Here is a 72089-nt window from a genome sequence, read left to right as displayed (position 1 = left end):
CGTTTATACCTTGTGTCTTCTCATTAAACTTGTATCTCTCGAATAAAGTATTCAGTGTTTTTCTTCAGCACTCTTTGGGAGCTGTTCCTTCTTTTCTACGTACTGTGGTCACAGTCAGTTCACATGATTACGTGTGAGGCATGATGATGTCACACGCAGCTCCGCCTCCCACGGCCATAGTATATGGAGAAAAATAGGTTCCAGTTATGACCATTACGCATAGAATTTCGAAATGAAACCTGCCCAACTTTTGTAAGTAAGCAGTAAGGAATGAGCCTGCCAAATTTCAGCCTTCTACCTACACAGGAAGTTGGGGAATTAGTGATGAGTGAGTCAGTGAGGGCTTTGCCTTTTATTAGTATAGATTATTCTTATCTAAATTGAATTTGATTTTCATTGTATGTAACTACTTATTTGAATTCTTGTAAAGCACTTTCAGCTACATCCTTGTTTAAAAAAAAATATATATATATATATAGCATATATATATATATATATATATATATATAGCATATATATTTGGAGTGAGTTGGAAGAAGTGATGAACAGTGTACCCAAGGGACAGAGCGGTAATTGGAGTCGATTTCAATGGACGTGTTGGTAAAGGGAACAGAGGAGACAAGGAGGTGATGGGTAGGTATGGTGTCAAGGAGAGGAGTGAAGAAGGTCAGAGGATAGTGGATTTTGCCAAAAGGATGGACATGGCTGTGGTGAATACATATTTTAAGAAGAGGGAGGAACATAGAATTACGTACAAGAGTGGAGGAAAATGCACACAGGTAGATTACATCCTATGCAGAAGAGTCAATCTGAAGGAGATTGAAGACTGCAAAGTGGTGGCAGGGGAAAGTGTAGTTAAGCAGCATAGGATAGTGGTCTGTAGGATGACGTTGGAGATCAAGAAGAGGAAGAGAGTGAGGGCAGAGCCAAGGATCAAATGGTGGAATTTGAAAAAGGAAGACTGCAATGTTGAGTTTATGGAGAAGGTGAGGCAGGCACTGGGTGGTAGTGAAAAATTACCAGACAGTTGGCAAACTACAGCAGATGTAGTAAGGGTGACAACAAGAAGGGTGCTTGGCATGACATCTGGACAGAGGAAGGAGGAAAAGGAATCCTGGTAGTGGAATGGGGAAGTACAGGAGAGTATACAGAGGAAGAGGATGGCAAAGAAGAAGTGGGATAGTCAGAGAGATGCAGAAAGTAGACAAGAGTACAAGGAGATAAGGCGCAAGGTGAAGAGAGAGGTGGCGAAGGCTAAAGAAAAGGTGTATGATGAGTTGTATGAGAGGTTGGACACTAAGGAGGGAGAAAAGGACCTGTACCGATAGACTAGACAGAGGGACCGAGCTGGGAAAGATGTGCAACAGGTTAGGGTAATAAAGGATAAAGATGGAAACATACTCACAAGCAAGAAGAGTGTGTTGAGGAGATGGAAAGAGTACTTTGAGAGGCTGATGAATGAAGAGAACGAGAGAAAGAAGAGGTTGGATGATGTGGAGATAATGAATCAGGAAGTGCAATGGATTAGCAAGGAGGAAGTAAAGACAGCTATGAAGAGAATGAAGAATGGAAAAGCCAATGGTCCAGATGACATACCTGTGGAAGCATGGAGGTGATTAGGAGAGATGGCAGTGGAGTTTTTAACCAGATTGTTTAATGGAATCTTGGAAAGTGAGAGGATGCCGGAGGAGTGGAGAAGAAGTGTACTGGTATTTAAGAGGAAGGGGGATGTGCAGGACTGTAGTAACTACAGGGGGATAAAATTGATGAGCCACAGCATGAAGTTATGGGAAAGAGTAGTGGAAGCTAGGTTAGGAAGTGAGGTGATGATTAGTGAGGAGCAGTATGGCTTCATGCCAAGAAAGAGCACCACAGATTTGATGTTTGCTCTGAGGGTGTTGATGGAGAAGTATAGAGAAAGCCAGAAGGAGTCGCATTGCGTCTTTGTGGACCTGGACCTAGGGCTGGGCGATTTTTTCGATTAATTCGAATTTACGTTTTAAGTCGATTTATTTTTTTATTAAATCGAGGTATCGCGATTTTTTAATAAAAAATTAGATACATTGTAATTGCACCTATGGCAGAATAATTAAGAGGCTTGTCCGACTCCAAACACATGATGGCGCGCCTAATTAACCTCTCACCTGTGAGTACAGTGCTCTATGAAGGAACGTAATAGGCTACAGAAATAATATCATAGAGATGGACGGCTCTTCACGTCAGGATGACCTTGTGCCAAAGAAAGGTAGTAACGTTTCCTCTGTGGTTTGGAAATGGTTCGGATTTGAGAGTTCAGACGTCGAACAAACTTTTGTCAAATGCAAAATATGCAGAAAGTCAGTTTCAACCGGCAGTGGCAGCACCACTAATTTATTCCAACATTTGCGACAAAGGCACCAAGCTGAATGGGAAGAATGCTCAAAGTTAAGAGATGAAAACAAGCCAAGTCCAAGTGCAAAAGGTCCACCTAAAATTGCAAAACACCAGATGTCATTAGCGGTATCATTTTCCAATTCCGTTCCATACGACAAAAAGGCGCCCGATGGAAAGAAATGACAGATGCTGTGGCGTTTCATATTGCTAAGGACATGGTTCCCATATACACCATCGAAAAGCCAGGGTTCATAAAAATGCTACACACTGTTGATCCAAGATACAAGTTGCTGAAATATTTCAAATATTATATTTCAAAGACGTAGCTATTCCCTGAATGTACACTGAAACACGTGAAAAAGTAGCGGAGCAGCTTGAAAGGGCATCTTTTTTTTCTACGACGACTGACCTGTGGAGTAGTCGTACTCTTCAGCCTTACATGAGCCTTACAGCTCATTATGTTGACGCAGAATGGAAACTGCGAAGTTTTTGCCTTCAGACATGTTATTTTCCTGACGATCATACTGGGGAAATAATTGGTCATGGGCTGAAAGATGCGCTGGCGTCTTGGAAGCTTGTGGAGGATCGACAGGTGTGCGTGACCACTGACAGTGGAACGAACATGATCAAAGCAATGAAGATGAACGACTGGACCCATCTTCAGTGCTTTGGACATCGTCTTCACAATGCCATTGGTAAGTATGATTAATAATTCAAGCATTAAAATCGCAGTTATTCAGATGTTATTTCATTAATAGGTGAAATAATGATGATGATTATTATTGTTTTGCTTTTGTAATAACAGTGCCAATCACTTAACATGAGTTTGTTGGTTATAGATTCATATTCTGCAGTTATGAAGGAGAAAGCTCTTTACAATATTTCTGTCAAAGTACAATGAACTGCTATTTCAAATCTTTTTTTTGCTTTGTTTTAACAGAACATGGTGTGAAAGACCACAGAGTTGACCGTGCAGTTGCAGTGTGCAAGAAGGTTGTAAGTGTGTTTTCCTTCAGCTGGAAAAAGAGAAGAGATCTTGCATCTGCACAGGCTGAGCACAGGCTGAGCTCAGCCTACCTTCTCATCAACTCATTACGGAGACCCCCACCAGGTGGGGTTCAAGACAAAAGATGATCAAGAGGGTTTTAGAACAAGAGAAAGCCATAGCTTGGGTTCTTGGCTCTGATAAAAAAACTTGGCAGCTTGTTCCAACGTGGCAAGATATCGATGTCATGGAATCCATAAATAAAGCTGTAAGCCCTCTGCAAGAGTTCACTCATGCATTGTCAGGTGAAGCATATGTGAGTGTCTCGTACCTCAAACCAGTGCTCCATCTCTTTAACAGTAGCATTCTACGAGCACAAGACGATGACACAGATTTAACAAAACGCATCAAAAGCACCATACTACAGTACCTCAACTGCAAATACAGCGACCCTGTCACAGATGAACTCCTCAACATAGCTTCTCTGATGGATCCCAGGTTCCGTACAACTTACATCGAACATGACAAGTTGGAGGGAATCAAGCAAAAAGTTGTTAAACAGCTGATATCTTTGTTGCCAGACAAAAATCTTGAGACAACAGTTCAGATGACTCAAGACGTGGAGCAGGAAGAACAGAGAACAGAGGCTGGGGCTAAGAAGAAGAAAACCTTGGCAAGCTTTTTTAAGAAAACGGCACCAGCATCACAACCTGTCATTCAATCAGAAGAAGACAAAGTCAAAGCCGAGCTGACAGCCTATTTTATGTCTCCTGATGTAGATTCAGACACATACCCACTTCACTGGTGGAAGGCTAATGAGACAATCTTTCCCAGGCTCAGCAAACTTGCAAAAAAATACCTCTGTATTCCCGCAACCAGTGCCCCTTCTGAGAGGGTGTTCAGTGCAGGTGGGAACATTATAACCTGTCACAGAGCATCTCTAAAGCCTGAAACAGTAGACAGACTGGTCTTCCTCTCAAGAAACCTGTAAAGAACATCTACATGTGACTTATCAACAACATGCTTTATGTTTGCACGATGGTCTACAAAGTGTTGTTTTTTTTTTTGTTTGTTTTTTGTTTACTGTTGAAAATTTGCATAACTTTTTGAGTTGACTGATGTAATGTTTACATTGGTTAAAATGGTTATTTTCTTACTATATATTCAGAAGAATTTAATGTTTAATTCAAATTGCACAATATTTACTTTCATATTTCATTCAAATCTTCTGCAAAGATATTTAACTCGTGAATTTGTTTTACATTTATTTACACCTTGTTGACCAATTTATGTATGGCATGGCCATTAAAAATACAATGTTCCTTAACCAGATGGTTTTTCAAGTTACTTGAAGTAGAATTAACACAAAGGAATTAAACAAAAACAATAACAGTGTAGTGTCCCTGAGCCCAGACCTGAGAGAGACACGTTGCTAAGGTGGTCGAAATCTGTCCTTGGAGGACAGGATTACCTGGAGAAGCTGACATAAAAACAGCTCAGTGACCACCATTTGCAAACACAGCACTTTGAGAGCATTTTTGCAGCCATGAGACGTGTCAAAGTTCCATATGCTTGGATGAGTGTTTGCAAACAACTCTCGCAGAGCCAAGGGCCATTGGGAATATGAGTTCCTTCTAACCCCAGGTCAGTGGAGTGAGGTACAGATAGGATCGCTTGTATGAGTGGGCAAAGGGACAAAGCTGGAAAATGCATCCAAAGTGCTCACTAAGTGTTGTGTCTGTGAACGGCAATCTCCGAGTTTCTTTTTAGCAGCCCCCTGTCCTGTTCCTTCAGACAACTCATCTAAAAGATTGAGTGATTTTTTGGTTGGTAGAATTGTGGTGTGCCTTGGGATTTTTTGGGCTACAACAAGTGTGTTACCACAGAAAGCACTGTTGTAAAACACTGCTCTAAATACACCTTTGCTCCTGGTACACTAAAAAAGATCTCCATAGCTGCTATCTGAAACCTGAAATGGTTTTATTTCAGGTGACTACCTGTTGAAGCTCATCGAGAGAATGCCAAGAGTGTGCAAAGCAGTAATCAGAGCAAAGGGTGGCTATTTTGAAGAAACTAGAATATAAAACATGTTTTCAGTTATTTCACCTTTTTTTGTTAAGTACATAATTCCACATGTGTTCATTCATAGTTTTGATGCTTTCATCTACCAATGTAAATGGTCATGAAAATAAAGAAAACACATTGAATGAGGAGGTGTGTCCAAACTGTACTATATATATATATATCTGTACTATATATATATATATATATATATATATATATATATATATATATATATATATATATATATATATATATATATATATATATATATATAAGGCATTTAGAGATACTGAATTTTCTGCTATGAGAGGTCCAAACCTCACTATTGTTCTATGAATTAGATCCATATATATTTAATCATTGACTGTCTATAAAAAATAAACAATGTATAATTACCACATCATTTCAACAATATTTATTTTCAATTTTCAGTAAGGACTTTAAACATATAGACCTTTTACATTTAATTGACCTTGTATTTGTATGGAATAGAAATACTATCTTAACATATAAAACAAACAACTCTATTTAATGAGAAGTAAAACTAGGCCTGTCACATTGACATTTTAAGTAAAAGAAAACAGAACCACCTGAATAAAATTAAAAAGTGCACTCCTTTATGGCCCCCTCAGAAAATGTTTTTTTATGTTGTCCCAAAACCTAGGCTACTTTAATTGAACATTCATTTGCATGCTGCTGGGCTGTAAGTGAATGTTGTGAGGACTCTGGCGAGTCTCTCATAGTGGGCTCTCAGTAGTGATGGGCAGATCCATACTAAAGTATCGATGCTTCCAATCCTGACATTTTAATTTAAAAGTCGATGTGCATATTAAAAGTATCGACATTGCACATTTTCAATAATATGTAAGTTTATCAGAAATTATTTTCGGAAAGCATTTCATGATTAAATTAAACATGTCATATTTTGTGTATTAAAACAGGAGCTGCTTTCCTTCCGCGTTTTTCATTGTCCTGCATTCACATTGTCCACCAGCCAAAGCAGTGGGACTGTGTTTATGAAGCAAAGATACAAACAGAAGTGAAGTGTTGCTTGGAGTTATTTTACTCCACTGATCAAGAATGAAGCAAAATGTGATACCATACATTATTGCAGAAACACTACAATCCTGGTAATACACATGAAAGTCAGTCACATTTCTGAACATGATGAATTACGAAGACAATCAGAAGAGTGTAAAGACACTGAGGCTAAAAAGCCTAGCACGATTACTGAAGGACTGCAGTCTGCTCAAATACCACTGACTCACTCATCACGAAATCTGCCAAACCATGAGGACTTGGGACTTGAAATTTAGAACGTACGTATTCTTGGCCTATAAGTGCTCACTAAGAAAGAGTTTTAAAAATCTGTTGTCCAAACGTGAAATTTCTTATAGTTTTTTAGACCCATTTGTATGTCTGTCACGAGAGAACTACTTAACGGATTTAGAACGGGTTTTTTTCTATAATCTGCTTGAACACTTTGTTGATTTTGCAACTTTTTCATTGCGCTAAGTATCATAGTTCGCTTGCGGTACCAATTTATTAGTGAGAACCCAAGAGTAGTGATGGGCGGATCGATCCAAGTATCGATAATATTGATAATAATGTTGGTGTTGATATTGATCAATACCATCGATACTTTAGTTTCAATTTCTCTCCTGAATGCACTGCGGCTGCCTGGGTAAGCGGTGCTGCTCTCACGGCTGTCACAGCGCAGAGCAGGCTTTGCTCCTCCTCTCTCTTGTGTTTTGATGATGTACCATCACATGACTCAGTGGCACAGTTGAGACAAGGTGGAACTCTGTGTTCTACATGTGGGAGAGATTGTCTAAGCAAAAGGAGACAGTTACCACAGTCCTCTGTCTCCTTGGAAAGAGCTCACTTTGCTTAAGTGAGGAAGAATGGTCTGTCATTTGTCTCACCATCAATGCACTGAGACCATTTGAGGAAGCAACCAGGGAGATATCAACTGAAAAACATGTTTCACTTTCAAAGGTGATTTCACTGGTGTCACTGTTTCACAGAACCACTGCAACTTCTGAGCCCAAAGATAGCAAGCTAGCTGCTGAGCTGTCAGTACAGTGTCACCGTCACTTCAAGGATATTGAAACATTTTATGGTCTTGCTGTCAGCCTACCTGGACATTAGATTTAAAAACCTGGGATTCCGTGACTCTGCAAATGTTGAGCCTGTAAAAGCTCGACTTGTCACTGAAAAGCAGTCAGTGAGTCAGACCTCAGCACCTTCATCATCTGCACCAAGCTGAGGCTTTGCCGCCAGCTCTGCCCCAGCTCCTGCAACTACTTTAAGCTCATCTGCAGGGACTGCTGCATCCTCACCAGCAGCAAAAGATGGGATATGGACAGAATTTGATGCTGAAATCCTTGCATCTCAGCAGCATTGGACAACAGGCACTGATGTCCTAATTGAAATGCGCAAATACTCAGAAGAGAGGCCAATTCCTCGGGATCAGGATCCACTACGTTGGTGGAATAAAAAAATTAATCAACATTCCCCTCTTTGAGCAAACTTGCCAAGAAGCACCTGGGAGAGGTTGCAACATCAGTGCCAGCTGAGAGGATTTTTTCAAAGGCAAGACAGTTACTAAGTACTAGGCAAAGTGCAATAAAATCAAAAAATGTGAACTTGATACTGTTCCTGAACATAAACCTTTAATCTGTTCTGTACAGCGGGGTGGGGGGATATTTCTTTGAGCGTGTTTACACTTTATTGCATTTTTTATTGTACTTTCTTTATTGCATTCCCACTAATTATTTTGTTTTTTTTTCAAAGGCAGAATCCTGGAGGGTGCATGGGAGTTTGCCCAAAAAGTCTACATGTGTTTTGTGGACTTGGAAAAGGCGTTCAACCATGTCCCTCGGGTAGTCCTGTGGGGGGTGCTCCGGGAGTATGGGGTACCAGACCCCCTGATAAGAGCTGTTCAGTCCCTGTACAACCGGTGTCAGAGCTTGGTCCACATTGCCAGCAGTAAGTCAAGCCCATTTCCAGTGAGAGTTGGACTCTGCCAGGGCTGCCCTTTGTCATCGATTCTTTTCATAACTTTTATGGACAGAATTTATAGGCACAGCCAGGGTGTTGAAGGGGTCCGGTTTAGTGGACTAGGATTGGGTCACTGCTTTTTGCAGATGATGTTGTCCTGTTTGTTTCATCAGGCTGTGATCTTCAGCTCTCTATGGATTGGTTCGCAGCTGAGTGTGAAGCGGCTGGAATGGGAGTCAGCACCTCCAAATCCGAGACCATGGTCCTCAGCTGGAAAAGGGTGGAGTGCCCTCTCAGGGTTGGAGGAGAGATCCTGCCCCAAGTGGAGGAGTTCAAGTATCTCAGGATCTTGTTCATGACTGAGGGAAGAATGGACCGTTAGATTGACAGGCGGATCAGTGCGGCATCCGCAGAGATGCAGGCTCTGCATCGGTCTGTCATGGTGAAAACCGTAAAGCAAAGCTCTCAATTTACCAGTGGATCTACGTTCCTACCTTCACCTATGGTCATGAGCTATGGGTAGTGACCGAAAGAACGAGATCGCGAATACAAGCGGCTGAAATGAGTTTCCTCCGCAGGGTGTCTGGGCTTTCCCTTAAAGATAGGGTGAGAAGCTCAGTCATCCGGGAAGGGCTCAGAGTAGAGCCGCTGCTCCTTCGCATCGAGAGGAGTAAGATGAGGTGGCTCGGGCATCTGATCAGGATGCCTCCTGGACGCCTCCCTGGTGAGGTGTTCCGGACACGCCCAACCGGGAGGAGGCCCTGGGGAAGAACCAGGACACGCTGTAGGGACTATGTCTCCCAGCTGGCCTGGGAACGCCTTGGGATTCTCCCGGAAGAGCTAGAAGAAGTGGCCAAGGAGAGGGAAGTCTGGGCCTCTCTGCTCAAGCTGCTGCCCCCGCGACCTGACCCAGGATAAGCGGAAGAGGATGGATGGATGGATGGATGGTTCTCTAATTTTGTGCACTTTATTTAAGAAAAAGATATTTTGTGATAATTGTGTTTTATAATAAAGTATTTATTTACTTTGCCCAAATTCTGTCCTGGGTTTTAACTAATCAATAAAAAAATCACAAAACACTTAAAAAGTTAATGAAAATTGATTCAGCTTTAGCAATTTGATGATGCATCCACCTTAATTATTAAAAAGAATCGATATTGGTATCAGTATTAGTGATACTGGCCCTGTATTTACTTGGTATCGGATCAATACCAAATATTGTAGTATCGCACACCACTACCCGAGAGAGACCCATTGAGCTGTGGGGAGGGGAGCGGGGCCCTCCTCTCTCTTCAACTTTCTCCAGCTGCAGCTCACAGACTCGGCCTTACACACCCCTGGCCTTTCACGCCCCCGGCCTTCCACGCCTCCTGCCTTCCATACCACGCCGCCAGCATTCGCGTCCATCTTCTGTCACATTGCTTTCATTGAAAAACTAGTAACATTGATTTACCCTGTAACCCCCAATCACAAGGCAAGAATCCGAGTTTCTCTTTATGGTATTACTGTGGTATCTACTTTTAGAAACAAAAAAACAGTTTTATAATTTAGTCAGGATTCAATATAGTTAAAAGAAAGAGGACATAACATATTTTTAGATTAAGGAAACATCATACTAAATATGAATGTGATTGCTCTAACTGCTATTTTAGTGAATTCTATCATTCAAAATATTTGAAATTATTTTTACAGTACTTGTGTAGTAAACGGCATCTGAAATTATTTCTGGAACTTCGTTCAATTAATTCCGTTAATGACATTAATTTATTATTTTACAAAATAAATGATGATCAATAACACAACATAACAATCAACTGGCATGAAAATGAAGGTCTAAACTTTTGAGTTCTCAGTAAAAGAAACTTTTAAAACAGTTTATATTGAACAATTTTTTAAATGATCCAGCTTACTACACTTCATGGGGATCTTCATTTCCATTGTCTGTCTTGAACTGTGTTTTTTTAATTTTGTTCTACGCTGCGGCTATAATTTTGATACATTTCAAGTGGAGTTATTAAACTTTCAAAAGTTTTCCTGGTTTTTAATTTTAATGTAGAATTGATCTCCCTGGGATCCTAACTTATACGTATGTACTGTACTTATCAAAAAAAGTGAAGCAAATCTCTTAAATTGCTTAATAGATATTATCATTTGTTTTTCAAAAGAAATGTAAAAATTAGCATTATTAAAAGTTGCACTTCCATAAACTATCCATCCATCCATCCATTTTCTAACCCACTGAATCCGAATACAGGGTCACGGGGGTCTGCTGCTCAGAGTACATGCATCGAAGGTTCTCAGCTGTGCTTGTGCTATCTCGTGCAATGTCCACGGCTTTATTTAATGTTAGCTCAGACCCGGCACTTAAAAGTTTCTCCCGCACTTTCGCTGAGTTTGTGCCAAACGCTAGTCTATCCCTGACCATCTCATCTTCATCTTCATAAGCACAGTCCTTCACCCGCGAATATTTAGCGGCAGCGTGTCTACTGGATTGCTGCCTACGGACAGCCTTATATGGGCAGGCACTCAATTACGTGGGAGGCATGATGATGAGGGACGCAACTCCGCCTCACAAAGCGACCGAGCTGCAGGCTATGGCCGTATATATATGGACGAAAGTAGGTTCCAGTTATGACCATTACGCGTAGAATTTCGAAATGAAACCTGCCCAACTTTTGTAAGTAAGCTGTAAGGAATGAGCCTGCCAAATTTCAGCCTTCCACCTACACGGGAAGTTGGAGAATTAGTGATGAGTGAGTCAGTCAGTCAGTGAGGGCTTTGCCTTTTATTAGTATATAGCAGAATACCCGCGCTTCGCAGCGGACAAGTAGTGTGTTAAAGAAGTTATGAAAAAGAAAAGCAAACATTTTAAAAATAACGTAAGATGATTGTTAATGTAATTGTTTTGTCATTGATATGACTGTTGTTGTCATATCTATCTATTTATATATATATATATTTATATATATATCTGTATATATATATACATATATATATATATATATAGCAAAATACCTGCATTGGCAGCGAGAAGTAAAAGAAAAGGAAACATTTTAATAATAACGTAACATGATTGACAATGTAATTGTTTTGTCATTGTCATGAGTGTTGCTGGCATATATATATATATATATATATATATATACACACACAGAAACATAAATAAACATTTATATACATATATATAAATATATATATATATATATACATCTATACACATATACATACACAGTTATATATATATACATATACACACATACATATATATACATACTGTATATACACATATACATATCTACATATATACTGTATATACACTGTCACGCACGGCGATTAGGAGGCGGACTGATTCAAGAACACCTGGGAAAACATTCGCGCCAGGGAATGGCGGGTATTAACTTTCTCCCTCTGCTTCCTTATAGAAAAGAGACCTTCCAGCACCATAGGCCTGGTTTGACCGCAGTGCGTACTTCCGCCCTTCCTCCGCCATCTTGCCCTGACGTCATCCTTCCCATCCTCCCTTGCGGTCCTTCCCAGCTGTCCTTCACTTCCGCTCCACCCCTATAAAATGGCCGCGACGCCAGGAGACGGCGTCGCGTTATGAACTGTTTAGTTTATTCTTATGACCTTTTTTCTTTGTGTTGAAAAATCTGTACAATATACGGGGCCGGAAAACCCCAACTCTTATTGCTGTCTCCTCGGTCCTTTACAACTGGCGTAGTCGGCAGGATACAGAGATCCCGAGATGACGGAGGGACAGGACCTCAACACTGTGCTACAAGCAATGAACGTCCAGCTCCAGGCTGCAGCAGGCGCAAGCCGCCACCACCCGGGAGCTGGAGGCCACGAAGGCCAGGTTAGTAGAAGCCCAACGGGCGAGACCAGACTCGCCCAGGCAGCCGCCTCCTCCTTTAGTCCCGATGGCCCTTCGGAGGACGCCGACGCTACCTGGGCATGTTTGAGAGGACGCCACCCGAACGAGTGGCAGCGGTCCGAAAGGGGCGCCCATCCTGGCGCCATATCTGAAGGGACCAGCCAAGTGGCCTATTATGACCTCCCTGAGGAGGAGGCCGCTAATTACGACCTCCTCAAGCCCGAAATACTGGCCCGCTACGGCATTAGCCCGGCCAGCAGGCGGCCAATGGCGGAACTGGGTCTTTGACCCGAAAAGCCTGCTCGCGCCCAGGCGCTCGAAGTTCTGGGGCAAGATGGGCGCTGGCTACGCCAGAGGGACCCCAGGGCGGAAAGTGGTCAAGCAGGTGGCCTGTGAAGGCCTGGTCAATGCCATGCCCAGTTCCCTCGCCCAGCAGGTCCGGGACACGCCTACCAAAACATGTCGGGCCTCCTAGACGCCCTGGAGCGCCAGTTGGCGGTCCTCCGACTTGGGGGTCAGAAAAGCCTGCTCGCGGGAACCGCAGGGACGGGCGGCCACCCCGAAGCCCTCTCGACGCTGCAGAAGCGCCAGCCAGAGCCAGAGAGAAGCCGGACCGCCGCTGTTTCAAGTGTGGCGAGACCGCCACCTGCTACCAACCTGCCCCCACAACATCGCCCGAGCCTATGGACTGTACCTGGACGCCGCCGGAGAGGTATTGTATCCCGCCGCATCCCTTGGCGAGTCCAACACGGAGTGGTGTTGCTAAATGGGCACGCCGTGGTAGCTTTGTTTGATTCCGCAGCAACATTACCATTGTCGCCGCTTTGTCTTACCGCAACAGTGGTTAAACCAGCGCTTGTTGGTCACTTGTGTGCATGGGGGACTAGGTCATATCGCTCCGCCACTGTTATGTCACCTGGAAGGGGAACCAACCCAAATGACGGTCGCTGTGTTACCGAACCCCTTCCCAGTGATTTTGGGACAAGACTGGTCTAAAAGAATCAGCGGTAAGCCATTCGCCGCCCCGGGCCATGTTGGATCTAGTGATGAGGGGAAAAGGCACCCTCCCCGGCCTCCACGCCGCACAAGGGCAGGCCCTATGGCGCTGGTGTTTCGGGGACTTTTCCTGGCCACGGACCTTGACCCGAAGACTCCGCGGGAAGGGACTAGCCAGGGAACTCTTCCCAGGCCCAGGCCACAAGACTCCTCGCGCCTGGACCATCAGTTTCGTCCACGCCGCCTCCTTTAAGAGGGAACAGTGGAATGATGATTCCCGCGCTTTGCCCGAATGCGGTTGTTCTGCCTAACAGCTCACCAGCGGACGGTTCCACACCGCGAACCCTTCTTTGTCCTTGAAAATGATCTGTTGTACCGGTGGCTACCCATGAGGGCGAGGTGCGAAGTTGTTGCTAATTCCGCTGCACCTTCCGGGCGGGAGATATGCGAAGTTGGCCACGCTCACCTCCTAGGCGCCACCTCGGGCCGAAAAACACTGGAGAGAATTAAGCTCCGTTTTACTGGCCTGGGATCAATGAGGAGGTCCGCGTTCTGTCAATCCTGTCCGAGTGCCAGACCCGCCAGATTCCTAGGAGGACCGTGCTCCTCTAGTCCCTATACCCCTAGTTGATGTACCCTTTGAAAGAATAGGGGTCGATCTGGTGGGACCCTGGAGCCCTCAACCCGTGGCCACAGATATTCTAGTCATGGTGGACTATGCCACCCGGTACCCAGAGGCGGTTCCCCTGCGCCCGCTAATACTAAAAGCATCGCACGGAACTGGTTAATTTGTTTTCACGCTGGCATACCCAAGGAGGTCCTCACGGACCAGGGTACGCCTTTACATCGGATACGCTCAGGAGGTAGCCAAATTACTGCAGATAAAGCACCTGAAAGCGCCTGTCTATCACCCGCAAACTGACGGGCTGGTGGAACGCTTTAACCAGACGCTTAAGCAGATGCTTCGCAAGGTAGTCAGCGCTGACGGCAGGAACTGGGACCAGCTCCTCCCGCCGTGCTTTTGCTTACCGGGAGGTACCCCAGGCCTCTACTGGCTTCTCCCCATTTGAATTGTTATATGGCGACAACCCCGGGAATCCTCGACATCCTAAAAGAAGGCTGGGAGGCCGAGGCTCTTCCTTCCTCTAACATTTTGGAGTACATAGCGCAACGCGCCGACCGACTCACAAAGATCAGGCCCCTCCTAAAAGAGCACGTGACTCGTGCGCCAAGCAGCGCAGGCCCGGTGTTACAACCGCAACTCCGCCCTCAGGGAGTTCCGCCTGGGACCGAAGTTATGGTGCTCGCCCCGACCTCCCACTTTCGAAGCTGCTCGCCACTGGCAAGGGCCTTACGAGGTTAAGGAGAGAAGGGACTGCCGACTATTTGGTGAAACAGCCCAATCGTCGACCGGTGAGAGGATCTATCATGTCAACCTGTTAAAGCCCTGAGAGATAGAGAGGAGCTTCCCAGCTCCCATAGGTCACTCTCCCTTCACGAGCACAACTGCCCTTAACCTCGGAGAAGAGCTGACCCCAAGCAGCGGCAGGAGTTAACCCAAACCTCCGAGCCATCCCCGAGGTGGTGAGCGAGTCACCCGCCGGACCTCGCTGATTGCCCACCATATAGTCACGGACCCCGTGTAATCGTCCGGGAGAGGCCCTACAGACTCCGGAGGCAAAACGCAGAGGTCGAACTGGAGGTGAAACGTATGTTGGACATGGACATAATTGAAGAGAGCCATAGTCCCTGGTCCAGCCCTATTGTCCTCGTCTCCAAGCCAGACGGCTCCTGGAGGTTCTGTAACGACTTTAGACGCCTGAATCAGATCTCCAAGTTCGATGCCTACCCCATGCCCCGCATTGACGACCTCCTTGAGCGGCTGGGTACGGCTCGATATCTGACTACCCTGACATGACAAAAGGGTATTGGCAAATTCCTTTAACGGCATCCGCAAAGGAAAAACGGCCTTTAGCACCCCTAGCGGCACTGGCAGTACAAGGTCCTCCCATTTGGGCTGCACGGGCCCCGCGACCTTCCAACGCCTGGTAGACAGAGTGCTGAAGCCCCATCAGTCCTATAGTGCCGCCTACCTGGATGACGTTGTCATCTATTCCGCACCTGGGAGGAGCATCTACTGCAGGTCGCGCTGTCCTCCTAACACTGGCTAAAGCCGCCTCCGCATAAACCCCGGAAAGTGTTTTTGGATTAAAGGAGGCCAAATATTTAGGCTACCTCGTGGGACAAGGACAGGTGCGCCACAGGCTCCAAAGTTAAAGACATCTTAGAATGGCCCGTCCGAATACCAAGAAACAGGTGCAGGCTTTCTTGGGGCTTGCGGGTTACTACCGCCGGTTTGTTCCCCGCTTCTCCGAAAGAGCAGCACCCTTGACTAACCTGACAAAAGGGGCGCCCTCGCGTGGTGTGGACCGACAAGGCAGAACACGCGCTCAGTGACCTAAAGAAGGCCCTAACGCCGGCACCTGTGTTACGGACGCCCGATTTTGGGCTCCCGCTTATTCTCCAGACCGACGCCGGACACAGGCCTGGGCGCCGTGCTGAGCCAAAGCGCCGATGGTGTCGAGCACCCTGTGATGTACCTTAGCCGAAACTGATGGACCGGAGACCCGTATGCGGCGGTGGAGAGGGAGGCCTTGGCCATTAAGTGGGCAGTGACCCACCTCCGTTACTACCTGCTGGGTCGCGAATTCGCTCTGGTGACTGATCACGCTGCACTTCAGTGGATGTCCCTGCACAAAGAGTCGAATCCGCGGGTCACTAGGTGGTTTCTGGACTTGCAGCCGTATAAGTTCACTGTCACTTATCGGCGGGCACCCTTCAAGCCAATGCCGATGCTCTCTCTCGTATTCACGACCTCTCGGTTAGGTCCGCCCGACCTGACGGTCCTGGGCTAAGGGGGGGATCGTGTCACGCACGAGCGATTAGGAGGCCGCGGACTGATTCGAGAACACCTGGGAAAACATTCGCCGCCAGGGAATGGCGGGTATTAACTTTCTCCCTCTGCTTCCTTATAGAAAAGAGACCTTCCAGCACCATAGGCCTGGTTTGACCGCAGTGCGTACTTCCGCCCTTCCTCCGCCATCTTGCCCTGACGCCATCCTTCCCATCCTCCCTTGCGGTCCTTCCCAGCTGTCCTTCACTTCCGCTCCACCCCTATAATGGCCGCGACGCCAGGAGACGCGCGCTATGAACTGTTTAGTTTATTCTTTGACCTTTTTCTTTGTTTGAAAAATTCTGTACAATATACGGGGCCGGAAAACCCCAACCCTTATTGCTGTCTCCTCGGTCCTTTTACAACATATATATATACATATCTACATATATATACATATATTAGGGGTGGGACTCGATTAAAAAATTAATCCAATTAATTAGAGGCTGTGTAAGAATTAATCTTGATTAATCATATGTAATCGCATAATAAATTTGCCCCAAATCGCAAATGTTTTTTTTTTATTTAAAAGGGTTTTAGTGGCGACAGAATCAAATAATAGACATGGACATGAATATTGTAAACTGAAGCTGTTTTAATTTCTGAAAAAAAAGCCTTTAAACTGCATTTGAATTCAAAACAGAAACAAAAATATCATCCCTGGTTAAAATTGGGCAGACTTAAAAATAAAGTGGTAGTTTAAGTACTATAAGTACAATTTCAGAATAATATTGACTTTAAATAATAATAACCAAAATTTCAACATAAAGTGCATTTTTTTTCTTAAAAAAATAAGTCAGAAACATAAAAGGTAATTTGACCAACTTAATCTTTAAACTCTGAGTAACATTAGCCAAAATTATTTTTGTACATTAGGCTAAAACAGTGTGATCATTGAACATTTTGTAATTAGATGTAATTAGAATTACTAATGGTCACGGAAGTCCAATGATCCCCAGTAAGAGCCACAAAGTCCGCTTTCTGTAATGCATCTAATTTTGCTTGCTTTTCAGTGTGCACAAAACCATGCTTTTATCAAGGCTTATTTCGGGTAGTCGAAATGATCAGTCATTAGGAACGCAGCTTTTATTCCGACTCTAACATTTTTGTAGCTGTGATGTGTGCATCAGTGTAATGGATGTACCAGGAAATCATGCATTGACAAAAGTTCCCGTTTGCTTGGAATTGAAAGTGTGATTAAATGCGTTATTTTTAACGCTATGGAGTACATGCATCGAAGCTTCTCAGCTGTGCTTGTGCTAAGAAAGGGAAACATTTAAAAATAACGTTACATGATTCTGCGTTAACCGAATATTTCTTCATACATCCCAAACCAAGGAGATGCGAAGGTAAAATGAATCGGTAGCGCAGCGACATACTCAGTGCATCCCTCTCGGAATCGAACCTCGAATGTCGGCGTTAGAGGCTAAGACTCTACAATTGCGCCACAGCGTGTGGCTTGTCTATGCGAGAGTATGTAAAGTAGATCGGGGTATACACTGTGTGCACAATTATTAGGCAACTATTAGTGTGCAGATTTATTATGCAACTAAAGGAAAAATGAAAATTTTCCCATCTCACTTGTTTATTTTCATCTGTTATAGTGAGAATAATAAACAAACACCTCAAAATTTACAAATAAACATCTCTGACATTTCAAAAAAAATAAATCAATCAATCAATGACCAATATAGCCACCCTTCTTTCCAATAACAGTCATAAGCCTTTCCATTCATGTAGTCTGTCAGTTTCTTGATCTGTTGACGATCAGCTTTTTGTGGAGCAGTGACTACAGCCTCCCAGACACTCTTCAGAGAGGTGTATTGTTTTTCTCCCCCGTAAATCTAGCGTTTAAGAAGTGCCCACAAGTTCTCGATAGGGTTTAGGTCAGATGAGGAAGGGGGCCATGTCATTATTCCTTCATCTTTAAGGCCTTTACTGGCTGGCCACACAGTGGAGAACTTCGATGCAAGTGATGGAGCATTGGCCTGCATAAAAATCATGGTCTTTTTTCCTGTATCACTGTTTGAAGAAAGTGTCTTCGAAAACTGGCAGTAGGTTTGGGAGTTGATTTTGAGTTCATCTTCATTGCAAAAAGGTCCAACTAGCTCATCTTTAAAAATACCAGCTCATACCAGTACCCCACCTCCACGTTGGAGTGGAGCTCTGTGCCCATTACTGATCCACAGGTCCATCCATCTGGTCCATCAAGAGTCACTCTCATCTCATCGGTCCATAAAACCTTTGAAAAAAATCTGTCTTCAGATATTTCTTGGCCCAGTTTGACGTTTCAACTTATGTTTCTTGTTCAGTGGTGGTTGGGTTTCAGCCCTCCTTACCTTGGCCATGTCTTTGAGCACTGAACACCTTGTACTTCTGGGCACTCCAGGTAGGTTGCAGCTCTGGAATATGAAAGTACTGGAGGATAATGGGTTCCTGGTAGCTTCACGTTTGATTCTTCTCAAATCTTTGGCAGCTAATTTGCATCTTTTGTTCTCAACACGTTTCTTGCGACCCTGTTGACTATTTGCAACAAAATGTTTGATGGTTCTGTGATCACACACCAATATCTTAGCAATTCCAAAAGTGCTGCATCCCTCTGAAAGACTTTTTTACAATTTTTGACTTTTCAGAGTCAGTCAAATCTCTTTTTTGGCCCGTCTTGCCCGAGGAAAACTAGCTGCCTAATAATTCTGCACACCTTGATATAGGGTGTTGATCTCCTTAGGCCACACCCTCCCTCATTACACAAATACACATCACCTGACGTGCTTAAATCCAATAAGCATTCAAGTTAATACAGCTTGGAGTTGGAATATACGCATAAAAATGATGATATGGTCAAAATACGCACTTGCCTAATAATTGTGCACACAGTGTATATATATATTTATATATATACCCGCGTATCGCAGTGGAGAAGTAGAAGTTATGAAAAAGAAAAGGGAACATTTTAAAAATAACGTAACATGATTGTCAATATACAGTAATTGTGTTGTGAGTGTTATTGAATGTTGCTGTCATCAAGGATTTGATTATTTGTTTCAATCAGGGTCGTATTTGTACGATGTGTTGTGTTCAAGTTACATTCCGTGTTTGTCAATCGTTGTAAAGATAAGAGGTTTCATTCATCGATTAGTTTCTTACTGCATCAATAAACAGCTCGTCTTCCTCTTTATCTGAGATGTGACAAACTGCAATACACGTTTTTTTTTTTTTTTACACTGTCTTCCTCTAGCGGGACATTCACTTTTTCCACTGTGTGCTTTGTTTCCGCAGTAGCTGCACTTATGAATATGATTGTATGTATCAGACGCTTCATATTTTTTTGCTGCCTTCTGAATTGTGTAATTCGGTTTTTGTTCAGCACTCTTTGGAACTGTTGCTTTTTGTCTGTGCACTGCGTCAGTTCACGTGAGCCGCTTGCATCGAAGGTTCCCAGCTGTGCTGGTGCCATCTTGTGTAATGCCAGCTAAGACCCGGCACTTAAAAGTTTCTTTCGCAGTTTCAATGAGTTTGTGCCAAACACCACCCTGACCATCTCATCTTCCTCTGCATAAGCACAGTCCTTCACCTGTGAATATTTACCGGCAGTGTTTGTATTGGATTGCCGCTGATGGACGGCCTTATATGGCCAGGCACTAAATTACAAACGCTAGTGGCAGCCTGTCTATGAACTTAATTTAATATAAACTTACGGTTCATGCCGTGCTTTGTTTCCGTAGTAGCTGTACTTATGAATATGCTTGTATGCATCATTTGCTTCATAATGTTTTTCTGCCTTCTCAATTGTGAAATGGCGTTTTGTGCTCATCGCTGTTTGGAGTTCTTCCTTGTTCTCTACGTACTTACGTAGGAGGCGTGATGATGTCACACGAAACTCCCCACGCCATCTCCAACTCAAGACTCCATTACATTATATGGGGAAAAATAGCTTCCAGTTATGACCCTTACGCGTAGAATTTCGAAATGAAACCTGCCCAACTTTTGTAAGTAAGCTGTAAGGAATAAGCCTGCCAAATTTCAGCCTTCTACCTACACGGGAAGTTGGAGAATTAGTGATGAGTGAGTCAGTGAGTGAGTGAGTGAGTGAGTGAGGGCTTTGCCTTTTATTAGTATAGATTTGTTATACATTATTAACATTACTGCTTTCGATCATAGATTCTAACAAGTTTTCAATGTTTCCTACAATACACTATTATTAACAAAGTACACAATGCATTTCAAATGTTTTAAGAACTTTAAGAGTTGTACTAGTACTACAGTTTGTCAGAAGATGTAAACAGGCTGTTTGTCTTTTGGGCTTTGACTCCTACTGGTTAACGATTAACAGTAGGCATCTGAGACAAGCATCAAGTCTTTTTATACATTTTATTCACTACTATACCATAGGCATTGTAAGCCAGCATCAACAAAATGTAATTCATCTTTCTTACGGAAGTTTATAAAATGATGTCTGTGTACGTACATGCTCATTGGTGCCCTGTGCTGGATGTTGGAGAAGGAAGGCTGACGTTTCTTCTAAAGAAAAAGACCTGAAACCTGCATGAACGCAGTGCTATGGAATAGCGAGACATTCATACTTTCAAAGGTAGTGCAAGTCTTTATTGATCTTCTGTCTTTTCATTAATGGTTCAATAAAGTTTAAACCTGAAAACAGAGAAAATAATATTTACCCAAGGAAATGTTAAAAAAAAACAAAAGAATAAGCACAAAAATGACCCTGTCCTGGCAGACCATTATTTCTGTACCTTCTAATTTTTTGTTTGGTTCTTGGCCTTCATTTAGAAGGGCGTTTGCTCACTCAGTCCGATGTGAGCAGTTACTTCAGTGATTTCAAAAAGAAGCACTAAGTGTTTTGACTATTTATGTTTGATTTACAATATGGCTAAGTATATTTGCCACATTATCGCAAAACTAAATTAACATTATTAAAGGAAATTTTATTTTCATTTACCCCTTGGGACTGGAGTTCTCAAGCAACATTCTACACCAGCCCTTCCTCAAAGCCGGCATTTCATTCTAAAGAGGATTGAGCAGAGTCATGTTGTAAAAAGGATTTTAATTGTATAAAAATATTTATGCAAACCATTATAAACATATATTTAAAATATCTGGATTTTAAAAGGTAGGCGTTTGTGGAACATCAAAACCACTGGGAAAGTATGCTAAAATTAAAAAAACTATAAATATAATAAAATAAAATAAAATAAATATAACACAAATACCCAAAACAAATTGCAGAAGGTGACAAAAATGGGAACCAACAACCAGATATAATCCTCCCTCTACAAATACTACAAGAGACAGTAGTGCTAAAGTTGAGACACAGCTCATTAAAATTGAAGGGGGCCTCGTGGATGAAATACAGAGAAACCACAAAATAGCCATTTGGAAACCTGGACACAACATTAAATACAGACATACACAAAAATATAGTTAAAATATGAAATGGTCATACCATCAACATGATAATTCCAAAGTCATGGCTATTCATCTGACTTGGAAGGCCCTAATACAAGGGGTAAAGAATTAAACAAAGACAAATATTAAATACTGACATACAGTAAACTTGACAATGACTTTTAAACGAAAACAACAATGGAAATGGCCACTTGTTATACACCCTGTGTTACATCTGTGAATAGTGGAACATGCGAGATTAGCTCCGCTTTTTAAAATGTATTTAAAAAGTTCTAGTTCAGAAATCTAAACGTCAGTATTGTTTGCAAGCATATACTAATGGCATAATTACCTGCATACTTGACAATGTGGCCTTCATGGCTCTAAAGACAAGGCAGCAGGATGCTGTAAGTCTTTTTGCTTTTTACAAAGAGGGCACTTGGATTCATTTTTATATTCAATCAATATAATCAAAGTTGGTTTTATATTCTCTGCCTTTATGGAGAAATGTGACTGTGGGAATCAAGACAAAAATAATATGTAATACGAATTTGGCAGAAAGCGCTATCGTGCTTTTATAAATAGCTAATTCAACTACAGAAAAATATTTAACAAACGTTAATGCCAACGATAAACATAAATACCTTTCATATTGTACACTAACATTGCAGATACGCTACAGTGGTGTGAAAAACTATTTGCCCCTTTCCTGATTTCTTATTCTTTTGCATGTTTGTCACACAAAATGTTTCTGATCATCAAACACATTTAACCATTAGTCAAATATAACACAAGTAAACACAAAATGCAGTTTTTAAATGATGGTTTTTATTATTTAGGGAGAAAAAAAATCCAAACCTATTCGCCAATAGTAGACAGTGTAGACCCTAAAGACGGAGCAAATCCTTTATTATTTAGGGAGAAAAAAAATCCAAACCTATTCGCCAATAGTAGACAGTGTAGACCCTAAAGACGGACCAAATCCAAAGAGTATTTGAATAGATTTAAGCAGTTTTGAAAATGGATGGATGACTCAGCCGTTCGAAGCTTTTGACCGACAAACTCCGCGTGTTCCATAGGAGGCGTGAAAATGCAAAAAAAAACGAAAACATTTTCAAATGTATTCGTGTTCACTACTTTGTAACATACACACTGTAAATTCGTTGATACATATAATCATCACTAAAGGCATTCTGAATAATGCACTTTGTTAGATACAATATCAAATTTTCCTTAATGCAGGTTTGTTTTAGATAGATAATTGTAGTTACTCAAGGCGACGTCAGGCAAGCAGTATATGACATGGCACAGTCCTTAGCCAAGAGAGCCATTCTGTGCCCAAAAATGATGTTGTTAAACGACTTAACAATCAAGTAATTGACATCATTGATGGTGAGTATGTTACTCATCTAAGCGATGATTCCATTGTAACCGATGACGACCAGGAAAGAGACAACTTTCCTGGGGAGGTTTTGAACAGCATTACACCGTCTGGAATGTCAAATAATTGTCTTACGTTGAAAACAGAATGTATTATCATGCTGCTAAAACCTAAATACAAAGCGTGGACTGTGTAACTGAGCTCGTTTGGTTGTTAAATATTTGAAACAAAATGTAATTTAAGTTCTTACTCGATCAACTGAAGGTGATACAGTGTTGAATCCTCGAATCGATTTATATCCATCTGAAACTGGATTGCCTTTCAGATTGAAACAGCGACAGTTTCCCGTAAAGCCACTCTTTGCAATGGCAATTAATAAGTCGCAAGGTCAAACATTGGATCGCGTTTCAATTTATTTGCCCTAACCTGTTTTTGGTTATGGACAGTTATATCTGGCGTTCTCCACAGTGAGACAAATGCAATGTCAAAGTAAAAGTAGAAGAATCACCAATACAGGGCAAGTTGATTAAAGATTGCAACAAAGTTTTAGTACGGAATGTCGTTTACCATGAAGTATTTTTAAGGTGTATGTCATCGAATGTAAAGCCTGTTGGGACAATGGAAATAATATCATGAGTGCCCACTTAACTGGGTCAATGGGACAACATCAGCGATAGATCCTCATCCTTACGCAGAGTAGTTATTTTCAAATTACCTGACATCTCAGCATTTCAATTTGTTTTCTGACTACTTTAATAGTTTCTAGGAGCTCAAGCTTACACGTATTTATATAATTAGGTTTATGAGCAAAGTATATAAAAACGACATGCCACTAATGAAAAATATCTGGTGAAAAGTATCTTGAATAATAATTGTATTTTAGAATAGTATTTATCACAGGCGTCTGTAACACAAACAACCAGATCCTCAAGAAATCAATAAGAAATAATAAAAAAAAAAAAAATTAACAGTGGAACAGAGATTTCATTACATAATGTAAACTCCGGGATGCTTAAGTATATTAGGACAAAATTATCCAGGTACAGTATGAGTATGAGAATGCAGCAGAGATATTTGGAGAGAGTCTGTTATTTTTTTTTTTGAAAAAGCATTGTATGTTTAAAGTTTCAAACCTTAATTTAAGACGTTTTTTAATGGGTCCTTGTTTAGTCCACGGGTTCAGCATCTGAACATTATTTTTGTTGAGGCACTGGTGACTGAAATACTTCCATTGAAAACTGTGTTTGTAGTTTTAAGAAAGGAAGTGAAAAGATGATTGGGCTAGAAAAATATACTTAATGTTATTACTTTTGTCAGTGTTTAGTCCATGTATTCAAGCAGTTTTTTTTTTTTTTTTTTTGCAAAAACATTAATTTTAGATGATTAACAGACTACAGACTAAAGGTATACTCCACCCAAAAATTATTTTTTATAAACATGTGGTTTGCAGCAGACAATGTCAAAAATGTTAATTAAAAAAATCTTGTGTTAACTTCTGTTGCATAATCTATATGTAATCCAGTCCTATGCTCACATTATGCAAAGTTCATGCATTTTTTGCTGAAATATTTTTAATAACTAGAAAAATCAGAGCACTGTACAAAAAGGAAACTTGTTTCAAATAGAATCAAGTTTTGAATTAAAGAACTGCCTCTCCCCTGTCTTCAATTTATTATTATTTATTTATTTATAAAGCACTTTAAAAACAACATCAAGGCTGACCAAAGTACTGTACAATAAAAAAACAACATATCAGACACATAATAACCAAGGGTAAATGAAACAGAAACACATAAACACATAAAAGCTGAAGAAATGTAAAAACATCCATGAAATGTCAAGTCCTCTTGGAAAATATCATAGAGTTGGTCAGGATACTGATGCTAGGGAAAAAAAGCATGGCTTCTACAAAAAGACAACAAAACACACCTCAAAGTCTACTATGAAGTACCTTAAGAAACACAAGGTGAAGGTTTTGAAATGGCTCTTGCAGTTCCCAGACTTAAACATTATTACGAATCTGGAGGTTGATAAGTTTCAAAGTTATTTCATCACAAACATTGCATATATGAATCTACCATACTAAATTGTGTTCTAAAATTAAACATTTTCCATAAATTTAAAAAGATATCATGCCCAGTCTGGCATATTTCAATCGATGCTATGGGACGTAGTGCATCCTTTAGAAAATAAAATAAACTGAGCACGCTTGCTGATCGATTGGAGCATCTTAGTGAGACATTCACGAATCGGATCGAAATAGCCGAACATCTAGCTGCCAGTGCCGAGGAAAGAGCAGTAAATGTCAGTTCGGAATGTAAAAAACTCGGAGAAAAACTTGGAGACAGACTGGCTGCTTTAGAAGATGGGAATAGAAGGTATAATGTCAGAATTGAAGGCCTGCCGGAGAATCGAGAAAGTTTAAACCCGGTGAAATTCGCAACTGAACTTTTTTCTAAAATAATCGGGGGCGACTTTAAAGCAGAATCTGAGATAGCAGCGGCTTACGCGTACGCGATCAAACACCGTCAGACCCGACCAAGATCTTTTATAGTTCGTTTTGAACGATTATCATTTAAGTTAGAGGTGATGGAACTCCTCAGGAAAAAAAAGGAAGATATTATATATGAAGATTGCCACATTCGCGTCTTCCCTGACTTCTCTCCAGCAACAGCTATCAAACGCGCCGCCTTCTATAATATTAAACAGCGGCTACGGCAAGCCAATGTCAAATACGGCCTCCTGTATCCGGCAAAACTGAAAGTGGAATGGCAGGGTCATTTCTATGTTTTTGCTAGCAAGGAGGAGGCAGAAAATGAGTTAAGAAAGCTGATCCCGGGACTATTCTGATACATAATTGTGAGTCATGGCGGTAAATGATAAAGCTAGGATTAATAATCTACTGTCTGATCTATTTGTTTTAAAATACGGTTTTTTATCAGCATATATTCTCATATTCTTATATTATTATTACTTACTTATTACTTATCATTACTTAGTATTACTAGGGCGCTAAATGTTTATGTTTTATTGTGCTTAATTACGTTTTCCTCCTCTTTTTTCTTTTCTAATTATTTCATGTGTACCCTAAATGAGACTGTTCAATATCATACCCTTGGTTTGCTGTTATTGCTATTACTGCATTAAGACTTGTTATGCTTGTTTTGGACACATCTTTAACACCATCACCTGGGTTTATTATCTGGGGATATCATCTTAATGCACTAAAATTGATGAAGATTATATGTATATGTGTATGTATATGTATGTATATATGTATGTATATATATATATATATATATATGTATATATATATATATATGTATATTAAGTGCAAAATTCTTTTCTTTTTTTTTTTTCCTCTTTTAAAGACTATATTGGTAACAGATATCTCTATCTTTTAACCTTAAAGCGCCACTGCATGGGGGCTTGATGTGCTTTGGACGTGCTCTGTCTCTGGGTATGTCAGAGGACTGGGACTGCATGAAGTGGGTTTTAGCCTCACCTGGGGAGGCAAAAAGGGAGGGTGGGGGTTAAGGGGAAGAGAAAGAGAGCAGGCTTGATCTATATCTAATCTATCATCTCAATCTTTATAATTATAACTATCAACGTAATAATAAGCTGCATTGCAACAACTCTTGGGGGAATAGGAAATTAAGACCTAAACTATTTCACTTCCAGTTAAGACTATAATATGACACCAAAACTCAGAATCAGTGTCTCCATGATGGGACAGTTAACTTCGTAAGCTGGAATGTTAAAGGCCTGAATCACGAATTAAAGAGAAAGAAAGTACTTTCTCACCTAACAGGTCTAAATGCTAAAATAGTATTTTTACAGGAAACCCACTTACTAAGTAAGGATCAGTTCCGCTGCAAAAGACTGGACTGGCCAAATGTTCCATTCTAGTTTTACAAAGAAAACTAGAGGGGTGGGAATTCTCATACATAGAACAGTACCATTTGTAGCATCAGATGTAGTATTGGATCCTGAAGGGAGATATGTGATGGTCATGGGAGACTTATCTAACTGTAAAATGATTTTGATAAATGTTTATGCACCTAATGTTGATGATAAGGAATTTATACAAAATTTATTTGCATCCATTCCCAATCTGAACACTCATAAACTTATAATGGCTGGGGACTTTAATTGTGTTCTAAATCCACTTTTAGATAAGACTTCCTCCACAGGGGGAACGGCAACTAACACCGCAAAGATAATTACAAAGTTTATAACTGATCACAACTTATCAGATCCCTGGAGGTTTTTAAACCCAAATTCAAGAACATATTCTTTCTACTCACCAGTACATCATTGCTACTCAAGGATTGATTACTTCTTTATAGATAATAACTTCTTGCCTAAGATTAAATCTTGTAAATACGATGCTATTGTTATTTCAGACCATGCTCCGATGATCTTGGAGCTGAAATTACTAAGCCCCATACACTCACCCCACAGATGGCGTCTCAATCCGCTTCTATTAGCTGACGAGAATTGTACTGAATTTATATCCAAACAAATTGAATTCTTTCTAGAGACAAATACATCCCCTGAGATCTCTGCAGGAATACTCTGGGAAACTCTTAAGGCCTTCTTAAGAGGACAGATTATCTCATATCTTTCCCACAGAAATAAATCCGAGCGAAGAAAGTAGCAGAGATAAAAGCGAAATTACTAAAATAGATGAAGAACATGCCAGACTACCAAGCGAGACTCTACATAAGAGGAGGCAGGCTCTACATTCAGAATTAAACCTCTTGACAACTAAAGAAACCGAACAACTAATTTACAAATCCAGACATCATTATTATGAACATGGAGAGAAAGCTAATAAGTTTTTAGCGCAACAAATCCACAAGCAAGATGTACGCAACGCAATCTCGGTAATTACTAACACGAACGGAGAGACTACTATAAATCCCTATATACTACTGAGTTTAAAGAAGACAATATACAATCTAATGCATTTCTGGATAAATTACAGATACCACAAATTGACGCTATTAGTGTGGAGGAGCTCGATAAACCTCTGTCATTATCAGAATTACTGGATGCTATAAAGTCACTCCAAGGTGGAAAAGCAGCAGGCCCTGATGGCTACCCTGCAGAGTTTTACAAGAAATTCTCCGCTCAGCTAGCTCCCCTCCTATTAGCAACATTTACAGAAGCCAGAGATAACCAATCTCTTCCACAAACCTTTCGCCAAGCACTAATCACTGTCTTTCCAAAACAAAATAAGGACTTATTACAATGTGCATCATACAGACCAATTTCACTTCTGAATAACGACGTTAAAATACTCTCTAAAATCATAGCTAGAAGGATGGAGAAAGTGCTCCCTCGGTAATATCACAAGACCAAACTGGATTTATTAGGGGCCGACACTTATCTTCAAATCTTCGACGCCTGTTTAATGTAATATACTCACCAACTAAATCAAACACCCCAGAAATATTATTATCATTGGATGCAGAAAAAGCATTCGACATGATTGAATGGAAATACCTTTTACTATTTTGGAGAAGTTTGGGTTTGGCCCAACATTTGTGCATGGATTAAATTACTGTATACTAACCCAGAAGCTTCAGTTTGCATCAATAACATTTGCTCAGACTACTTTAAACTAGAGCGTGGCACAAGACAAGGATGCCCTTTGTCACCACTGCTGTTTGCAATTGCCATTGAACCACTGGCAATACATTGTCGAAATACTGATCAGATAAAGGGGATTAGCAGAGAAGGACTGGAACAGAAAATCTCATTATATGCAGATGACATGGTACTGTATATATCGGACCCAGAAAATTCTGTGCCTGCAGTCTTAGCAGCACTCACAGAATTTCAAAAGCTCTCTGGTCTCAGAATTAATCTGAATAAAAGTGTACTCTTTCCGGTGAATTCGCAAGCATATAATATTAGATTAGACACCCTTCCTTTTATCATTGCAGAACAGTTTAAATACCTCGGGGTAAACATAAAGCTCTTTATCAACAAAATTTCGTCGTCTGCATGGAAAAAATTAAACAAGACTTGCATAGATGGTCAACCCTTCATCTCACACTAGCTGGAAGAATTAACACTGTTAAGATGAATATTCTTCCTAAGCTCCTTTTTATTTCAAAACATACCAATATACATTAATAAATCGTTCTTTAAGCAATTAGATTCAACAATAACCTCATTTATTTGGAATTCTAAACATCCACGCATCAAAAGAGCGACCCTACAAAGACAAAAGGCAGAAGGCGGCATGGCTCTACCTAACTTCCAGTTTTATTACTGGGCAAATATACAGTCGATAAGAACCTGGACACAAATAGAAGAACATACACAGGCATGGACCGCAATAGAAGTAAAATCCTGCAGTACTTCTTTGTATTCCTTGCTTTGTGCTCCAATAAACACACGTTATCGGCAATACACTAATAACCCAATTGTGCTCCACTCACTTAGAATCTGGAACCAATGTAGAAAGCATTTTAAGACGGAGAAGCTTCTTTCTGTGGCACCCTGCAAAAGAACCACCTCTTTCAACCCTCACAAACATATGCAGTTTTAATATCTGGAAAAATTTGGAATTAACTTGCTTAGAGATCTTTATATAGACAACGTCTTTGCATCCTATGAACAATTACATTCCAAATTTAACATTCCAGCTACAAATTTCTTTCACTATCTTCAAATCAGGAACTTTGTTAAACAGAACCTTCCAGATTTTCCTCATCTTGCACCCTCATCCACGCTGGAAAAATTATTGCTCAATTTCAAGGAGTTAGACTCCATCTCTACAATATATAAAATCCTTTTACAATCCCTTCCTTTCAAAGATCCAAGAGGACACTGGGAAAATGACCTCTCAATTAATATATCAGAAAAGGAGTGGAAAGTAGCAATGCAGAGAATTCACTCGAGCTCCATATGTGCAAAGCATACAATTATACAACTCAAAATTATATATCGAGCACATCTGTCTCGACTAAAACTCTCCAAAATGTTTCCAGGGCATGATCCAACCTGTGAACGCTGCAAAAGCCCCAGCCTCACTAGGTCACATGTTCTGGGCCTGCTCCAAATTAACATTATTCTGGACAAAAATTTTTAATTACCTCTCAGACAGTCTTGGACTCACAATCCCTCCTAACCCATTAACAGCTGTGTTTGGGGTTCTTCCAGAGGGTCTTAAAGTGGAGAAAGACAAACAAATTGTGATTGCATTCACTACACTTTTGGCACGCAGACTTATTCTGATAAACTGGAAGAACCCAAACTCTCCTCTTTTAAGTCAGTGGGAAACTGATGTGTTATATTATTTAAAATTGGAAAAAATCAAATACTCAGTTAGAGGATCTGTGCAGACTTTTTTCAAAACATGGCAGGATCTAATCAGTAATATTTTGAAATGATTTTATAAAGCACAGAGAATTTGTTGATTTAGGTATTTTTAAAAGCCTTAAATTTTACACCGTTTGGCTTGCTCTCTCTCTCAAGGGTGGGGATCGATCTGTTCTTAGCATAATTCTTTTTTTTTTGTAAAACTTAATTGCTATGTATTGATTGTAATAAAATTAATAAATAAAAAAAAAAAAAAAAAGAAAAAGAAAAGAAAATAAAAGCCTACAAACTTACTGATGTAGCAGCTTATGTTTTGACATAAAAAAGAAACAATCATGGCTTCCATGTTTCCTTAGGAAGTACAGTTTGCTCTGGCCCTTCTTATACAATTCCACTGTGTTGTCAGACCAGTCCAGTGTGCTCTTTATGTGAACACCCAGGTAACCTGTAGCGCTGCACCACTTCCACATCATCCCTCTGAATGTTGACTGGTTTTGGAGGCTCTATGGCACACCAGAACTCCACTAGCACATTTTTTTAAATTGGGGTTCTAGTAAGGTAATGGACAATTTCAGGGGCCACTGAGTGTTAGCCATGAGGTTTGAAGACCAGCATTTCTATGGTATTTGCCAAGTGGATAAAGATATTACAGTCGTAATGTTCAGCCACTGGAAAAAATTTTCCCACCTTTATTATATCAGACTTTTTTCTATGACATTTGTGCTGATTGCTAATTTGGGAGATGATGTGTTCCTACTAAATTCAAATTGCTTTTTCTTTCTGTTTAATTTTTAATGAGTCATTTAAAACTGAATGTTTCAATCAATGATTTTACTTTTTCAATCCACATCTAAACACAACATGTTGGAGAACTCAGTGTCTATAGGCATAGAAAATCTGAAGTCAATTCCCAGTTTCCAGTATTGATTTAGAAAAATAAGTTAAAGCACCACCATGAAGAAGCAAGTTTCAATACAAATGTATTTTTTGGGGGCTTAAGCAGAGTGCTGCAATGTTGCCTTCTGCAGTTGGCAGGAGACACAGTATTAAGAGGCTGAAAATGAAGACTTTCAAATATGACGAATCATCTCTCTCTGATGCTACAGAAAGTCCTTCTCCCAAATGTATACTGAAACAGATCATCCAGACTGGTAAGCTATTATTTTCTCATCATCTCAGTTTAGCATGTAAGCTATGAAACAGTATATATCAACTATGAAATAAAGGTCAAATTCTAGTTACATTTTTTAAACTTAATTCCTTAGCTTATTTGTAGTAGTAAATAAATTAAAGATCTTTTTAATTTAATTTTTAATTTTATGTTTTGCTGAGCCTGTGAGTGAGCCTTTGGTTAAGAATAAACCTAAGCCATTTGAAGATCTATTTTCTAATGCGGTAAAATCTGGGTTCAGGTATTAACGCACAGGCACTGCTTTGCAGTTAAATGCAGTATTTTTTTTTATCTTTCAGGAGGAAAAGGTAGTGCAAAAAGAATATTCTGTATTTCAAAATTATGCATTCTTTTCTTATTGTATTTAATTGATCAAGGCCATTGTTTATTTACAAAGCATGCAGTAGATAAGTAGTATAAACAGCACTGCAGCTTGTTAAGACATTTGCCCAACCCACCTGGGGCCTCACGTATAACGCCGTGCGTCGAAGTCACACTATAACATGGCGTAAGCACAAAAGCAGGAATGTGCGTATGCACAGAAAAAATCTAGATGCTTAAATTTGTGCATACGCAAACTTCCACATTCTTTCGCTACTTAAATCCTGGTCAGCATGAAAGTAACGCACGTGCATGCGCCTGCTGTCCCGCCCCAACTCCTCCCAGAATTACAGCTCTTTGAATAAGCAAATAAATATGAATAGTCCTTAAGCTCAGCCATTTCTGAAAAGACAATGGGAAAATCAAGGGGGAAATATAAGAATTTCAGCGAATACCAAGTGGAGGCAAGGAAGCTTCTCAGCTGTGCTTGTGCTATCTCGCGTGGTCTTGCAATGTCCACGGCTTTATTTAATGTCAGCTCAGATCCGGCACTTAAAAGTTTCTCTCGCACTTTTGCTGAGTTTGTGACAAACACTATTCTATCCCTGACCATCTCATCTTCGTTTGCATAAGCACAGTCCTTCACCAGCAATTTTAACGCTGTTACAAAGTGAAGAAAAGTCTCGTTTATACCCTGCGTCCTTTCATTAAACTTGTATCTCGCGAATATCGTATTTGTCTTAGGCATGACAAACGCCAGCGGCAGCATGTCTATGAACCTAATTTAAAGTTAAGCTTTACACCTTGCTTTCCCTATTTGTTTGCATAAGCACAGTCCTTCACCAGTAATTTTAACTCCGTTACAGCAATTTTAACTCCGTTACAAAGTGATCCAAAGTATCGTTTATACCCTGCGTCTTCTCATAAACTTGTATCTCGTGAATATCGTATTCGTCGTAGGCATGACAAATGCTAGCGGCAGCCTGTCTATGAACTTAATTTAAACTTAAGGTTTACACCGTGCTTTGTTTCCGCAGTAGCTGCACTTATGAATATGCTTGTACAGTTTGCGTCACTCGCTTCATATTCTTTTGCTGCCTTCTCAATTGTGTAATGCGTTTTTTGACCAGGTTTCATTCATCGAAGTGATCACTACCCAAATCGGTACTCGTGAATCTAAGATGTTTAACAGGCATTCCCGGTATTAAGTTGTGGATTTGCCTGTGAATATTTAGCGGCAGCGTGTCTATGAACGTAATTTAAACTTAAGCTTTACACCTTGCTTTCCTATTGATATGTGTACAAAGGCTTGTTCAGCGTCAGAGGGTTGTTCGTTTCCTTCTGCATCAATAAGCAGCGCGTCTTCCTCTTTATCTGAGACATCACACACTACATGCATGGGTTTACCTTTCCCAGTCCTGCAAAGTCAGTACATGTGAGCCGCTCGGAGTACATGCATCGAGATCTTGCGATGTCCATGGCTTTATTTAATGTTAGCTAAGACCCGGCACTTAAAAGTTTCTCTCACACTTTCGCTGAGTTTGTGCCAAAAACTAGTCTATCCCTGACCATCTCATCTTCGTTTGCATAAGCACAGTCCTTCACCCGCAAATATTTCACAGCAGCGTGTCTATTGGATTGCTGCTGACAGACGGCCTTATATGGGCAGGCACTCAATTACGTGGGAGGCGTGATGATGAGGGACGCAACTCCGCCTCACACGGCGACTGATCTGCAGGCTATGTCCATATATATATGGACGAAAGTGGGTTCCAGTTATGACCATTACGCGTAGAATTTCGAAATGAAACCTGCCTAACTTTTGTAAGTAAGCTGTAAAGAATGAGCCAGCCAAATTTCAGCCTTCTACCTACACGGGAGGTTGGAGAATTAGTGATGAGTCAGTCAGGCAGTGAGGTCTTTGCCTTTTATTAGTGTGTGTGTATGTATATATATATATATAATTTAATATATATATTTAATATATATATAATTTTTAATATAGGTAGATCATTTCAACCTGGTCATTTTAAAGGTAGCTCACAAGCCGAAAAAGTGTGGTCACCCCTGGTTTAAAAAGTGGTATAATCAACAAAAGGAAATTGATCAAGTGACAGAGTGTCAGAGAAACTTGAAAGCTCAAGTTCACAAAGTCACACAGTGCCCAAAATAAAAAAGAAGTTGTCACATATCAAAGTCGCCATGAAAAGGCGAGTCGTAACCCACCGTCTGAGTGTCATATGAAAGCTTATTAGGGTACAGACAAATAAAAATAGGCACACAGTGGGAAAAAAACACGAAATGTCAACTTTAATCTCAAAATTTCCACTTTAATCACATAGTTTATTTTGTCAATAAAGTAGAACATCATAAACTTCATCTTAAAATCATTTAGTTTACTAGTTTGTCAAATCCCATCGTAACTAAAGTAGCACGTTAAATGTGTTCTATGTGCTCTATGTGTGTGAATCACTACGTGCTTCCGGGCTTTCTCTTCCTCCGACAGGACATAGAATTCATTACATTCGTGATATTACAGATCTCTGAATAATTAAAATACTGAGATGTATACGTGATATCATTTTCATGATAATAGGAGTTAAATCATGTTATTAAACATGGGAACACGGTGGCGCAGTGATTGTTCATGTCTCACGCAAGATGCTTGCTGCGATATGCGCGACCTTCGATGAAATACTTTATTGTAGCAGTACTGTCTTTTTCAAATGTACTAACCTCCAATTCCTGTCTTTACTTTTCTTTCTCCAAATACACAGTCGCCACACAATCAGCTCTATAATAGACGTTAAGCAATCTGTAAGCTTAGAACGCTGATTCTTCAAAACATTTAAGGAACATTGAAATATCTTCATAGTACATATTTAATTATTCTATCCATCTATCCTTCCAGTGTCATGTCAGCACAAGCAAGAATACAGCGCAAGGAGGAACAATCCGTGAACAGAACGCAAGCTCCTATCTAGCGCTGCGGCACCATGTCCTGGCATGTTTAATTATCTAAACTAATAAAAGGCAAAGCCCTCACTGACTCACTCACTCACTCACTCACTCACTCACTCACTCACTCACTCACTGACTCACTGACTCATCACTAATTCTCCAAATTCTCGTGTAGGTAGAAGGCTGAAATTTGGCAGGCTTATTCCTTACAGCTTACTTACAAAAGTTAAGCAGGTTTCATTTCGAAATTCTACACGTAACGGTCATAACGGTCGACAACATCCGCCCTGTTGAACTTTCTTATTTATGGCCCCATCTTCATGAAATTTGATAAGCGGCTTCCCTGCGCTAACCAAAACAAATGTACATACTTATTTCGGTGGTATGACGCCACTGTCGGCCGCCATATTGAACTTTCCAACGTCACTAATTCTCCAACTTCCCGTGTAGGTAGAAGGCTGAAATTTGGCAGGCTCATTCCTTACAGCTTTCTTACAAAAGTTAAGCAGGTTTCATTTCGAAATTCTACGCGTAACGGTCATAACTGTCAACAACGTCCGCCATGTTGAACTTTCTTATTCATGGCCCCATCTTCACGAAATTTGGTAGGTGGCTTCCCTGCGCTAACCAAAACCAATGTACGTACTTATTTCAGTGGTATGACGCCACTGTCAGCCGCCATATTGAACTTTCCAACGTCACTAATTCTCCAACTTCACGTGTAGGTAGAAGGCTGAAATTTGGTACTTATTTCGGTGGTATGATGCCACTGTCAGCCGCCATATTGAACTTTTCAACGGTCTTTGTTACTTATGGGCCCATCTTCAAGAAATTTGGCACGCGGGTTCCCAACGCTAACTGAATCCTACTTATATACATATATACGTCCATAGCCTGCAGCTCGGTCACCGTGTGAGGCGGCATTGGGTCCCCCATCCCAACACCTCCCACGTTATTGGCTGCCTGCCTATATAAGGCCATCCGTCGCTCCAGTCTCTACATTCCCTTCCTTGCTACGCCACGGGATTCACGTCTCCCTGCTGATAACTACAGCCTTTTAATTTAATCCACGGCTTCTCTGCTGTTTTATTGTTCATTTATTACGATTATAGTTATTGTGTAGGCATTTTAGACTTACTTTACATTGTTCAGGTACCCATTTCCTTTATCATTCCAACCGTACCCCCATTAACATGTCTATCGATGTGATCACCATCGATCAAAGAACTGTCACTTACCGAGTTGTTTCCATGCCCGGAGATGGCACCTACCTTTTCCATTCTCTTTGTTACATATTGCACGGCCATATCAGGCTCACTCTTGATATCCGGAGGAACATTGTGTCTTATGTATTGAATGACTGGGACAGGTTCAAGGTGTGGACTGATGACGGTACAGGAGATAATTATACTACACGGAGCACTAGAAGAGTGAAATGCTTAAGCCCTTCACCTATGGATCTGCATGTGAGTTGATGGCTGCCGCTGAATTGTTCGGTTGTCGCTTTCAAGTGTACCGAAATGGCCAAATATTTTACACCTTTCGACAACCGCCAATGCCTCTTAAACATCTTAGATTCACAGGTGACGATTTCAGTAGTGGACACTTTGATGTTTATGAATGTTTAAACTCTCAAAAGCTGGATGTAAAGTTATCGATGAAACCGGTTGTATACTTACAATGTTTGACAGATGCCGAATGTCTCTTCAACACAAGTCCTACAAATACTGCCGTAATTGAAACAAACCATGAAACTCAAACCGATTATGACAGCAGCTATCCAAGCTGTGAGATTTGAAACAAGATTACTGTTCACATGGCCAACTGTACGTTGCATGCTCAAGAGTAAGCTCAGCGCACAGCTTGGTCATATTACAACGAGGGCGAACTCACAATGTGGTATACAAAGAGATCCTTAACAAATAATTATTGGTATATTTTCCCTCAGTTAAAAAAGGTTTCATTTTCTTCTTAATAAAAATTTTAAGTTTTGCTAGTTAACAATATAGATTACTGCGGTTGATGCATTTATAGTTTTTGGGATGAAACTGTTTCTGAACCGCGAGGTTTGTACAGGAAAGGCTTTGAAACGTTTGCCGTGTGAAAGCAGTTCAATAGACAGCATGGTTGAGGCAGCGTGTGGTTGATGTTATATACCAATAATTGTCTTTCTCAGATTCTGTAGATCTTTGATTCCCCACTCAGATACAGTGATATAAATACTCGTGAGTGGTGCAGTGAGAGTAATATGGAAAAAAATGATCCGCTGTGGCAACCCCTAATGGGAGCAGCTGAAAGAAGAAGAAGAAGGTGCATTGAGAGTAACAACGCTAAAGCAGCTATTGTATTTAGAATAGTTTGACCATTTCGTGGACCATTATATTGTTACTGGTTAAGTACAATCAGATGCATTAAACTAATAAACAATATGCGGTTAATTTCAGTGTATTTATAAAGCCGCGTCAGGGATGTGGATTTGAAAAAGAAAGGATAAACACACAGGAACAGTAGCACTGCTTTGACGCTAGGTGCTGCCAGTCTGCAAAACCAATCAGAGAACTTGCGTACACCAGGGTATGAGGTACCGTCGAAATGTGTGTGGCTTTACGCCAAGTTTAGGTTTTATACATCACGATTTGAACGCGTTCTTACTCAACATTTTTGTGCGTACGCAATGTTTATACATGAGACCCCTGTAAAGTAAAAAAAAAAATGAAAGTTTTGATTTGAAATTATTACTTGGAATTACCAAACTGTTTGCAAAGGTTGAAAATGTTCATTTGGTTTACTTACTTGAAAATGAGAGCATTAGTAAATAGCTCTAATAATCAAAAATAATAATGTGTTTTTCACAGTCATTAAATATTTTTACAGTAAACTAAAAATATTAGGAAAGTTAGCAAAGTCTTCTTTAAAAATGTCTCAAACAGGCACAAAGTAGAAGAATTCTTTAATAAAATGTTACAATTAAGACGTGGTTACTATATTGAAACATATATTCTTAATATGCAAATCTCAGAAGGTCTCAATTCCAAATGTATTCTATCTTTTAAATATTCTGTACTGTAGGTTTTGTAGAAACGTGATTGTCTTGTAAAAGTGCAAATGGCAGTAGTTACAGAATTATTCAGTGGTGCCAGTACTGCTACGATTTTCTAAGTGAGTGCTGAACCTCCAGATATCAGCTTTGTTGATGGTGGTGAATGTTGATTGATGGACCAACCAAACGCATAGGGAGTAGTTAGTGCAGGATTTCCTCTTAGTAGTTAAGCAAACATCTGCATGTTTATTTCTGTCTGGTTCCTTCTATATTCTGCTAGTACATGTACTGGATTTAGAAATTATTCAGACCTCTTCACTTTCTGCAGACTTCATTGTATTGTCGACATAATTTTAAATGTATAAATTTACCATTTGCCCATCCATCTACACTCAATAGCCCATAACGACAAAGTGAAAACATGTTTTTTTAAGGTGTATTAAATATCAGAAACTGATATTTGTCATTTATTTATTCAGACTCTAATTGGGTACTTTATAAAACCTTTTTGGAAGCAATCACAACTTTATGTCTTGGGTTAATCTCTACAAACTTTGCACACATGAATTTGGACAGTTTATCCCATTCTTCCTAAGAGACCCTTTCAAACAACATTAGGTTAGTGTGAACGATAGGGGGCGCTCTCGCTCCCTTGAACCCCTGTCCACGACTCCAGACACCAGGTAAAAGTCCTCAAGTTGACTTTATTTTTCTCCCACAGTGCACAAAGCACACTCTTCTCCACAATACTCATATAATTACAATAATAACCAATAAACCAATCCTCCAGCTCCCAGACGCATTGCCACCCTTCCACCAAGCTCAGCTCACTGTCTGGGAGTTCCCATAGTCCTTTTATAATCCCTGACCCGGAAGTGTTCTCAATCCCCAGTCCACAAGTCCTTATTCCTTCCGGGTCAGGGTAAATAGTCCCTTTCTTCAACCCGGAAGTCCGTCGCTCTTCCTGTGATGAACCTCCGGGTCACAGGGCACGAAGAAGCCCTCGGTCCTCCCTGCAGCTCCCTCCTGTGGCCCCCATGGCATCCAGCAGGGCTTTGCATAAAAACTCCAATGTCCATGATGCCCTGCTGGTTTTCTGGGGACCTCCACGCTGCAAGGAGGGCTCCACCTGGCGGCTTGGGGGTATTGGCCGGGATAAATGGCCGGCCATCCATTACAGTATTCCCCCCCCAGCGACGAATTATTATTCGGAGCGGCCTGCCCCGAGAGGGAAGTCTTCCTCCAAGAGGACGTCCTGGTTGAGCCTTGATTAAAACGAACATCTTGGTCCCTGGAGAACCTAGGGGGAATATTATTCCAAATTGACATCTTGTCCCCCTCTCTCCAAGGACAGTTCCGCCAAATATGGCCCAACCTTCGCACCGTAACACTGCCTCTGTCCTCCTGGTATTCTTCCCCTACGGGACTGAAAACAATAAGGAACTGTTAGGTCCGCCCCTTTTGCTGGGAGAGAAACCCCTGCCGCCTCTACTGGTGCTTTTTCTCTTTTTGCTTCTTTCCCTTTCTTGTCAGGAGACCCCCGGTTTATTTTCGGGATCTCCTGCTTGATCTGGGGCTTGTCCACAGTCTGAGTCTCTCTACTAAATGAAGAGAGCCCCTTTACTGTCTGCACCCCTCTTGATTTACAATTTACGGGCGGCGTCTTCAGGGCTGCCTCGCTCCGGGAGTCAGCACTGTCTAGCTGTCCTGGATCGATTAGCCCTTCCGCCGACCACTCGGTTAACGTACCGACCTCTCTTGTAGGATACGCCATGTATTGGCACCCGCAACTTATTAAACGCGGGCCCGGATCACACCGCATCCCTCTATTATGTACAATACGGGTCTCGCTTACCTGTATCGCCGCATCATTCATTACGGGAGGCTCCCCACCAAATCGCCGCACGTAGGCCCTCACCTTCTCCAATGGCTCTCTGGCTGCCGCTCCCAAATCCCCGACGATCTTTTCAATGGTCGTCAGGACCTGTAAGACACTCGCTACGGGCTTGATTAGTTTTTCGAGCTCCCGCAAGTTTATATAATTATTCATTTCGACCGGCAGAACACTCACTTCCTTGTTCGTGTTACCTGCCGACCGGGAGCCAATGAGCACGCCTGCTTCAGGCACGTGCTCTGACGGGTCTCGCGGAGGCTTCTGGGACTTGGAGTTCTCGGAGGGTCGAGTTGCCTTCTTTGGCGAACTGCGGTCTGTCTTTAATATTTTTTCGACATCCCGATCAGCTACTTCCCAACCCTCCTTACCTTCTTGTGGGTTGAGCGATGCCTCGCTCGCCTCCCCCTTCCCCTTCGGAAAGACCAAGTCCATTCCTTCGGCTCGAAGCTGCAAACAGCAGGACGCGGAGCTCCTCCTTCCCAGAATGCACCGGGTTTGCTACCGTGTCCCTCGTCGGCTGCCATCATGCGGAAGTCGATTTCTAGGCGCTCTGGCTTCGACAGGAGAAGGCCGTCGTCTTCGGGGCAGTCTCCTTTTCCCCTCGGAGCCTCCAGGTGGTCATCTCCAAGGTACATGCACGGGACAAGGTGAGAAACAATAAAAGGATTTTTTTTTTATTTATTTATTTATTTATTTATTTTATTACAATCAATACATAGCAATCAAGTTTTACAAAAAAAAAGAATTATGCTAAGAACAGATCGATCCCCACCCTTGAGAGAGAAAGCAAGCCAAACGGTGTAAAATTTAAGGCTTTTAAAAATACCTAAAGGATTTTAATGTCGTTCCCGGCACGTACCTTAGAGGGATCGTTGCTTCCTGGAGGTTTCTCCGGACTTGTAAGGCCTCTCCTTAACTCCTCCCGAGCGTCGGCCATTGCACCTACGGCACTCCCGCTGGCGTTGTCGCTTTGCTTGCCCTTCTTTTTTCCCATTTTGGACTAGTTTTTTTTGGGTTTTGGCGATGCTGTGGCAATTCCTGACTCCGTTGTCTGTTCAGGGTTCGTTTCCCACAGAAATTTTTGATTCAGGTCCTCTGCAAACGACGCTAGAGTATCCTGCCGGCTACGCCACTGTGAACGATAGGGGGCGCTCTCGCTCCCTTGAACCCCTGTCCACGACTCCAGACACCAGGTAAAAGTCCTCAAGTTGACTTTATTTTGTCACCACAGTGCACAAAGCACACTCTCCACCACAATTCTCATTAAACTCACAATAATACAATAATAAACAATCCTCCAGCTCCCAGACGCATTGCCACCCTTCCACCCAGCTCAGCTCGCTGTCTGGGAGTTCCCATAGTCCTTTTATAATCCCTGACCCGGAAGTGTTCTCAATCCCCAGTCCACAAGTCCTTATTCCTTCCGGGTCAGGGTAAATAGTCCCTTTCTTCAACCCGGAAGTCCGTCGCTCTTCCTGTGACGAACCTCCGGGTCACAGGGCTCGAAGAAGCCCTCGGTCCTCCCTGCAGCTCCCTCCTGTGGCCCCCACGGCATCCAGCAGGGCTTTGCATAAAAACTCCAATGTCCATGATGCCCTGCTAGTCTTCTGGGGACCTCCACACTGCAAGGAGGGCTCCACCTGGGGGGTATTGGCCGGGATAAATGGCCGGCCATCCATTACAGTTAGATAGGAAGCATTTATATTCTTGGGTCTCAAAAAAGTTTAAGTCTAGGTTTTGGCAGGACCAGTCAAGAACAGTCAAAAATATTCCTAGTAGCCACTTCTGCATTGTGCTGGTTGTATGCTTTGAGTCATTGTCATGTCTTCCCAGTCTGAGCTTACTTTCCCTTTTTATATTTTTCACTTCCATTTATAATTGTCATCAGATTTTTCTGTCTTAGCTGTTTAAATTTGGGTAGAGCTGTAGAAGATTTTTTATTTTTCAAATGACTGAAATTCCTTGTGATGCAACATTTACGCAATTATATGTGGAGTGCACAATGTTTCGTAATTGCATGTCATTTAATTGTGTTACTGGCCTTTTACTGGCCTGTCACTTTCCCAAGTCTGTTTTTTTGTTGTCAATTCCCAAATTGGTCTACGATCATAGTCATTCATGTTCTTATTAAAAAGCAAGTGCTAGGTCTTCCATCTTCATCATGACTTTCCTTTACTTAGCCACACAAGCATTTCTTCATCCTTTACAACTCTTCTTTGTTCACATCATATTTTCCTCTACTATATATATACTTTTCTAAGAAATAATTTTTATACTACCTTTTTATTTATAACAATTTTGTTCCTTGCCCACCAAAGTAGTTGATTACTGTACATATGTTTAATGTGATCCATTATTTGCTCTTCAGTGGGGTAACCTCTTTAAAATTTCCCAGTCTGTATAAAGCAGTCTCTAGTTATTTTGACCATTGAATAAAATATCTTCCTAGTCCATAAGTCACCAAATCCCTTGTGCCATTTCACATTGCCAAAACACATGCATTACATTCTACCCCTGGACACTTGAATTCTTTTCCCAGTTTCCTCTTGTCTCATGCCACCCTAGTTTGTAACAATTACCTTACACCCTACCATTCAGTTTTGTCAAATCTTGTTTTGCTAGTTGTTTCCAAACTACTTCCAATTGTGGTGTCTCAGACTTGGTAAGCTTAATCAAATCTGTTTTTTTGCCCCCACAATTCTAGATTTTCTCTTTCTTGTTTGTACATTTTTTTCACAATCTTGCACATTTCTTGTAATATTTTGGCTCTCTCTATGCTATTGTTTTATTTAAAGCTGTTTAATTTAATTTAGCGGATCTTAGTGTTAATCAAAACAGATATCTAGCCACGTCTGCCTTTTTCCTTTCTTTAATTTTACATGTACTATTGTGGCAATATTATTCAAAATAACCAACTTTTGGAGGTTCTGAATATTCTTTTCTCCATTTTCCCTTAGAACTTTCATTCTTCCTAAGAAATTTAGTTGGTGTCTTTTAAAAACCAAATTGTTTATTGTCAATATTTCTTCTTGGTGATAAGAAAACTACTTATAGTTAGACTTTGTTCGACAATATAATTGCTTGCCTTAAAATGACTTGTCTCTCCATAATGAGTTTTCACAAATGCCGCAGGCATTTCTCTTTATTTTCAGATTTCATGCAGTTCTCCTTTTCTGTTTTCTTTGTACCATAATTCACCTCTGAATCATTGGCAGATGTTGCCAATTCTTATTTTACATTGTAATTTCTCTGTCCATTGTCCAATACACAGTGACTTACTCTATGTTTAGTGTTGATCCTAATGCCTCACAAAACATACTTGCATGTTGTATTACTTAATCAGTTTCCCACCTATTGCAGATATTGTAGATATGTAATCATTATAAAGAAACACTTTAAAATCTGTCCATTGCTTCCAAGAATATTAATACCTGTTCTCTCTTTATCTCAAGCCAGAGTCCTGCTTTGATTTCTATTGAATTGCTGACTTTAATTTTACTCCTTATTCCCTTGTACATTATTTAACTTGCTGTATAAAATTTCCTGGAAATTTCATTTTCTTTAACACTTTCTATAAACATTTGTTATGTACTTTGATATGCTTTTTCCCTATAGACTTACTAAACCACATCCCTGACTCTTTCTTTCCCTAGTATTATTGTCTCTTATTAGCATCATAGTTTTGGTTTTTAGACTCATTATTTGGGGATTTCTGAGTGATACTCCTGCATTTTTATTTGTACCAGGAAAAATACATCCCTATCTTCCAGTCTTTTTGATATCTCTAATCTCTAATAATCTTCCATCCATCCATCCATTATCCAACCCGCTATATCCTAACTACAGGGTCACGGGGGTCTGCTGGAGCCAATCCCAGCCAACACAGGGCACAATAATCTTCTTTAAAAGAATTACTGCATTGTTCCAATAATATTTCTGTTTAATTTTGCCCTATTATGACTATATACTATATCCAGGACCCCGTTTTTTTTTTTCCTTTTTTATTAAAATTTGCTTCTATATTTTTTTTGTATATTAACTTTCCTGTTCCTAAGTCACGTTTAACCATTTCTTCTATTTTTGTTGCATTGTTAATTGTCTATCAACCTCATTCCATTTGCTTTCTATTACAGTTTGTTTTTTTCTCACATTTGTTCTTGTTTTTCTTGTCCAAACATTTGCCATCTTTATTTACTTTCTCCGTTTTTGAGTAACCCTACTTAGTTCAACCAAAATTTCTTTCAATTCATCTTTTTTTTTTTTTTTTTTTAGGTACTCTTAAACATTTGTTGTCTGTTTCTTTCTCCTCCCCCAAATTATTAAGAACTGACTTAGCCACATTGATTTAAATCTTTAAATCTCTTGGATTTCTTCCCACATGTTGCCAGTTACTTTATATCTTCTGTACAGTTCCTAGCCTTGTGTACTAGGTAGGCTTACATGTCTCCTGCACTTCTCTTCATTACATACACTGCCAGCATCTTGGTCAAATTTTAGCTTGATCTTCATAAATACCACTACTCTCTGTTTTCATTTCTTTATAATTGGGTGGAGATGGACATTCTTCTCTTTTCTTATACACAATTTTATGTTTACACATTGACCCAGTACATATGTAAGACTTTTGACTCAAGATCATGATATCCTGTCTCAGTATATACTTACAATACATTCTTATACTTAAAGATCTTTCAGTTGCAGTACTTACTTGTACATGTGTTATGGCAACTTTTGTATATTTGGGAAGTAATATTCACTTCTGATAAAACATTTCCATACAAATAAAAAACATTGCAAGGATAGATGAAAAAAAAACACCTTGTAAACTTTGGTATTTTTTTCAAACTTCTTTTTCAATTTTTGAAACTTCTTTTTCAAAAATAAATTCTACTTGCCTCAGAAGAAATGTCACTGTCTTCTGTAATATTTGTCAATTAAGGGTAGCTTTATACCTCTTATTCCTAAAAGTAGCTGAAACTGTACCCCATTCCACTAGTTCTACCCCATTCTGATTTTAATGGCCTCCTGTCTACTCATCATTTGTCCTGTTAGATCATCATCTGTTGAGTGTTCCACCCCATTGTCATGTGTTCTTTCTCCCAAAACACCAGATGAACAAATATCTGTTTCTCTTATTCAATTCATTGTAGCGACCTCCATCTTCTTTTCCATTATTCTGTTGATTTAAATTCACTGTTCACATATTGGCCAGGGAATAAGCAGGGGATATGTCAACTTCTTATACCTGATTTAAAGTCTGAGGGCAGGCTTCCTAGTCTCATCCGCTTTTGAGCTGGGCAGCAAGCAGTGGACTCAGCCCTTCTATCTACCACTCAGCCAAGACAATGTCGACAAGCCTTTCAGCTTTCCAGTGAGGTCTTTAATGTCTATCAGGGGTTTTTAAGACAGATAAACTGAAAACTTTCTCCTTATCACCTCAATCACAAATTCAAAATATACAAGCTAGATCAACTATTCTTTCCATCATTTTTATTTTATTCATGGCCATTACAGATTCACATTTGTCACCTCTGTTTTCTTACCCCACATTTAAACAGTTTTCTTTCCCAGTTAAATAGTATTTAAAATCCTTGTGAAGACCTGCTTCTAAAGGGATTTCAACAAATCTGTTCAAGTGCTGCTAAGCCTTCTTGATTATTGTAGGCATGAGTGTCACTGCTTTTCCTCTAACAACAAGGTGTATATTTGGACAGAAAATGGAGCGCAATATGTCTTCTGCAGCGATGGTGCTGATTTGGTCTTGTTTGGCTGGAGGATGTTCATTTTACATCATACCTAGATTACGTTTTCAGATTCTGTCTCCAAATCAGAAATGTCCTTCCAGTATTTGTTTTCTGCAGTAAAGGGTCTTCTGAGATCCGTGACAGCCACAGTTTTGTAGAAGAAAGCAATAAGAAAAATATTGTTGAGACTTCAAAGAGATTTGCTTTCCATCAAGTGTCCAGAAATCTCAAAGTATAACACCTACATATTCATAGAAATTAGTCTGACACACAGAATTAATTGCTGTAGGACAATTAGCAAATATCTTTGCTGCTTTAATCTAACAGCAGCACCCATCCATCCCAGTATTCTCCAAATGACACCTACATGCATTTAAAAGTCCTGCTTGAAATTAAAAAGTTGTACCGTGTTAGCCATTGTGACTGTGAAGAAGCAAGCAGGCAAATTTTGTTTTGGGAACGCAAGTGCTGAGCTTCTCACTGACAGAAGACTAAACAAACCTTTGCCTGTGTGAGGGGCAAGATCTGAAGCTGGTGCATAAACATATAAGCACTCAAATGGCATTTAGAAGTATTAGGGCTCAATACCAAAGGCAATAAAGTTACAATAAAATGCATTATATTATATCAAGCTAGTCTGAGCTATATAGGAAGTTAAGAGTTGATTATTGAAGGTTAGGGATCCTTCCCTGCAAATAGATGTGCGTGAAGTAAGCAGCAGCTTAGCATAACATCGCCGCTGTCTGCATTTGTGGGCTTTCATATTAGCACGCACATGTATATTTTAGATAGCATTAAATACATATGCCACTGCATCTTTACATATCCTAATGACAATAAATAAAGTTACAGCAGAACACATTAGTTAGCTAAACGAATCAGTTGTTAATGGTTTGTCTTTTTGCTTCTTTCATCCATCCATCCATCCTCTTCCACTTATCCGAGATCAGGTCGCGGGGGCAGCAGCTTGAGCAGAGATGCCCAGACTTCCCTCTTCCCGGCCACTTCTTCTAGCTCATCTGGGGGAATCTCGAGACGTTCCCAGGCCAGACAGGAGACATAGTCCCTCCAGCGTGTCCTGGGTCTTCCCCGGGGCCTCCTCCCGGTTAGACGTGCCCGGAACACCTCACTAGGGAGGCATCCAGGAGGCATTTTGATCAGATGCCCGAGCCATCTCATCCGACTCTTCTCGATGCGGAAGAGCAGCGGCTCTACTCTGAGCCCCTCCCGGATGACTGAGATTCCCACCCTATCTTTAAGAGAAAGCCCAGACACCCTGTGGAGGAAACTCATTTCAGCCGCTTGTATTTGCGATCTCGTTCTTTTGGTCACTACCCATAGCTCACGACCATAGGTGAGGGTAGGAACGTAGATCGACTGGTAAATTGAGAGCTTTGCCTTATGGCTCAGCTCCTTTTTCACCACGACAAACCAATGCAAAGCCCGCTTCACTGTGGACGCTTCTTTCAAGTATGAAACACTGTGTCAAGACTGTCTGCAGCTTGGCCCTTATCACTGAAGCTACGCACTGACACTTACTGGCACAGTTGCCTATTATTTTATCATTAGCCTTACATGGATGCTAATGCAACAAGTAACCATTAATTGAATTATTAATTAGTCAGTTCAGTTTTCATATACAGTAATCCCTCGCTATATCGCGCTTTGACTTTCGCGGTTTCACTCTATCGCGGATTTTAAATGTAAGCACATCTAAACATATATCACAGATTTTTCACTGGTTCGCCGCTTTCTGCGGACAATGGGTCTTTAATTTAGGTTACATGCTTCCTCAGTTTGATTGCCCAGTTGATTTCATACAAGGGACGCTATTGGCGGATGGCTTAGAAGCTACCCAATCAGAGCATGTATTGCATATTAACTAAAACTCCTCAATGCTATAAGATATGCTTCCCGCGCTGTGCTTGTTTGCTTCTCTCTATCTTTCTCGCTCTCTCTGCCTGACGGAGGGTGTGAGCAGAGGGCTGTTTGCACAGAGGACACGGACGCTCCTCTACAAAATGCCGCTTTATCGCGGTGCTTCTGTATACTTAAAAGCATGTATTGATTTTTTGATTGTTTGCTTTTCTTTGCGAGCGCTCTCTCTGACATTCTATGCTCCTGACGCTCCTTTATGACGGCGCTCCTTTGAAGATAAGATATGTTTGCTTTCTTTTAATTGTGAGAAAGAACTGTCATCTCTGTCTTGTCATGGAGCACAGTTTAAACGTTTGACTAAAGGGTGTTATTTCATGTCTAGAGGGCTCTAATAATGTTAATGTTAAGGTGGGAGAGTTTATAAGGGCTTAAAATATATAAAAATAACCACACAAACATATGGTTTCTACTTCGCGGATTTTCACCTATCACGGGGGGTCTGGAACGCAACCCCCGCGATCGAGGAGGGATTACTGTATTGATCCTTCTGATCCCAGCTTAATTGTTAAGAATTGAATTATTAAGAATTGATTGACTGAAAGGCCATCAATCTTTAACAGCTCTGGATTAGGCCATGAGAATGAAGGGAGGCGTAATCAGGTGATGCTCACCACCAGGTGGCAAATATGTCCTTCCAGCCAAAGTAGTTGTTATGAGAAGATGAAGATTGTTATGGGAGTGTCTACGGGGCAAGGATACTGTATTGTTATGAGAAAGTCTGGAACACCAGGTGATTGTTATGAGAAAAGGTGCTGAATGAAGTTGTCGTCATGAGTAACCCTGTCTCTAGATAATGGGAAACAGTGTAAAGGGGGGACATTTTTTTGATAAGACTTGTAATAAATTTGGGGCTCACGGTAGGCTCAGGGCTCACTTCATTAACTCAGACAGATTTTTTGTGCTCTGCAATAGTTTTCTATGCTGTGTAATATATTTTAAATTCTGACTGCCTTTCTGAAGACATTGCTTATTTTTTCAGAAGATTTCTCCACAACAGGCTCTGCCCTCACTCTCTCCTCTTCTTGATATCCATTATCATCCTACAGACCACCAACCTATGCTGCCTAACATTGTTTTCCCCTGCGACCACTCTACAGTCACCAAACTACTACAGACTGGCCTACTGCATAGAATGTAATCTACCTTTGTGCATCTTCCCCCAGTGTTGTATGTCATCCTGTGTTCCTCCCTCTTCTTAAAATACATATTCACCACAGCCATGTCCATCATTTTCGCATAATCCACTATCTGACCTCCATCATTCCTTTCCTTGATGCCTACCCATCACCTCTTCATCCCCTCTGTTCCCTTCATCAACATGTCAATTGCAATCCGCTCCATTTACCACTCTCTCTGAGTCTTGAGCTATCAAAAATTAGACGAAGAGTATCAATGTTATGTTGTGTCCATCTGAGAAGGAAATAGATTGTCTCCAGTAGGTACATAGAACAGGATTGTGGAAATGTAAGCTTGGGCAAGGCCTAAATATTTCTCTACCATATGTGAAATACAGAGTGCATATGAAATTAATGAGGCCCAATCTACGGGATTAATGTTTAAAGCCTTTAAGTGAATTATAGGTTAGCCTAGGCCAGTGAAACATGGAGATTGCCTTGTCCAAAATATTGTGGACCTCCCAAGGGTTTATTTTCTCTGGGAAACGTGTTGCATAACAGCTGCTCATATTTTCTGTTGGATCACTGCATGATGTTTGCGCCCAGACTGTAACTAAAAAGTGTGCGTGCCAAAGTGCTATTATAGTGGCCCATTCATTCTTCATGTTGATATTCTATTAGTGAGTAAGTGACAGTCACTATTGCATACCCAACAATTTCACAGCAAAGAAGTTGAGACTGCTGATGTAGGAAGAGTTGTGCCTATTATTAATGGATTTAAGAGGATTAGGCTGAGTGTCAGATCAATTAACTGAAAGTGGTGAAGGAAGGAACAGTGTAATAGTCTTGTGAGTGAGTGACCTACATAATGAGCAGCTACATTTCAAAAGTTTTTGTCTTGTGTTTGATGACTTGTTGCATCATATTTAGCCCTTTGTTCATCATTCTGGAATTCATGTAACCAGCCTCTTCTTGAAATTCACAATTACCCTTGATGTTGGTCACCGGATACACTTCCATATGACGTTCTAAACATTTTCTCTGTTTGTTAACTTAGGAGCTATAAAGTTACTACCCAAATCAACATGCATTTTCTCTCTGTTTACTTTTAATCAGTATTCTAAAATGAAATATTTTGTAAAGAACATCAACAAAAATGTAAAATACTGTATAGTGAAGGTGTTATTGCTGTAATAAGTTTTTTCAGTCACCAATTTCACTTTCTCACTGCAGGTTTAAAACTCCACACATTGAAAATATTGGTGATAATAAATTTAGAAAGTCTGAAGTTAACATCCAGCCTCCAGCACCGGCTTTGAAAACTAAAATAAAGAAACCTGTTGAAAAGGCAAGTTTTTATTAAAATGTATTTTATTTTATGTGACTCAAAAATATTGAATTGTTTTAACTCCCATGATTCTATTTGTAGAGTCCTGTGAAGTTGTCTTCTACAGTTGCCAGGCTTAAAAAGAAGACTTTTAATTGTAATGAATCATCCCTATCTGATGCTACAGAAAACCATTCTTCCAGATATATACTGAAGCAGATCATTCAGACAGGTGAGACTGTGTTTTTAAACAATCAAAGCTGAATATATGAGCCATAAAGCAATAAATAACAATTGTATCAATAAAATTAAATTACAAATTTCAATTTAGGAGTACTAGGATAAATTGTTAATAGCAACATAAAAGAAATCTTTAATGAATGTCCTTCTCTCCAATAGCTTTTTAATGGATATTTCTATCTTTTTTGACATTTTTGATATGTGATCTAACAGTTTATTGAACTTTATTATAATTGTTATTTGACTGCTATCATAGTACAGCATCAACATGAAAATAAACACTATTTTATGCTTTGCAGAGCCTGTGAGTGATCCTTTGGTTATAAGTAAACCGAGGAGGAGTAAACCACCACCATTATCTGATCCATCTCCATATTTTGAGAAGTCTGGTCTCAGGTAATAATAAATATTGAAGATTTCTGGTGCATAATGTCTTTTATTTCATGTGGAAAAGGTAGTTAAATATTCTGTATTTCAAGATTACATTTGTTCATTATTATTTTGACTAATTTATTGAGTACAAGGTTTCATTATAATGCAAACAATACACCCAACAATATGATGTAGTACAACACAGCATTTCATGTTACTCATAAAAATACATTTCTTCCCTCTTCAACCCATTTAGGGAACAAATAGAAAGTTGTGTTATTGAATAAGTACTCAAAGATGACAAAATATTAAGAAATGTTAAAAACAGTCCAACGTATCCAATTATTTGAGGACATTAATGAATATGCCTCTTAGATTACAAGAATAGATAATATATTGTATTACAAAAGGTGGGTAAGGATTGTTCTGCTCAGGTAGGATAAGACTACAGTACTGTATTATAAATTATTATAACTTTAGATTGTACATTAAGCAGTAACAGTTTGTCAGCTGTTGGGATCACAATAATAATATGTCTGCAGCAGATAATTAAGGGAAGATTCTGAAAATCTCTATCTTGACTGTAATTGAAGAACTGATTTAATGAGAAATTATATTTGGGGTACAGCTGTTTAAAGAATGCAGTTATTTTATCAATATGCAAATCTGTGAAAGTGAACTACATATCTTAAATATAGTACTCATCTTATAAAAATGTATTTGACATTAAGCCTTCCAGTTGTGACAGATTTTGAGTGAGTACTGAACCTCCAGATTTCTGATTTGCAGATCACATTTAAAGATAATATGTGGGTAGAGAATACAGGAGAGATTTTGTGCAGGATTTAATCTTCATGGTTAACCAATGTAAATATATGGACGCTTGGTGGCACTATTGTCCACCTTTTTTCCCAACAGACAGTATGCAGGACACGGGGTAAAATTATCCAGAAGTTGATTTTTAATTATTTTCTTAAATACAGTGCATCACACAGCAAAATCCAAAGTGTTAATTTCACACCTACGGTGTTAATTTTAACTCTTCTTCAGAGTTTATATAGGTCCACACCAAATCAAGTTAAAGTTGCACTTTGTGTAGTGTTACATTTTCCATACTTGTCAAGTGTTGAAATCAACACCGTAAGAGTTAATTTTTTAACACTAGTAGTGTTTTGAATAAACAGTTGATGTAAACTAAATTCCCGAAACACTCTGCTGGTGTTAAAAAAATAACTCTTACGGTGTTGATTTTAACACCTGACAAGTGTGGAGTGTCAAAATGTTAATAGTGAGTGTTAGTACAGTATATCTGGCATTTTATTATTTTAGATGCAATGTTAAGTTACTGCACCTCATTTTATTTAGAAGCTAATGTCACATTAATAAGTTTCATGTATACACATTATACACCAGATTTAAAAAAAAAAAAAGAATTAAGACTTTTCAAAATGTTTGTTTTATTAAACAAAACTGTTTACAAAATATTTCAAAACCAATAAAACAAAAAAAATTATCAGGTTTCCCAACCAAAAGCATTTTAATAAATAAAAAAGCCAAGTCTCAATGGCAATTTATAGAGGATACAAGGGTTAATTTATGTATTTGTACATTTACATATAGGTTACAGCTGCTATTAATCCTTTTGTGCAAACACTACTCTGTAACACTGAGCTCATCAACATGTATGGCAATTGTGTAAAAAATAAATAAGTGCTAGTGGTGATCATTTAAAAAGGATAACATTAAATAAAATGCTCTAGACATTTGCCAGAGATTTTTCATAGGAGACGTTAAAAACGTAATGAACTTTGAAAGTTCATCAATGGCACTCAGGGAGGTGGTTCCTGCACAAGGGATGAGCTGCTTGTCTACAACCACATAAAAATTGTCGATCCTCTTCTTGGTTTGTCCTACTGTAATTAGGTATGGTTGGTGACCTTCTCTCCTTCTGAAATGTTCTTAAATGCTGGCACATGACTATAAAAATTACACATGATGTATTTAATAAATACACAGCAATTTCAAAACAGAATAGAATAATTTAATACATAAAACACTTCAAACAATGAATAACATTCTATCAGGTTGAAAATATGAAAAGTGCTACACCTAAAAGTTAACACAGTAAGTATGGAGGTTGTCAGCAATTACAACTTACAAGTGTTTGTAATTCATGTCATGTTCAAAGGGAAGAAGATAATATGCTAGAAAGCAGAGACAAGTACAGACCACTGTGAGATGGTTAAAATTGATATTAAATTTACATGTCACCAATAAGACTAAAAAATTAAACATTATTAGTGGGTAGCACTGCTGCCTCGCAGTTAGGAGACCCGGGTTCACATCCCAGGTCCTCCCTACGTGGAGTTTGCATGTTCTCCCCTTGTCTGCGTGGGTTTCCTCCGGGCACTCCGGTTTCCTCCCACAGTCCAAAGACATGCAGGTTAGGTGGATTGGCGATTCTGAATTGGCCCTAGTGTGTGCTTGGTGTGTGTCCTGCGGTGGGTTGGATTGGCTCCAGCAGACCCCCGTGACCCTGTGTTCGGATTCAGCGGGTTGGAAAATGGATGGATGGATATTGGTCTTGGGTGAAAAGCAAGAGAACAACTTCCTTCAGTACCAACACATTACAAAGACATTGATCTTGCATTAGTAAATTTACCTTATGTAAATGTACAAGCCTGTTAACAGCATCAGTTCGACTGATTGTAGCCTCATTCCTCCCTGCAGAAGGTGGTAACAAATAGAACAGCAGCAAGAAAGAGGAAATGTTGCTGCTACAGTCTGATGGAAAATGAGAAGGGGTCAATGCTCAGAAATATTAATTAGTATGTAGAACAGAGAGCCTTACCTGTCATTTAAAATTTCAGAATACTACTTACCATTTTCAGACTGTTGTTTCTCTTTTGCACTGATATAACTTTGAACTTCTGCTGTCAAAGTGAGAGACTTTGCTTCTTTGATGACTTTCTGCTTAAATGCTGTCTCCTACTGCTCAAGCAATCTTGCAGATGTTTCAGTATTGAATAGCACAATAAAGTCTTGAATCATCTAATGAAATTGCATATATAAAAACAACACAAAGCCGTCATGTCTCAATCACACTTAATTCCTTAAACTAGAAATAAACAGAAGAGAATGTTTGTACTTGCCAAACCTCCCAACTTCTCAGGCATTGAGCTTGCAGACAGGTCTGGTCCGGCTGTGTTCTCCCCAACCCTTCTACATCACTGGAGTTTGAAAGTGCATCAGTGCATGTACTTGGTGTTAAGGTAGCAGGGGGTGAAAATCGTTTTTTCCAAAAGAGAAGATCAGTATTGATTAGTTTTCAAATATTTTATGAAGACATTTGAACATTTCTGAATGAAATTATACACCATCAGAAACTTCCAGGTCTGCAAAAAGTACTTGTGAAAGACATCTTACTGTGAAGCATATCTGTGGGTTGCTCTGAATCAACTCTTGAAAAATATCTTTCTCCACATTAGTATCAGTCTTATCAAAGGAGAAATTTGATAATAAATGTCAGTAAAATGAATTTTTCAAATCGGAAGAAACATTAGCTAATGCTTAATTAAATTCAAACTTACCTTCAGTTAGAAACTTTTCAAGTTTTAATCCAACTAGCAATTTAATGTATTTTTTCCATGTGTGTAGTACAGACCTGTGGCTTTGAAATGAGGTTGTCTGTGTTGGTATGTGGTGTAGTTCGTCTGCATGATACGGTGAAATGTGTTTTAAAACATTTTTTGAACCTTTGTCGTCCTGACACTGGGCCGCTTTGAGTTTAAGAAGTATTTGGACTGAAATATCCCTACATAAACTACTCAATCATTAATTTGGTAAAATAACAGGTAGTCTATTTCCATTTATCAAGGGGTTTAATGTAGTAATATTAGCATGAAACTCTAACATTAAAAATCTCACTTACTGTATAAGCGTAAAATAGCAATATACTTACTATTGTAAAAATGTACTGATTGAAATTCAATTGTTTTTTCAGTCATTAATTTGTTAAAAATAAGTATCATACTCACCTTAATTTATCTATCATCTGGCAGCAATCAGTAACGGCCGCAATTAAAGTAAAAGGAAGTGCTGTTCCAGCTAGCACCGGAAAACAAATCCACTCTTTGCTGGTGTAATGTACACCTACTCCCCAAAATAACACTCAATCTAAACACTCTGTAACACTCCAAGCGTTGATGTCCTCAAATCAACACCAGAATTAACACTTGTTAACTCAGAAAAAGTTAACACTGAAAAAACAACACTAAACTACACTGAAGATTTTGCTGTGCAAGCACCACACTCACCACAATTAATAAATCAATAATCACAAATACTAAATCTTCCTTTCCTCCCAGCAGCTCTGTCACTCTCCCTCCCAACTCCAGCTCAGCTTGCTGGGTTTCAACCAGTCCTTTAAATAGTCCTTGACCCGGAAGTGCTCCTGTTCTTCTGTCATTGTGATTCCATAGCACTTCCAGGTCAGACGAAGACGTGTTTTTCTTCAGCCCAGAAATACTTCTGTTTCTACGTCCTCATGACTGAGGAGTACTTCCGGGCCACCGGGAAAATAGAAATCCCTGCGTCTCCCTGCAGCGTCCCACAATGGCACCCACGGCACCCAGCAGGGCTGTGAAGCCGAACTTCATCCTCTGTGGTGCCCTGCGGGAATCTGGGGCACCTCCATGCTGCAGGGAGGACACCATTTAGCATCTTGGATGTGTCAGCCGGGATAAGCTGCCGGACATCCATCACACCAGCTGGGTATGACAGGATAGTTGCATATGTTTATAAGACCCAGTAATAGAGTAGAAGTTTGAATAATTCATGTCCTGCTCAGTGTTTGATCTTTGAATGAATCATTTTTTTGTATCTGTTGAAGTTTATTATCTTTATTAGAATTAAACTTAAGTTTAGTTTGTATTATCATTTTGTCCATGTCACAAATTTTATGTACAGCAGAATACCTGTGTCAGTTGTTAAAGCAATTAAAAACCAAGAATGCAGCTGTTTAACACTAAAATAAGCAATAAGGGTTCAAAATCTTAACGAGCTAGACAACTAAAGTGAAGCAGAAGTGTTACTTGAGCAATAAGTGATTCTTATTAAGCAATTGGGTTGGAGCAAAAACCTGCAGCCACTGTGGCCCTCCAGGACTGAATCTGCCCATAGCAGCAACAAACAGTGGCAGGCTTTCAGTTTTCACCTATGACGCTGTGTTTTGAATAAAAGGTTACTGTAAACAGAGAATAAAGTAATTCACATGCTGCAGATCTGTCAGTGACAATAGTTGTAGGCAAATGAGGTCATGTGTGGAATTTTCTACTTGTGGCATCAGTTTGGCACTCAAGAAGTTTTGCTTTTGGAGCATTTTGAAATTGGGATACTCATCCTGTACAATGCTGTTTCTACCAACAATAAACCATTAAAAACAAAAAAAGACACATTCACACCCAATGAGTAGAAAGCAAACCATTCCAGACACCATTGAGGGGAAATGGTCTTTTGTTCAAATGATTGAGAACAAGTCACACAGAGGTGTTTCATTGAAACATACATAAGTTGGTCTTCCTGTTAATCTATACAGTAGATAATTCCAGTAAGTTAAGATTTAAAAAGGATTTCCAAGATTTGAGGATACAATTATAGAGGACTTCCAACAAAAGTGTAATTTTGTAATGTGATGGAACTGGGGCACCAACTAGCCCCAAACCCAATCACAAACACACACTAAGTCCCGGGTTCAAATAAAGGATGGTTTATTTTACCTCAATTCCTCCAGAAAGTAATACAAGCACAAGTTATTCCTCTCTTCCAATCGCCTCTCCTCTCTTCACCGCACTGCCCTCCTCCAGTGAAGTGTTGCCTTCCTTTCTCCCAGCTCTGAATTGCCTAGACAAGGGAGTGCAGTCCCTTTTATTGAGGACCCGGGAGTACTTTTGGTGCCAGGACTGCTGCCCGTTGGAAGTACTTCTGGGGCATACAGAAGTACAATATAGTGGAGAGTATACATCGCTGCATTGCCCCCTTGCAGCACCCACGGACCCCAGCAGGACTGTACTGTTGGACTACAACTCCCAGTGTTCCTTGCTGGTTCCTGAATGGGATTAGATATGGAGAGCTGCTGCCATATGGTGCCTGGCATTGAATAAATACCCATTGGAGACTGTCCTAACCTGCCCTTCTCTTTTCTCATGTCCAGGCAAGGTACATGTAATCATGTCCAGTCATGACACCTGTCTCTTTGCCCGGGGCCTACTGTCCAGTTAGGGAGTCTTCTCCGTCTTGTCCATCCATCCCTCGGGGCAGCCTTGTCCGGGTACACCATCCTTCCCTCTGTTGGCTGGGATGCCTTTCTTTTTACTCGGAGACTCCTTTTTGGGTTAGAGATCTTCTTGACTTCCTGCTGGGATGCCTGTCCACCCCATGTGTCTCCTACAGTAACTATTGTACTTGGAGAGAACAGTCTATTTTGTAAAGAGGAAAGATAGACAGTACAACGGCATTGCACAATGCAATGTAATAACTTCTTATTTGATTGTGTTACTAGCTTGTCATTTTTCTAATTGTTTTTATTGTTTTTTTTTTTTTATCATTTCTAAAGTAGGCCTATAATTATAAGCGTTTGCTTTTTCTCTTACAGTGTTAGCACATTGCATGTTAGTATGTGCAAGTTTTAAGTAAATTAAAATCTACAAATACACTGTTTTATTATTTGAACAATTTATTAACTACAGGGAGAGTGAGCTCTCAAGTCTGGCCTCTCCAGATTTGTCTACAGTGGATGTTACAGCTGTTGTCCAACGAATGAAGCAAAAACGCCCACTCAAAAGAAAGAGTGCCTTTCAGTTTGAAATAAAAATGAAAGATGCACTTCAACAAAGAGAGGGTTAGTTTTCTAAAGTTTTGTTTGCCATGGAAGTTATTGCTTTCATTAACATGTTTAGCTACTGGATGAATGTATTTGGTTTTAATCAAAATTATTCTTGTAGTCTTGATAATAACCTTTGAAGATATTGAAAACCAATGAAAAGTCTTACTTGATTCTCAAAACGTTTATTTTTTAATGAATGTTTCTTGTAGATTTGGAGACAGAGGGGCAAATTCCAAGAAAATCTGTGATGGACCAAACTGAGTAAGTAACTTGATTTATCTGTATACACCCAAACGTTTATGATAATGTAAAATGAAAAAGAACACTTAAAATTGATAATTAACGTAACTCTTATGGTTTTACTCTATATGGACTGTAAATCATTTCACTTCGCTATATGTTTTATGAATTCAAATAGAGAAAACAAATTTCCTCAATTCTAATATTGTAATCAGACCTAAGACCTATTCAGAAACCATATTATATTAGCACTATATAATATATACATGACTCATGTTTACCCACCAAGCAAGTTATTGGACAACACAAATTATAAAATGCAGAACAGAAATGCCTATAGTGCTTTGTGACTTTCTAAGGAAATAAAAAGTGACTGATTTTTCAGCTCTGATATTTAAAGAAGAAAACAGTTTGGAGCCAGATACCCTTGCCTGTTGTTGGCTCCCACACATTCCACTTTGGCATATATTACCAGTCAATAGTTTTAGAACACATCAGGTTTTCTTCAAATGTAATTAGTTGAAATGCAATAATTGACCTAAAATGGTGAAAAGGTAAGCCGTAAACTGCCAGAGATTTAAATTTAAAGTTTAGGTTAACAAAAACTGAAAAAAGGAAATATAAGAATATTACAAATGGGCCATCTTAAGAGAACAACTAATAGGTTACAACCTACAGATGTTTTGCAGCAGTTAAAGTAAACTAAGCCTTGCAAGTTGAAGCCAACAATTTGCAAAGGTGTCCCAACTTTTGTTGATTACTTAAAAACCCTTTATCTGTCTTAAAGCAGAGTTGGAACAAACTGTGTTACTACACCCTCTGAAGTACTACTTAAACAATATTTTAGTGATAATGGCAAGAAAACAGCAATTGACAATTTACACCATCCTTCCCTCTGTTGGCTGGGATGCCTTTCTTTTTACTCGGAGACTCCTTTTTGGGTTAGGGATCTTCTTGACTTCCTGCTGGGATGCCTGTCCACCCCATGTGTCTCCTACAGTAACTATTGTACTTGGAGAGAACAGTCTATTTTGTAAAGAGGAAAGATAGACAGTACAACGGCATTGCACAATGCAATGTAATAACTTCTTATTTGATTGTGTTACTAGCTTGTCATTTTTCTAATTGTTTTTATTGTTTTTTTTTTTTTATCATTTCTAAAGTAGGCCTATAATTATAAGCGTTTGCTTTTTCTCTTACAGTGTTAGCACATTGCATGTTAGTATGTGCAAGTTTTAAGTAAATTAAAATCTACAAATACACTGTTTTATTATTTGAACAATTTAAGAATATTACAAATGGGCCATCTTAAGAGAACAACTAATAGGTTACAACCTACAGATGTTTTGCAGCCGTTAAAGTAAACTAAGCCTTGCAAGTTGAAGCCAACAATTTGCAAAGGTGTCCCAACTTTTGTTGATTACTTAAAAACCCTTTATCTGTCTTAAAGCAGAGTTGGAACAAACTGTGTTACTACACCCTCTGAAGTACTACTTAAACAATATTTTAGTGATAATGGCAAGAAAACAGCAATTGACAATTTAAATGGGACAAGAGCATTATTACCCTTACAAGTGTAGGCCTTTCATTTAGAGAAATTGCAAAAAAAATCAAAATGTCGGTGAGTACGGTGTCCTGCACAATCCAAAGACAATTGGAAACTGGAAGAAACTTAGATAGGAGGAGATCTGGCAGACTCAAAGTCACAACCTAGTCAGAAAAGAAATTTCTGAGAGCCACCAGCTTGTGTGATAAGGCCTCACAGCAAAACATCTTCAAGCACAGCTTAACAATTTAATTGTTCTGGTGCGATGACAATAAAGTCTTCCTTCCTTCCATAACAGCATAAAATTTGAAATCTTTGGTTCATCCAGAAGGGCATTTGTACACCATCAAATTGGTGACAGGATGGTCCCTCAGTGTGTGACACCAACTGTCAATCCTGGAAGAGTAACTGTGATGGTCTGGATTTCTTTTTCTGGAGGCAGATTTGGTGACTTTTACAGAGTGACTGAAATGTTATATCAGCAAAAGGTGGCTACTTTAATGAATAAAAACTTTGAGTAATATTTTGTACACTTAATGATTCCTTGACTTTTTTTTTATTTGTTCTATGCGTTGATTTCATGAAACATTAAGACATTAAACTGTGTGCCACAACAACAACATATATTTATATAGCACATTTTAATACAAATGATGCAGCTCAAAGTGCTTTACAAGATGAAGAAAGAAACAAGAAAATTGTATTTCCATAAAAACTGAGGTGTTCTAAAATGTTTGACCGGTGTTGTATGTGTATGTATATGTGTGTGTGTGTGTATTGTGGAACTGGCCCCGGACACAGACAGACGGACATCGTTTGATCACCCAGCACACGTTTATTTACACCACAACTATATACAATATTTACAGTTCAAGTGCACAAACCCAGTGCCTCCAGCACCAATTCCCCAAAAGTCCAGGCCTCTCACACAGTCACTAGTACCTTTCTTCTGGCCGCCTCTAGTCCTCTCTCCAGCTCCATCCTCTTCCACCCGACTTCCGCTCTCGACTGTTGGGAGGCGGCCCCTTTTCTAGCACCCCACAGTGCTCCACTGCCAGCGAAGACCCGTCGGTCTAAGCGATACATCCCGAGAGGGCAGCATGTCCCTTCCCCACCGTACTCCTCCGGCCAAAGGCTCCAGTGTTGTGTCGTTCATCTGCAGCCTGCGGCGTCTCTGATGATGCGATCGCAGAGCCACCGGCGAGAACAGGGAGAATTGCGTCGGTGAGCTTACCTGTCCGTCACCTGCACACGTCGTCTGCCTCCTGTGGGCTTCTCCCTCTGGCCCAATTGGGTCTCTCTCTGGCCCGGGATGGACATTCCTAGGTCCTGCCTCCAACCAATCATCGGTGGGCTCACAAGACACACCGCCCAATCCCGTGCCTGCCGCAAGGAGGGACTTCCGGTGCGCGGCCATCTTGTCCCCAGCTGCTGCGATTTCTTGAGCTGCAGCGGCTCCGATCTTGCAGAGTCCTCTGCTGCCGCCCTCGCACTGCCTACGACCTGTGGACCGGTGTGCTTTCGCCACTGACGCGGATCCGGATCGTCCCTGCCTGAAGAAAAGGTGAGTTCGACCACAAAGGGCCGACTACCGCGGGGCAGGGCACTTACCTCCCAGATCCCGCCCCTACGAAGCGCCTGCCTCGGTGTGGCCTTCTGCGTTGCAACACCGGCCTGGCCGTCCTTTCCGACAGGGCGACTCTCGGAGCCCGCTGCACTCCGGCAACGCCTGTTCTTCTTCCTCCACACCCGGGGAACATGGCCATTCTGCAGACCGGCGGCAGTCCGTGGGGAAAACCCCTCCCGCGGCGAGTGTGTGGGGTCCGCTGCTGCGCCGGGCCGTCCACAGAACAATATTTTAAAGCACGTCCCTGACTTTTATCAGGCAGAGCATCCTGCTGACTACGCCACTGTAGAACTGGCCCCGGACACAGACAGACGGACGTCGTTTGATCACCCAGCGCACGTTTATTTACACCACAGCTATATACAATATTTACAGTTCAAGTGCACAAACCCGGTGCCTCCAGCACCGATTCCCCAAAAGTCTGGGCCTCTCACACAGTCACTAGTGCCTTTCTTCTGGCCGCCTCCAGTCCTCTCTCCAGCTCCGTCCTTTTCCACCCGAGTTCCGCTCTCGACTGTTGGGAGGCGGCCCCTTTTATAGCACCACAGATGGGCTCCAGCTGCTTCCCGGCATTCCTCCGCAGACATGCCCCCGTGTGGCGGAAGTGCCGGCTGCGCACCAGGAAGCCCTCCAAGTGTCCCCAGTCTTCTTCCCCCTAGCACTTCCGGGTGTAGCAGAAGTGCTGGGCTCCAGGGTTCTTCAGGCACCGGAGCGCCTCCTGGCGGTGGCCACGGGTCCCTAAAGGGTTGGGCTTCCAAGCCCCCTACCCAAGGCCGCCAACAAAACCAGGGTGGTTGCCCCCTCGTGGTCAGGAGGAGGCACCAGCCCTCCTCCAGTCCTCCCGGGCGTCCCGGCTGAGCTCCACCCTCAGCCGCATGCAACAGTATATACAGTATATATTGTTTAAAATTGCTGACCTTGATTTACAGTATATGGGGCTAAAAGCCCCAAGCCTTTATGAGCATTCTTTTTGTCATTATTACAATATATATAGAGGCCTGCCCCCATCCCAAATACTGACTTTAAGGTTTGTGGGATGTGGGCCTGTCTCTTTCTGGATCCCTAATCTTAAATACTAGATTGGGGCTGAATTTTAGATTTAAACGGTGCCTGAATTTAAGATTGTCCCATATATATTGTAATAATGACAAAAAGAATGCTCATAAAGGTTTGGGGCTTTTAGCCCTGTATACTGTAAATCAAGGTCAGCAATTTTAAACAAAATAATCAGACACACAAGGATGGGTAGATGGACAATTTATGGAGGCGGACCGGAAATTAAACAGTGGGATGCTGGGAAAGACGTGGTGATGGATGGGAAAATGACGTTTTCAAATCGAGACCATAGGGTAAAAAGAAACCCGGAAGTGTTGTGGTTCTTTGAGTCGTCCTGGCGGAATTATGGCGGTGTTGCTTCGTCTTTTCTGAGGAAATAGAAAGAGAGAGGTCAATACCCCACCGTTGTCCCCTGGCACAACTTGTCACGTTCTATGTCAGGTTCTTAAGCTGCTCCCCAAGTTCTAGTGCGTGACTCTGTGTGTGTATATATATATATGTATATGTATATATATATATGTATATGTATATATATATATATGTGTATATATATATGTGTATATGTATATATATATGTGTATATGTATGTATATATATATATATATGTGTATATGTATGTATGTTACTGATTCCCTGTTTTTTTTAGTTTTGTAAAGAACAATAACTTTGACCCCTTTTTCAGTAATTCAAGTAATGCATTTTTAATTTGTCTAGTGGAGATTTTATTTTATTCACCTCATTATTCATGCCTTTTTGACATTGAAATATTCATTGAGTTTAATTTTCCTGTTTATGTTTTAAATTTATGGGTCTTTATCCTGAAGATATAATTTTCTGAAATTAATCCAAAATGGTATATTTTGCATAAAATGCCCAACTATTTTATACCCGACTGTCACAGCATCTGCAGCATTTTTTTTTCTGCAATGTATTTTGTAATAAATACATATATCCTGATTTTGATGTGGGGGCAAACAGGATTTTAAGTATGGAAATGCATTTATCACTACAAAATATAGTTGTATCTCAATGTTTTTTATTTTATGTTTTTTTTTTGTAATATTGGAAACTAGGGGACTTTGCCCCCTGCTCACTTCTCTCGCCAACCCAACCCACCACTCCACCCCCCAGGTTGAGCTGCAAGCCACCCACTTCACATCTCTGCCGCTCACGTTGTGAAGAGGGGGGCTGAACGCACCCCAAAGAAACGCGGTTGCTCCTCCAAAAAGCCCCTCTTAAACGGTGATAGAATGGGAAACAAATAGGTTGTTTTTTTTTTTTTTACCTCCTCTTTGCTCGATCAGCTTCTGGATTGCTGCTGCCATGCCACGTGATCTGCATCTCTGCACAGTGCTTCGAACATTTAAAAGTCTGTACAGCAGCTTTCTTTTAGTCTCACTGCCTTATAACATTGAATTTTGATTCCGTGTTTGGAATACCATTGTGACAACGCAATGTATGCCCATGAGTGCATATCGTTTCTTTCGGTGCGCATGATTATGTGAGCAGGACTTTTCCAGTTCTCTTTGCATAAGCTTTTGTCTTGCAGGGCTTAAAATTTTCTCTCACGGAATTTCCCCTGCACCCGAATTGTCGTACTTCCATTATCTCTAACCTTCTTTGTATGTTTACCACGCCAGCGTTTTTCAATTCTTTACGACGTTCTACTTTGTCATCTACTCTTTATCTTTTATTTCTGGCCCTGTGCATGGTTAAATCTCTTGGCACAAAGTCTCGTCTCGCGGGATGTGAAAGTGTCTCTCTGAGAAAATCACATCTCGTCTCCTTCCAAAATTTTTTTTTTATAATACAGAGATATCTTGCTGTGAGACATGAAGGCATTTATGTATGACATTGCATAATGCAATATAATCTTATTTAAATAATTGCTAACAGCTTGTCATTTTTCTATATCTGTTTTTATTATTTTTAGTCAGTTCTAACAGCTTGTCATTATACTGTTTTTATTATTTTTTAGTCAGTTCTGAAGTTGGCCTATGAGCATAAGCATTTTCCTTTTCTCTTACAGTCTTAGCACATTGCATGTTAGTGTGTCTAAGTTTTAAGTTAATTAAAATGTTCACATACATTGTTTTATTATTTAAACAATTTATTAATTACAGTGAGAATGAGCTCTTAATTCTGGCATCTCCAGATTTGTCTAAAGTGGATATTACTGCTGTTGCCCAACAAAAGAAGCAGAAACACCCACTCAAAAGAACGAATGCCTCTCAATTTGAAATAAAAATGAAAGATTCAATTCAGCAAAGAGCAGGTTGGTTAAGTTGTTTTCATGAACATGTTTAGCTACTGGATGAATGTGTTTGGTTTTAATGCAAGTTTAATGCAAGTTTGCTAGAGTCAGCCGTAATGTTTTATGATGATATGCGCCGCCAGAAGCAATTTTGCCGTGCTCATTCTTATGTTTACTTTCACAGTTTACAATCTGGAAGTAATACAACTTCCACATTGCAGACATTTTGTGTTCTGTTTTTTTTTTCTCTGCTTAAGGTTCACACAATCATGCTTGCATGCATGTTAGTAATATTGGTTATAGGGACTGGGGGATTTGTATGAGTATGAGAACAAGTACTTGAGCCCTGTATCAGTATAGTTGTATTCCTGATATTTATGGTAATAAACAATTAAAATGATTATTACTACATATAATTTATGCATTTATGACTTACTACATGTTTCTAATTTTCTACCTTACAGCCATCATCTGCAGTTTTCTGCAGTAGGTTGCAAAATTCGTAAAATTATTTTCATGTAGTTATTGACGGTAAACTTGTGATTAGGCAGATCTTTAAACTTTCAAATTGCAAGGGCCAACTATATTTTAATAAATATTCAGAATGAAGATATATAAACCTGTGGTTTCTGTTAACACCACTTTTTAATAAAAAAAAGTCTGTTGTGTCATTACAGTATACTAGCCTTTTGCACCTTTTAATGCAAGCAACAACACTCAATATAACATGCTTAATTCTGCCTTTTGTGTTTTCAGCAGTTCAAAGTCATGTGTGAGGAAGCCAACACAATCTGAAAATAGAAAGAACAGCAGATGTATTGAAAAACAATATGACCTTCCCAAAAGTGTGGTTTTGTCAACTTTCAGCCATTTTGCCAGGACCAAAGTGTCCAAGGATGTTTATCCCATTTTGCAGACATGGTAAGAATGAAAATTTACTGTGCATATCTTCCATACATATGCCTTCAAACTTCTGTGTCCAGGATGTGTCTGACTGACATGCATATAGTGAAAAAATAAAGATGCTGCACACTGCAGGCCAATAAAAGAAGTATACAAAATACAGCTCACAAGTACTTTATAAAACTGCTGTGGCCTTATCACCCTGCATTTAATTTCTTTTTCCTTGGTAACCCATTTTAAGTGCTCCCATGTTCCTGAGCGGCTACCCAGGTTCCTGAGGTTGTCTGGTGACGGCTCCCCCTAGTGACACTCCACCACACAGTTGTATTTGGAGGACCAGACTGGGTCTTCTTCCCAGTGTACTTGTGTGACTACAGTATGTTGCCCTTTTGTGGTTTGGGAAAGCACAGCACCACTCATAAAAATAACATTTTATATCTTGACTCCTCCAAGTGACCCAGGATTGTACCAGTAGCCCCCTATTGTGTACTTAAGCATCTAGTACCTCCAAATCCTTCACACTTCTTAAAACTTGAAGTGATGTTTAATGTATCTCTAATGACAATGTGCAAATCTATATTTCTGCTTATAATTTGGCACATTTTAATCGGTGTTCTTCTTGTTTGACTTTGGCCCAATAAATACAATAATTACATTAGACTTTAGTTTGAAATATATTGTTATACAATATAATAGTGAATAAGGAACATACCCAAACTTGTTTTTGATTGCCTCTTTTTGTCTTTCATTCCTCAAGTGTAGGGAAATATTTTGACAGACTGGCTGATGACCTTAGCATGTATGTACACCATGCAAAAAGAAAGACTGTGGAAATGGCAGACCTTGAGCTCCTAATGAAGAGGTAATATTTACAGACACATTCATAATTGCCTATAAATTTCATCAGGTCAGTGGAAATGGTGTTAAATCAATTACAAGATTGTAAGTCATTGCTTATGGCTTCCATTATGCTTGATTACTTGGTTATAATTTGTTTAAATAAACTTACGTATAGTGTTATGACAACATTGTTATAGGAATAACTCCCCTAAATTAAAAACAAAAATCAGTTTCTTGCCTATAAATATATACAGGGGCAAGAAAAAAAAACAGCAATGAGTCTGACAAAATGGTTTTCAGCACATTATACAACCAGAGTATACAACCTTAGGCCTCAGACCATACACTTCAGTGGTTTATATGTTGTGAACAGAATGTTGGTCTCAGAGCTCACTTTCAGAAATTTATCACCACAGAAATTTGTTCACTTGCTCATAAAGTTTAGAAAACATAATGCTAAGTATATGATGATAAACTATAATGATAAGTATATGAAATGGAACTAAGGGATGTGTTGTTGTATCTTTGTCTTCGCTCTTCAAAGTCCGCTTAACGTGCAGTAGAATTTCCCTTTTTTAAAGCTATTAAGAAAATGTGTGCAGATCTTTCTGGATTGGTTTACCCTTCTTCTTAATATTTGAAATGTGTTGGAATGTCCCTATATGCAAAAATTGCCAATGTCTATTTTAAACTTCTATACTTTAGATGGTTGTATATATAATTGTGCAGTTCCTGTTTGTATGCCACCTCATAAACAAAGACAAGCAAAAAGAAAAAATTGTAATGCAGTACATTTAACAGACTTATAATTGTGAATGTATGCATTGCGTAATTACAATGCAAGAGCTGTTACTGCACAAAACAAATTTTCATTCAAGTCCATTCAAGTCTAATTACATCAGGAAAAGCAATTTTTTTGTCGGGAGTTGCAGGCTTTACACATCTTTACCATTTGCAAGAGGGTATGATGGGAGAAACCTTTTGAACTAAATGGATGTGGTTCTTGATTACATCCTCTGCCTTACTGAGACAATGAACTCGTTATCGCCTTTTTTAAAGATGCCGTCTTCACATTCCTCCAAACAAGAGTGGCATACAATCGGCAAGCAAATATGTGAAGTAGATTTTTATTTTTTTTTAAATAAACGAAAAAGCAGAAGATATGATATTGGTCTGCTTTTCAGTGTAAATTGGGATGCAAAATATATACAATATATGTGTGTCTGTGTTTGTGGCTATATATGTATATAAAATAGTTTTTTAAATTGCAGACAAGGATTTGTGACTCAGAAGACACCTCTAAATGTGTTAATTGAAAAACACCTTACCTTGGAGTACAGAAAACTGCTGATCCCTGTAGCCTCCAGTGGTAATAAGGTTACTCCCAATATTTAAGCAAAACCCTTCATTTTTCATATTTGGTAGACAGTATAATGTTCTACAGTGTGTTTATAATGTTGTATTCATTGTTATTTTGCTATTTTATTCTTTGTTTCACTTTACACAGTGTTAAATTATTTCTTGAGCGTACAAGTTTTTACTTTGTGCACAGATATGAATATAACTATTAATAAAGCTAATGTTCACTCAAAAATTTGGCTACCTCTTTTTTATAAGTTACTTAAATAGCCCTTATCTATAATCTCCCCTACCATTTAACATAATCCTAATTTGGATAAAACAATGGACTCTTACGTGATTTGTGCATCATGTTAATTATTAATAAAGGCTCCATTGTAGGCAATAATTGGTGCCCGGCACACAGTAGGTAAGTCCTCTGCAGCTCTGGTACAGTATTTGTCTTGCCCGATCTGAGGGCCTGTTCTCTTCATGTCAGCTGCTGACAGTCTTGCTATATGTGTCTGTGTGTGTGTGTGTATATATATATATATATATATATATATATAGTGAAGACAGAATAAGACCTGAGAGACACATAAAGGTTTGGGACCCAGTCCCGTATACTGTAGTTTGTTAGGATAGCTGTCTCATGAAAGTAACAGACTTCCATGAGACATTGTATGATACAGAGGATTTTTAAACGTGACGGACAGGAAGTGACAAGGTTAATTGACAGTGACATTGAAAAGGTGAGTTGGAGGTGATAGGATGGATTGGAGGCTTGAAGTGAGGTCATCTGGAGTGAGCCGAAAGTGAGATCATTTAATGGGGTTGTATCTTAGGTACCTGGAAGAGGAGTGTGTCTTGGATGGATTTTAAACAGAGTTTCAGAAGGTAAAGTCTTCTAAATGTCGGTTTTCCTGAAGGATAAGAGAGAGAGGCATTAGCACTTAACGTTGTCACGCACGCTCGCATGGGAGGCAGCTAAAGGGCTCAAGTGAAGGCAGTTCTGAGGCATGCCGGGATGTGGCAGAGTGCACTAACTCTTTTTCTCACTTCCCTGTAGACAAAACCCGGGAGGCTCCACCTGGCTCTCTTGACATCACTTCTGGGACCGAACCAATGGAAACGGACCTTACCAGCTCCGGCCCCCCGATGTCACATCCGGGCCTGATCCAATGAATAATGAACACGTGTCCGATCCTTATGACCTCACTTCCTGTCTTCCCCTTTAAAAGCCTACCCTTTTCCCTTCTCCCGCAGTCTGGTTTTAGACTCTGTTGTATGCACTTCAGTGCCAGTGCTTTGAAAACGACTTTTGCAGCCAGGATACCAAATTATATGGGTGGCTGCCCCAAACCTTTATCTGTCTTTGTCTCGTTTTATTACAACGTCTATTCCCCCTTGTGCTTGTATTCACACTGCGTCGAGCCCGTTGCCAGCCCCCTATTTGCGCATGTGTGACAATATATAGATATATATGTGGAAGTGCCCCAGCTCCTTCTCTAATTCAGAAAAGAATTGGTCCTTTTCTTAACAAGTTCCACAAATGGAACAGGCTTCCCTTTTTCTCCATGTGGAGTAAAAAATAAATAAGTTAGACGTGGGTAACTGGAAGAAGTCCCAGGGTGCATTGGTTAGGCTGAGAGACTGCTAACAGTTATTGACAAGTGTAGCTGGTGGTTCTGAACTAATCAACCAACTCTTACACCCATAAGAGTTGGGTACACCCATACCCTAAGCAGGAGAACCGCATAGAGAAAATGAGATGAGGCAATAACTGTTGAGGACTGCACAAACGTTTTCTACAAGGTGGTTGTTTCATTCTCAATTTGCAAACTGTGGAAAGTAAATTCCTTGCTTTAAGATTGTTCCAGTTGTAGCTGGCAATACAATTTGTTGCCCACTCATGGCGGAATTTATTTAGAATTTTTTTTTAATTTAGAGACCTGCTGAAATTCTTACCATGAAGTATTCTATTTTCTATGCCTTATATTTCTAACCATGCAACTCCATATGTATCATATCAGATCTTGCCTGAACTCTTGGTTGCTAAGAGCACCCAAGGAGGACCCACTTGGAAAAATAAGCAAGGTTAGAAACAGTGGCTGAGTGGGGAGAATGTGCAATACAGTAGCTGAAACCGCCACCAGCGTCCAAAAAATGGGAAGAAAAGTGAGAAACACTGATCTAGGTATTAAAAGTAATGCTGTTTTTGTACAAACTAAAGCTGAACCAATAGTTGAATCAAGAGATAGTGAAGACAATATGAATTGGTCATCAGACGCTGACATGGATAATGATACTGACGAATATGCCACTTTATGAACAATCCACCATGATATGCCTTGTCAGTTTAGTCACCTGAAGATTCACTTTGGTGTGGGAGGGATAAGGAAAGATGCTTGAGATCAAGTGGAAAGACAAGACAGATGTTAGCCCCCTAAGTACTGTTCACAATGTAGCAACTGTCAATTTTTGTGCTGGGGAAAGGCGGAAGTCACTAAGCCTTGTGCTGTGGTAGCCTATGATAACACAAGTGGTGTGTTGACTGTGCGAATCAGACACTGACCAACTACCCTCTCATACATAAGCAACATAAAAATATTATTAGAAGTGTGTGCAAAGAAACACATACTGTACTACACTCCTGATTGCAGCATTGTGATATGTGTTAGTGGCTGTCTCAAAAAATGAATGACGAGTACTAAATCTGCATCTGTACAGCAGTGCAAACTGGACATAACCGTTTTGCTGTATTCATGTTAACATTTTGATATTAACATGTTTCTTTTACACATAACATTTATTCTTGTTGAAAAAATTCAACACTTCTGGCTTGTTTTTCCAGGGATAAACATAATGCTATGAGTAGAGCCCACTGATAACAAGGAAATTAGAAACAACTAGGCTGACCTGGCTTCTCTGTCCTCACTTGTGTGGACCTTTCTCTGGACAGACAAAAGAGACAGAATCCCTCCACTTTGCCCCAAATCTACCCCCTGGCTTTTTTCCAGGATGCTGTGACTTGTACACCTCTTCCGCGAGGCTCTCATGGGCTTCCTAACTACATGCCCAAAAGTCACCACCAAGAAATTGACTGCCCAACCAGTCTCCCTTTTCATGTCCTCCATGAACCAGGACTTCTGACTCAATAAGCAGCCACTTGTCCATTTGAGCTAAAGGGACCACCTTGTACCAAGTGAATGAACCTCTGACTTCTGCTGCAATGTGAGGGTCTCAGATTACACAGTGTCAGGCTCTCCATCCCCAAGTGACACACTGACATAATCAATGGATAATCATATGTGAATGTAAAGTATAAAAGCAGAAAAGTAGCAAATAGAAATTAATCTGATTGATTAAGGCATCTTGTTGCATCTTGGCTAACATATCCAAGTAAGAATGTCATCCTACTCTGTACATGTGACAAGAATGGCCCAACAAGGTAATAAGAAATGTAGCTTTATCTGACAGTTTAATGACCATTTTCTATGATCACCAAAGTTGGCTGGCTTCCCCCTAAATTATGTGGGTATTGGAGCAGACATTTTTATGGTTTAATTCCCTTCCTTTATGACACGTGAAACGAACAGTGACTTAATTTAACCTGAGGTTACAAAGTTTTTACTTTGGCTCCTAAGGATAAATGAATGTTGATTAAAATGGTATATTGTGATAATTGTTGGCACAAATTTAAAGCTGGCAATGTGTGGAGATAAACCTTGCACAATTTTTAGAATCCTCTGATTGAGATGATGAAAAGTGAGACAGTTTAGCACAGAAAGCAGAGAGATGAGCTCTGAACTTCCCAAAATTGACCGCTTTCCCCTTCACTGAGCTTTTGTGAACTTCTTTTTGCAGGGGTTTGAGAGGAAGGATAAATTCCTCCTCTTTGGTGTAGAGGAGCTAAACGGCAGTGTGTTTCTGGTTGCTCTGGAGGTTGGAGGAGACCTTCTTTTCCCAGACTTCCTTTATTCCTTGGATCAAGTCCTGTTTCTTCAATTTCAGATTTCTTATCTGGCCATGAAAGTGTAAAAACACAGGCACCGTCTCTTCTGTTCCCCGGACAAACACAAGGGGCTGCACTTTACTGCAGTTTTCACTTCATTAAAATGCATTTACAACCTCATTCATCCATCCATTATCCAACCCGCTATATCCTAACTACAGGGTCACGGGGGTCTGCTGGAGCCAATCCATTCATTCAGCTAACAGAAAAATTAGTCCCTTATTAGTAGCAACCACCCAATGGGATGTACAGCAGCTAAAGGCTAAGAATCAAAATGGTAAGTCAGAGTGTTATTTTGTTTTTAACTCCTGAACACTTACAGTTTTATTAGTCATGTAAAGTGTTGCTAATCACTCAGCAGAACTGCCTGAGGAAATCAAACTGGACTGCTGAGAGAGAAGATGTCTCCAGCATACCCAGTGGCTTCTCTCTGAAGGCCCCGTCCAGCCTAACTGGCTCCTTTTGACACAGAGGGGCAGTAGCTCTTCTGAGGGTCATCCCAGGTTGGTGACCTCCTCTCCTGGCCCAGTAAATCTGTATGGGAGTCTCATTTTGTCAGCACCTACCTTTGATTTAATTCTTTCTGTACTGCTAATGCAAAATTCAAATTCCTTTTTAATTTTATCTAAAGAAAGAACTTTATTTTAGCTGTCTGTATTAAATAAGAGAAATTTTATATCCTGACAAAGGATTCTTAAACTTACTTAATATCTTTCTGGGTTTTCACAGCACAAATCGGGCACTCGGCTATCACAGGGTCTACTCCAAGTCACCATTTAACCTAACACTCCCAATCTTGGAAGAGCACTACAGAGGGCAGTGAAGGTGGCACAGAATGTTACCAACGCTGAGGTGCCATCTGTTCAGGTTGTCACAACACTCACTGCCTTAGAA

At 40.2% G+C, this 72089-nt stretch overlaps 1 protein-coding gene across 1 annotated transcript; it reads left to right on the top strand.

Annotated features, from left to right (window-relative positions):
* Positions 1 to 25870: 25870 nt before the first annotated feature.
* Positions 25871 to 67478, top strand: LOC120535676. Its single transcript, XM_039763650.1, has 11 exons — positions 25871 to 25891; positions 31399 to 31521; positions 49788 to 49902; positions 49984 to 50113; positions 50421 to 50517; positions 57240 to 57391; positions 57586 to 57637; positions 63969 to 64120; positions 64856 to 65020; positions 65760 to 65864; positions 67114 to 67478. The coding sequence occupies exons 2-9, from the start codon at positions 31493 to 31495 to the stop codon at positions 64873 to 64875; spliced, it is 747 nt and encodes a 248-aa protein (XP_039619584.1). The 5' UTR covers positions 25871 to 25891; positions 31399 to 31492; the 3' UTR covers positions 64876 to 65020; positions 65760 to 65864; positions 67114 to 67478.
* Positions 67479 to 72089: the final 4611 nt, after the last annotated feature.

The sequence above is a fragment of the Polypterus senegalus genome, chromosome 9 (assembly GCF_016835505.1).
Source record: "Polypterus senegalus isolate Bchr_013 chromosome 9, ASM1683550v1, whole genome shotgun sequence".
NCBI lineage: Eukaryota > Metazoa > Chordata > Cladistia > Polypteriformes > Polypteridae > Polypterus > Polypterus senegalus.
Note: the sequence above shows the minus strand (reverse complement) of the source record. Positions and strands in the feature narration are given on the sequence as shown.

Excerpts from the sequence above, each read along its gene's own strand:
- LOC120535676 (XM_039763650.1), top strand. The coding sequence starts at position 31,493 with ATGTATACTGAAACAGATCATCCAGACTG. Across the intron at positions 57,392-57,585 it reads TGCACTTCAACAAAGAGAGG|ATTTGGAGACAGAGGGGCAA; the intron begins GTTAGTTTTCTA and ends TGTTTCTTGTAG. Across the intron at positions 57,638-63,968 it reads TCTGTGATGGACCAAACTGA|TGAGAATGAGCTCTTAATTC; the intron begins GTAAGTAACTTG and ends TATTAATTACAG.